At 43.8% G+C, this 72,089-nt stretch overlaps 1 long non-coding RNA gene across 1 annotated transcript; it reads left to right on the plus strand.

Moving 5' to 3' along the window:
- Positions 1–15,093: 15,093 nt before the first annotated feature.
- Positions 15,094–18,188, plus strand: LOC132475104 (uncharacterized). The gene is made up of 2 exons (XR_009529814.1): positions 15,094–15,349; positions 16,671–18,188. It is a non-coding gene; the product is annotated as an uncharacterized LOC132475104 (long non-coding RNA).
- The last annotated feature ends 53,901 nt before the right edge of the window (positions 18,189–72,089 follow it).

The raw sequence follows: 72,089 nt of genomic DNA on the forward strand, positions 1-72,089 counted from the left end.
AAGTATTGAGTAGGTAGTAATTAGTAAGTCATTTCGAACAGACCCTGTGAGAGAGTTTGACTGAAACGGAAGTGAGCTTGATTCCTCAGTTCCTGATTGGCCGAAAGAAGAGGCGGTATCTTCTGGAGCTGAAACTACTGCCCTGTCATTTCACTCTGGAATTTCCAGCGATTTTGTTATGCTGCGTTCGCACCAAAAAATTATTTGGTCGCTTGTTCGCATGGTCTCCTGAGTTTGACAGAGGCTTCTTCTTGTGACTGCCAATTCATTCTAAACCCTAGCCAGTCTCTACGTGTTGTGGAAGTACCAGAGACGTCAGAAAAACGGACACAGTCGATTCATGAGTGCAGTGTATGTCTGCGTTCACGCGTGCTGTGTGTGAGCTGCATTCTGCTTGGCACATGCACACTGACCAACTTCAGTAATTTGTCCGACAGGCCTGCTATTATATACTAGTAAGACGTGAGATATTCCTCATGAAAGGATGTTGCTGGTTACAGTGGAATAAAGGTAGAGACGAGCATTTCCACATGTCCCCCATGGGACAGTTAATTCAGCATCATTATGTTCAGGCAGATAAGTTTCATATTTTATCATGATCACAGAAAACCACACAGTTCTGCTTTTAGTCCTGCTGCTTTCATTCGATTGAATGCGGCTCTTTCGATAGTTTACCGTGGCCTATTGGAAAACAAAAATGTATTACAGTCTGAATAAAATGTGAAAGCTGACTCTTTGTTGCCTAATACTCGAGATAGCCTAATTGTGAGGGTGAATTGAGTGTTTTGTGTGTGTGTGTGTGTGTGTGTGCGTGTGCATGTGTGCGTCTACATTTGCGAATTAGTGTGCATGTGTCATATCTGTGGAGAACATACGATGGACGTCAGGGCCACTGATTCGGATCTAGTAATTTCACACTCAAATGGACACTCAATATGCTATAACAGACTGAGGTCTCGTCCCATTGTGGCTAACCTCCCGACCCAAAGACCAACGGCAGACCCCCCAGCCACACTCAGAAGGACTATTATTATCCCTAGAATCTCAAACTCTAATTAGTTATGAAAGAAGATAACTATGGTCATAAAGAATGGGAATATGCTACCCTATAAACATAAACTACGCATCAATCTGGACGGGTGCTACCGAAAAAATTGGTTGCGGAGGGGAGCGTTTTTGCAATTTAAATCACTGAAGTCTTGTTACAAATAAACAACACATTTAATTATGTTGAGCGCTATAAAATAAGCAGTTTACTTTCCCGTTTTGCAACAGAGGTTTTCAGAGCTCGGGGAGAAGGAGCCTTCAAACCCTGCCTCTCCTTTCTGCAGGCCTCCAGTATATCTATCATGTTCCTCTGTCCCTCGGTTGTTGTCTGCCTGCCTTGCCCTTTCTTTCCCTCTTTCTGTCTCTCCCTCTTTCTGTCTCTCTCTCCCTCCCTCCCACCCACCCTCCCCCCTCCCTCCGTCTCCTCTGTTCATTTCAAGGTGGCATTGCCCCTCCCTCCCCCACCCCAACGCCCCCCCCCCCCCCCCCTCCCCCTTCACATGCACACACACGCACACACACTTTCCCCCATTTCCTCGAACACACATTCCCCCCCCCCCGACCCCCCCCCCCCCCCACACACACACACACACTGCACTCCAGCTGCCCTTGAGGCTGTATGATCTCATCTGGGGAGACACAGTCAGCCGCCTGTAAAGGGTGGAAGAAAGGCAAGCGCTGAGGACGAAGAGCAAGAAAGGCAGAGGAGGCGGAGTAGTGTGTGGGTTTGTGTGTGTTGGGGGGGGGGGGGGGGGGGGGGGTTACAGGAAACCAAATCCCATTGCAGTGTGAAATAATGGAGTACTCCCTCACCACTACCACCACCACCTCCATTTATTGCCTCTGCATGGCGTCTGATCTGAGATCTGCGCTGCGGGGATGTCACATGCTGGGGCTGAAGGGCTGGGGACGGGGGGCTGCTGAGATTTACAATCGGGGGGCGGGGGGGGGGGGGGGGGGGGGGGTGATGAAGGAGGGTACGTTTGATCCACTTCTATTAGAAATCCAGTGTGGATACACCACCTAGCAAGACTGTCCATGGTGTGTGTGTTTGAGTGCATGCATGTGTTAGCGTGCATTTGTGTGCACGCTTTGTGTGTGTGCACCTTTCTATGCACACATATGCGTGTGTGCGTGTAAGAGTGTGTGTTTGGGACTGCCTGCATGTGTGTACATGTGTGTGTGTTTCTGGGCCTGACTGCATTTGTGTGTGTGTGTGTGTGTGTGTGTGTGTGTGCGTGTGTGTGTGTCTGTGTGTCTGTGTGTGTGTGTGTGTGTGTTGGGGAATCAGGCTGACAGCTACCTTTTGGCCTGGTTTGTTTATTTATTTTTACGAACTACAACAAGGCTTATTTCATGTGTTTTATAGGCTCTCGTATTTCGACTTCTTTGTATTACTAACATGTGTTTCACAGAAATGTCTCTGATCCGCCCCAGAACCATTGACGAACTCAGTGGATGTGTATCCATTGATTGATTAATTATGGCCCAATTCATCTTTGGACTTGTACTTACTTGCTGATGTACAGAACATGAGCTTTAATGCAAGATCATTTTAGTGACAAATTATTAATAAAATATACAAAAAGAATGTTATACATGTAGAATATATTATTTTCCATTCGGGACCAAGTTTGAGGCAGGCTGAATTGTGATATTTTTTTAAAGATGTCTGAGCAGAGCTGGATGACGAGCTGTGATGAAATTATCTGAGACAGAGATTCCCTGTAGAAAACAGATAATGAGGAGAGAGCTTTTTACTTATGCACAGGGCTTCGAGTGTGAAAGAACGCAGGGCAGTGAGAGGCACCTTTAATCATTCAACGCCTTCTGGAGTCACAAAAAGCCTGTGTGTGTGTTTGTGTGTCTGGGTGCGTGTTTATGCGAATGTGTGTGTGTGTGTACGCACTTGCGTGCGTGTATGTGTGTGTGTGTGTGTGTGTGTGTGTGTGTGTGTGTGTGTGTGTGTGTGTGTGTGTGTGTGTGTGTGTGTGTGTGTGTGTGTGTGTGTGTGTGTGTGTGCAAGTGCATGTGTTTATGAGCGCATGCATGCATTCATGTTAATGTGCATGCACAGCTAATGCCTAACCTGCTGCTATTGCTCATACAGATTTGTTTTAGCGCAGCAGCTAAACCGGGTTATGAATCATGGATCTCTCTAGAGCAGTCTCTAGACCGAGGCAATGGGGTCCCACTTATAAACGCTAGAAGCTCGGATGTTTCTGAGGATGATCTCTGCCCCACTCCGCCATTCACATGAGATAGAGCCACCTACCCTCCCCTCTCCTGAAGCTAGGTTTTGTAATTTGGGGTCCAGAACCCCTTAAGGCTAACCAATCTGACTGAACTAATGAGCTCAACCCAGTGGTTCAGAGTCTCCATGGACAGTGAGCCCCTATGTGCATAGATAAAGTAGCCAGCTGCTGGAGGGATAGGCAGTCAGCAGAACAAGCTTGAAGTCATTTGGAGTCATGGGATGCAAATTGTCATGACTGGCCTTGTTGATGGACCGTTTCATTCGACTATCGGTGAAGGAGGGTATAGGTTGGAGCCACAGTGCCCATCAGGAAGCTAATTTAATGCTTAACCAAGTTTGTTTATCCGTCCGAAATGAAGATAGATGTGGGTGAAGATGAAGGTGCACTGCTTCCCAGCTTCCAAATCATGCACAGGGCATGCTATCTGCCATACGAAAAACAAAATGTGCATTTCAATCCATGGCCAAGCTTATTACGGTTATGAAATCCGATCATGTATAGAGCCAATGACATTAAGGGCTGGTCTCGGAGGCCAAGTGCTGTCAAAGTCAAGACTTTCATCTCCAGTCAGAGTGAGAGATGGAGGTATGTGGGGAGGCTTAGGGATGAAAATAGGAGGCTCTGAGTCATACTGAGAAAGCTCATTCATTTGAAGTTTTCGATGTATACCATCACTTTCACCCTGTGCCTCATTGTTTTCACCCTTTCTCCTTCTTCAGTCTACTTTTTCTGCTCTTCTCTTCTGGCTCCGGGGATACTCTTTGATGTCTTTCGAAATCGATCAGAGCATTTCAGAGTCTGAGCCATTGATAATGGCATGAATCAATATCACACCTCATCAATAAATGCTGGGTATTTAGGAGAGGGGGGGGGGGGGGGGGGTATGGCTTCTTCTGTTAAGGCTTCTTCTTGGGGATGATTCTCAGAGTGCTCCACAACAATGTGGATAGATAAGAAGCCGTGTTTCGCAGCAGCGTAATCACTGGGAGGCGTCTCTGTGTTTCGGTCTGATAGTGGGTTGTTAAAACGCCATCTCTAAAGGCATTCTGGATCCAGATGCATTGTGAATGTTTGATAGGGAATATTTTTTATGAAAAAGGAAGGCAGGGGGGAAGGGAGATGGGAGTTACAGAGATAGGGAGGAACACCAAGAGGTTGGGTGAGAACATAGCTTTTCACCGATGTCGCACACGAATATTCACTTACATTTGGAGCATTTCCTACGCCCACATTTGGGCTGTGAAGGTAAGCTACTTAAAAATCAGACTTGCATTGAGCCCAAGATGTCCTAAATTCATAACCCCTCTATAAGAGCAAGAATGAGCCAGTAGTTGAAATTACATTTCATATTTTATTATGCTCTTGATATCTCGATTTTTAAAAAAAAAATAAGTTATTTTACATTTCTTGGGTTGCATATCACCTTTCGGTCATTACCTTTATAACAAGACAAGTTTGTCATGGACCCCTGAACTCTCCCGTTTGAAGGTAATCCATTAGTAACCAAATATGTCTTATCTATTGTTTATCCAACTCATGCTAGGTATATTTTTAAGTTGGAAGGAATGCTGAAAAAACATACAATTGCCAATGTCTGTTGGGCACGATACGGTCAAAATAGAATAATAACATAAAAGAACAGTTATCCATTTAAATTATTCATATTTGCTCCACATAAATTGTACCCCGAAATACATTTTTTTGTTTATTGAAGGCCAAAAAAGCTATTTGCATTTGTGAAAGTCTTGACCGTCTTTATCGGCAGAACATTAATAGATCTGGACAGAAACAAAGCAGTAATAAACCTAGGCATAAGTATAACAAGCAGTATGTCTGACACCTTTCCAGCAGACGATTGTCGTTGCATAACTAAATATTATTTATATGCTGACTAAAGTGGATAAATGGTTTGATGTAAATTGGATGAGATGCTAGATTTGATTATCTTGAGCAAGCCTGCCATCTTTGAGGTCTTTACCTCATATATTTATTTCATCAAGACAAGTCATGTGTATTTATATAGGCTGTGATCACAGTTACCCTCCCATGTGCTGCACGGGCACACGTTCCCCTGCGGAGCTATACAGCCCCAGGCAATCACACGATTGGGAGGTAAGGCCAAAAGCCCTGACAGAACAGGAAGAAACCTTAGGCGCCAAGTAAGTCTGGATTGTTATGGTATAGGATATTCAATGTTAGGCAGGTTATTATTGCAGTATTGTAGCCATGTTATGACATCAACGCCAACATCTTTCACAAAGATAAATAGGATAAATAATTGTTCCAAATGGCAGGGGTAACATTCAGGTGTAAGGTTAAAAATGGTTGAAGATTACAAAGTTCAATCTAAGTGGTTCAAGTTAGTTGTAAGAATTAAGAGCAGTAGTTGGTGGTCCATTTGTTGTGAAGGCCAAAGCCTTCCTCCAGCCAGTGAGTGAAATGCTCTGTGCGAATATCTGTTCAGGTTGTCTGGGAATTCCTAACTTACTGATTTGATTTGAGAACCTTAGCTAATATCTGACCAATCAGGGCATCTCTACCCTGATTGGTTTAGATAATTATTCTTGCCTGTCAATCATATGTGTGCACTGCGTTATCATAGCCCCATCACAGCGGCGTCAACACTTCACGATGGCGGAGAAACGAAGGAAGGTCAGTACCAGAACAGTTGTTATTTTATTTGTAATAAACTGGATATCTCCGTTGTGGCTATAAGACATTTTATCAAATAAGAGGTTCATCAGTATACAATAACAGGTCGTTATGATAGGTACTAATGTAGTGGATAACACCCTTAAAATAATGAGTTCAGATCGTGACAAAAGTGCGCTGCCTGCTTAATGCAAGTTATGATGTATATGTGTTTTTATCCATAACCTCTTAACAAAATACTTATACGACACACAGCACAACCACCTGCAGCTCAACATCAGTTAGACCAAGGGGATGGTTGGGGACCTGAGTAGATATGGGTCTCCTGCTGCACCCCTCTCCAGCCGGGGTCCGGATGTAGACATTGTTCAGGTCAGAAGTACCTGGGAGTACGGCTCAACAACAGGCATGACAGGACAGTCGAGCTCCTATCCTTCAGCGTCTGCTGCACCATGCTGCTGATGCTCTGTGAGCCTGTGATGGCCAGCGGCCTCTTCCACGCTGGGGTGTGATTGGGCAGCAGCAAGAGGGCGGTGGACTCCAACAGACTCACTGATCAGAAGCCTCTGTTCTGGGGGTGGACCTGGACCTGCGGGCACCCGTGACAAAGAAGAGGTTGCTGTGCAAACGTCCTCTCTATCCGTGACAATGACTCCCTCCCGCTCCACGGACCGCTGCCCGAACAGAGGAGTACGTTCAGCAACAGACTCTGGGCAGTGAGCAGTTCCAAGGAGCACCACAGGAAGTCCTTCATTTCTGTGGCCACTGAACTCTTTAACTCCGCTCAATAGCAGACATGAGGGAGTCCCTCTGATATCTGTAGTCCGTTGAACCCAGCCATTTGACTTATTTATCATCTCCAGATGACCTGATCAATATGGCTGCAGTATTCTTCAGGCACTTTACTTTCTTTATGATCACTTACTTTACTTAGCTACAGTTGTATATATTTTCATTTTTTGCTAAAGCATATTTTATTACATTATATTGTTGTTTGGATGCATATTTGATCAATAATCAATATTTCAATTGATGCTGTTTTTGTTTTTAGATTGATAGTTCTGTTTATACATTCACTTCACCTCATTGGACACCAGATGTTTAGATGTCAATCCATCTAAAGATGAAAGTGTTCATCTTTAGTGATGAGTATTTGACACATCACGGATAGGTCAGAGGTATTGCAGGAGAAGAGAAACAGAAATAGTGTAACCTTGGAACAATTACAGCTTTTGGACGCATTTCATGGCATCCTATTTAACCCACAGTAATACTGAGCTATACATTGTATGAAAGCTTTGAGGATGTATTTCGACAGTAAGTTTGACGAATGCAGTCATTGTTAGTCCATCTGGATGAAAGCCTCTATTAAGTGCCATAATGTGATGTTGTGTAATGTAATGTGATGTTTTGCATTTGTGTGTGTGCACGTGTGTGCATGTGTAATGCATGTGTGTGCGCTCCCTAGGGGTTTGTACATCTCCTGTTGCTATCTGTGTCCCCTCCCAGTGAAAAGTTCACAAAAAACCTGCTGTGTTTGTTGGCCCTCTCAATAAATTATATGCACACACATACACACAAACACATGCACACTGATAAACGAGTGCCGCCACACACAGACGCACGCACGCACACACACACACACACACACACACACACACACACACACACACACACACACACACACACACACACACACACACACACACACACACACACACACACACACACACACACACACACACGCACGCAAGTCCCACCCAACCCCCCAGCAGCTCAGAGCACTTGCTGGTTGGTAGTTGGCCATCTGTGTGACCGATTATAAATGACTGATTATGGGTCCCTCCGTCACACCCGCATTCAACCTGGGTTCTTGCCAAGGTATGTCTGTGGGTGTGCGTGCGTTTTGGAAGGCTGGAGTGCTGGCAGAAAAAGAGTTTGCATGTAACTGCATTGTTTGTGCTCATGCACATGCAGGTGTGTGTGTGTGTGTGTGTGTGTGTGTGTGTGTGTGTGTGTGTGTGTGTGTGTGTGTGTGTGTGTGTGTGTGTGTGTGTGTGTGTGTGTGTGTGTGTGTGTGTGTGACGTCCCCCGCTAGGGGAAGGGGTGGCAACATAAAACCAGGTGTAGTTGGTTTAACTGAAAGCGTTTATTTAGCCCGGAGACAGTGATAATCAACTTAACAACGTAGGAGGCAAATTATAGCTGCAAGTCAGTGTACGATAACCCCTAAACAAAACTCTGGCCCAGTCCCCGTGTAGTAAACTAGAACCTCAATCAACTAGAGCCTCAATCAAACAACGCTCGTTCCAAGACCCAACGTGGCAAACTGCATCTCCGAGGCCAGCCGCCTTGAATGTTGAGCTCGGCTGTTCTTTATCCTCCCGGATCCTCGGCCCTCCGGTGCGGCAGCCAATCACGTCCGGGGAAAGGCACATTCAAATTAACATAATTCACAGCCAATCACACGCGGGGCAAACACATCATCATTAGCAACTGAGGATTGCAACCATGAGGGCGGGGCGTCAATCTGCAGCCGTAACAGTGTGTGTGTGTGTGTGTGTGTGTGTGTGTGTGTGTGTGTGTGTGTGTGTGTGTGTGTGTGTGTGTGTGTGTGTGTGTGTGTGTGTGCGTGTGTGCGTGCGTGCGTGCGTGCGTGCGTGCGTGCGTGCGTGCGTGCGTGCGTGCGTGCGTGCGTGCGTGCGTGCGTGCGTGCGTGTGTCTATGTGTGTGTTTGCACGTCTCTCACTCCATCTGTTTGCAGAGATCTTTACAGTATTTAAGAAATGAAAGGAGAAGGGTGGGGTTCGGGGCGTGTATTCCCGTTCTCTAGCTCTGAGCATGAGGGGGATGGAGGGATGGGGGGGAGAAAGAGAATGAACAGCACATATCTGCAGGTATTGATTTACATTCTGCTGGGGGCCCAACAGGAAATGGATCTGGTCGTCTCTGCTGCATACCAATGCTGTGGGCTACATGAATGCACACACGTACGCCGTACGCTTGCACGCACGCATACACGTACACACACACAAGTATACCCACACACACACACACACACAGGTTTGTTAGATTCCAAAATACAGTGGAAATTTTCCTCAACATGCTCATTAATTTAGAGGCCAATACAGTCAGTGTATTCTGACAGGGTACTCGCCTCCCTTGCCAAAAAATTTAGATAAGAGGTTTATTATGGCTTATTGATATTTATATTTATCCGCAGACGGGATCCTTTTACCCTGTTGTTGTTATGGCTTTATGCAGTCTACATTACTAACATTTTCACACGGCGTGGAATCATGAAATCACTTGGCCCCCCCAGATGTTGAAGTTGCGAATCAAATGCATGGTTACAAATATGAACATAAAATGTTGCGAAATTTGTGTATATTATAAATTGGTGCAATCCCTACCCAGACATAATTTTCCTGTGCATAACATGTAGAGGAAAATAACACCCCCCTTCCCTCCCCCCCCGCTACACACACACACACCTGTATGCCATTCATTCTACACAACTGAAAAATACAAAGTGATTCTGGATGCTGTCGATAGAAGTGCAATAATCTTTCACCTTCTGCATTGATTCTTTTCCTCGGTTTACAAGGATCAACCAAGGTTAAAAAAAACTGACTTGTGTGTTTTTTTTGTAAGAATTGGATTCTCAAACACATTGAAGGGATTGCAAAGGCAAAAATGTTTTTGCGAACATACTGGACACCGTATGTTATTTAAACTAAATGCTTGAAATATGCACACAAACATGGAGGATTAATTGCATTTCTGTGGCAGGTGTCCAGTTTCTCTAAAGCTCTAAAACAGGCAATAATGAATTGACAGTTTAATAATTATTTCTGAGCAGCTGAGCTGCACTACATACAGATGTTTTTGTCGTATTGCTTTTTATTACTTTTTATTACTACAATTGACAAGAACCATATGCATAGCCATTTGTGTGTACGGCTATAGATTTAATTTTAAACTGCATTCAAATCTGTGATAAAATAAGAATCTAAATCCAGTTTGTTAAACCCTGTTTCATCATCTCCTGACACCAGGTGCAGGAGCTCCGAGAACATTAGGAACCACAAACCAAGCTACTCAATAAGCTAAACTAACTAGCTGGTTTCTTAGGATGTTTTCAGAAGTATTGGTAATAGTGCATGCATTCATTTTAGTTTTTAATTTGAACTTTGGTGAATGCTTAATATATGTGAACATGTTTCATGTGCACTATTCTTTTACCATCACCTGTGTGTTCATTTTCCTTCAGCTCGTCAACTTTTTCCATATGTGGGGCAAATGAAAATTCAGCGCCACCTCATAAAAACACAAATCCTTGGCATCCATGTTAAACACACCCTTCCATTTCCGTTGCCGTTCCAAAAACACCAATCAGGCCTTAAAACGAAACCTCCTACCGCTGGGCATTGAACTATTTCACTGACTGCCAACAAATGTTAAGAGCGGCTGAAAAAAGCGAGTACTACTTTGAAAAGAGAATAGAAAGAAATGAAAGATGTAACATATATAATATAGTAGGAGCCCTTTTTTGGGCCTATTTCATAACTTATATATCAGACGGCCAAATATGCATGCATGCGTGTTGATATAAATTGGAAATCAAGAGAGGCATCACAACCTTTGGACAGATCCTAGAAATCGCATCTATCTTACATTGAACCATGAAGTGAAACATTTCATTAAGCTGATCCGGTAGGCTATGATTAGGCTTCATGTCTCCCAGCCTCAGAATCACATACTCTAGATGATCGTTGCAAACTGAGGGGTTGTAGTATCTTTGTAATGAAAACATTTTCACATAAAGAGACGGTTGGAGAGACGGCTAGCCATATGGAGAGATACATGCGTCCCCGCAATGCAACAGAACCAAAAGGAGCCCTCACACCCCCTCATCTCCATATCTCAGGAGATATGGAGATATCGCTCCCTTACATTCAAATAAGGATATTGAATTCCTTTGCCCCCTGGGTGATGAACAGTATGGTTCTCTATAAGCTATTCTGACTCTGTGTCTCAATCATGCGTCTCTTCCCATAAATAAGAGCTATCCCCATAGAAGCTACAGATAAACACTCCTTGCAGGACTTACCGTTCCGGAGTGTTAAGAGGCAGTGAAAAGCTTATTTCCAACCGGAACTCCATCCTATTGTGTTATCTGTTTGTTAGTGCATCTCACCTCTCACCCTTCCTGAGGAAGCTGGACTTGAAACTAAATAAAAATAAAAAGGTTGTCATTGTATTACTTTTCATTTTACTGTCCTTGCGCAAGGGCCTTGTCAGGCTACAGGGCCCACCATGCTGAAATAATGAGGTTTCCTATTCTCAATAGTCTATTCTCAATATTTTAGATGAAAAACCAACCTTACACCAACATGTGTGTGTGTGTGTGTGCGTGCGTGCGTGCGTGCGTGCGTGCGTGCGTGCGTGCGTGCGTGCGTGCGTGCGTGCGTGCGTGCGTGCGTGCGTGCGTGCGTGCGTGTGTGCGTGCGTGCGTGCGTGTGAGAGAGAGAGAGAGAGAGAGAGAGAGAGAGAGAGAGAGAGAGAGAGAGAGAGAGAGAAAAGGAATGTGTGTGCCTGTCTTTCTGTCTGTCTATGTGTGTTTTTCTGTATGTGTGCATTGTGTATTTACTTTGTTATTTATTCACTACAAACCTCTTGCATAAGTACTTAATACTGCAGCTACATATTCAATACACAAACATGACTCGACTTCAAGTGCGCCAATTACAGAAGAGAAACAGCATATGGCTGTTTGGTTTAGTCCAAGCACACCCTGACACCAACAATGGAGTCTTTGGTGTGGAAAACCTTGAGCCATCCCATTGGTGTGGTGGCCTCAAACAGACACCAAGACACACAATGAAGCGTGTTGTCCTGCACCATAGAGCAGCCAGCCACATGTTGAGCGCGGTACAGAAAGCTATCGCCCTTTTACAAGAGGCGATCGACTTTATGGCAATAAAATTAACTAGCAAGGAAACAGAACCATCATCGTGGTTCTTGTCCACAACAGAAAAAAAGCATTCCTACTTTGTGTGCACGTGCATGCGTGTGTGCGCGCTTGTGTGAGTGTGTGTTGCAATTATGAGAACATAAGAGGCAATTTAAAGAGAAGTCAGATGATACATCATTCATTAGACAGTATCTATGACGCCAGCGTGGTTCAGAAGGCTGAACGTGGGACGTGTTATTAACAAAGCTCATCGGCATGGTTTCCATTTAAAGCATAAGACAAGTAAAAAACATTGCTGGAATATTCCTGGTAAGCAAGGTCTCTTATGCTTTTTTGACCTCACAGTGCTCACATCTTAGCAAATTGACCTAAATTCAATATGCACATCAACCTTTTGCTGGCTACGTCGATATAGATATTCTTGGTAGTTTCCATATCTATGTATGTCTGTTTATGTCTATTTGTGTGTAGATTGGGGTCCTCACCAGGCACAGCATGTGATCACGAATCACTAATGCTGATTTACAGTTCAAACTCATAGGCCTTCCTTCATGGACAATCACCGAAGACCTGAGGAACAATTTTCAATCAATCTCTCTGTCTACATCTTCCATCTTCTAGTGCATGTAAAAACTTTGATCAACTTTGCAAATAGATGAACATTTGCAAACCATGAGCATCAATTGCACCCGTAGCAAATTGAATACATCTCATTGGAAACACATTCGCAGACACTCCATTACAGTGTTATGCAGTAGATACTCTCTCCCGCGGCCTTCCCTGTGCGCTGACGTCTACGACTCGAGGGGACAAACTGCATCAACCCCCCACCATCCATCTCAGTTTATTTTGGGTGCGGTGCTCGGTGTCCACAAATCAATAGCAATATGAGGTCCAGTATCTGGCCTTTGACAGCTGGAGCACAAGGGCTCAGCGAGAAGAGGAACAAAACCCAGGGAGATAAGAAAGATGGAGGATGAACAGAGAAAGGGATACGTAAAGGTTAAGACGGCTGTAGCGGGGGCCGAAAAGGTAACAAGGAAGACGTGCTGATGATCAGAAGTTGAGGAAGATGGAATCAATTTCGTACACAATCAATCCATCAATCAATCAATCAATAGATTTAGAAACACATACAAACCTTTAACCATATTAAAATCCGACCTTTGTACCAGACCATGAATTATGGAGAGCTTTATTTAGTTTGGAGAGTTTTAGAAATAAAAGTTTTACTCGTGCAACATATTTTGCAGACTAATATATCAACTGAAACCCTGTATGAGACAGAGCTTAATGTCTCAGTGTCTACATCTGAACCCATTGCCATTCCAACACCGTGATGAAACTGAATGAAGTCAGTTTGTAGCTAAGAGAAAGAGAAGGTTTCGGGACAAAGAAGAAGAACACAGAGTAAGAGAAGGGACAGCGGGGATGATAGACTCACAATAACGGGATGTCATGGCGAGAGTGAGTGAAGTGGAAGAGAAAGAGAGAGAGAGGTGCAGGAACGAGACGTCTCGGTTCAAACGAAAGAGGGCTATGCATGCCAGCTGTGGAGGGATGGAGCACTGATAAAAGATGGAAGGAAAAGACATTAAAAAGAAAAGAGACAGATTTCACTATGGCTGGGGGGGCTGGGGGGCAGGCACTGTCACGGCTTTGAGTGCAGGGGTCATAAGAGAGAAAATGTAACTTTCTCATGGCCATCACTCTCGACCCTTACTGACAACCTCAAACTTTGTGGTAATATGAGCAGCACCGTGGCAGCACCGCAGCTGGGAGGATGGCTGGTGTCGCCTTACCTGCTGCGGTTTGGAGGCATTTTAAGAGAAAGCAAAGACAGAGGCAGGCACCGTGACGCGTGGCATGACATTGCCCTTTGGAGCATCAAGGTTGAATACACACACATCTTCCCCATAAAAACTTCTATCCATTCTGAAACATGAGAAAACAATGAGCTTTATACAAACAAACTGACAAATAAAATAAAAACAAGCCAATAAGTAATCCTTGAGTAGCCTGCATAGAATGCGCTTTGAACAAAACACTTTAAATACAGCATGGCATGGCATGATATGAACTGTCACTCAGACTACAATTACCCTGCGGGACGTGTTTGTGTGATGTGGTGGTCCGTGTTTAGATTGCTCCTGTAGCGTGCATGCACAAGCAGCACACTGTGCATGTACATTACAGCAAATAAAGGCCCCGGGGCTAGCCTTTTTAGCCGCTGAGGAAGCATCACACTTTGTAAAAGCAGTGCGAGCGTTGCCTTCAAATGTTCTTGCTTTGAAGGGAAGACCTTGTGCAAATGCTGAGACAAGCGTGGACACGCTGTGCATTATTCATCTCCACTGTGATGGTCCACCCGGGCCCCGTCGTGACGGGACGAGGACTTTGGTTTCCCAAACTTAGCTGCCAGCAGTCAGTGGGGCTGGCAGGCCTACTTAAAAACTGAGAACAATGACTGTTATACATCCACTGCATGTCCTTATGTTTCCCGCACTGCTTCCCACTCAAGTCCTATTCCAGGGTTATAAGTTGGCAGGGATGTATCTCGTGGCCCCTCACTGTTTATGCAGTTCCCAGATATATGGATGGGGTGATATCGTAAGTCGGCCCGAGCATAACAACACACAAGTCTGCTTCTATTGCGAACCGATATGCATGAGAATGCTGCACAAAAGAGGACTTGCATTGGTTCTCACTGTGTAAATTATGTTTACTGTGTGCCTTTTTTTCAGTTTTCATTCTGAAAGATGAATTTGACTCAAGCAGGAGTGTAATGTATTGGAGTATAGAGCTAAACCGTTTATATAGTAAACTTGTACATAGGGTGTACATTATATGGTATACGATATCCACAGCACACCAGCAACTCTGACTGTAGGGTAAATACTGTCCTAAGATATGCAAAACAACAAACACATGACACAGTTTCCATCCGAGTCAATGTATTTCTAAATATCCTTCTGACTATCATGCACTCTTGAACAGCTCTGGGCACCTGTCAACACTGACAGCCGTAGCATTTAAAAAGACTGATGTTTTCCCTTTCCCAGACACGATATTTGGACCAAAACAAAATCTGTGAGTGGCAAAAAATAAGTCGCAGCAAAGCAGCTTAATATAGCTGTGTTTGAAACCGAACACCTTGGGTTGGGTTGTTGTGTGTTGACAACGAGGGAAGGACAACACTGAGGACTGTTATGATGACCAACAAAACAACCCGCAATAACTCGCTCCCAGCAAGACAAACGAGATGGAGCAGCCAAGTTGAAACCATTAACCTGTTGAAACAGGACAGCGATAGAAAGATACTGAATGTTCAGCAGAAAGAGGGTCAAATCAGACTAGTTACTGGACACATCTGGACGAACAGAGGCTTGGGTTCAGGAAGAAACGTGATCGCACAGTAGGTTTCCATTTAATTTGTGTCTGCTGCACTTTTCTGAATACATACTTTATATTACAATATTATTTTCTTGCATTTATTTTGTCTGTCTTTAAGTCTTGTTAATTTGTCGGGATTATGTAATTGAAGAATGTCAATGTGTTTGTCCTGGTGAATTGGGCAGAAGTACTGGTTCCTCTCATTCCTCATAGAGGCTGGGTCCAGAGAGTGAGAGAGTGAGAGAGTGAGAGAGAGAGAGAGAGAGAGAGAGAGAGAGAGAGAGAGAGAGAGAGAGAGAGAGAGAGAGAGAGAGAGAGAGAGAGAGAGAGAGAGAGAGAGAATTCTTTAGAGACACACAGTACACGTATATAGGTCAGCAATCAGCAGTATGTGTTTAAAAAGCAGCAGACTACTTTTTTTCTTGCTAGAAAATCTCTTATCCGGCTAGTTTTGAAGGATGAAAAATAAGAAAGAAAATGTGGTTATCCCAGCACTTCTAACATGGGTAGTTGGTAGTGGATGGTATTGGCAAAGAAAACACCCCAATTGATACATTATTTGTTCTGGCAGACATATATCGATTGAGGCTTTGTTAAGTCAGGTTGTTGTTGTTGCCAGCTGCCTCTTACTCAGTGAGACACTTATGCCAACGCAAACAACTCTTTCTCTTCCGCGGCCTCATCCGTTACAAATCAGTCAGACAGCTCAGGAAGTCTCAATCACCACACTTTGAACCCTGATGTGCTTCACACCTTTATTAAAGATAATCTTGGGTGTCCCATCTGGGATTAATAAAGCAAATCTTTGTATTTTTCAGTTTTTCCAATAAATAGTTTTCCACGAAAAAACAACAAAGATGCACATTTTACTGCAAAAGAAAATGCCATTTGGTAAAAAGGGAAATGTATAGACTATTAAATGGTATTCACTGGGATAAGCCTAGGGTTATGTTTATGTATAATATTATTGTACGTGACCAAAACCGTCACTTCACTAACTTAAATCCTAATATTTAGTGTAACTCTTCTTACCAAGAGTTACATGAAATATGTCTTTTGGATTTTTCCACGACCAGTAGACACTAGGGATCTGTGTAAATATTTTTAGTTTGGGCTTGATCAATGAGTCATTAAAAGCACAAGCAGCATTTTGATGAGGAGCCATGTGGAACCGGGGCAGCTGAGATGCTTCAGCATCACTAAGATCTGACCAATCAGAACCTTCAAACTTCATAACCAATCATATTTGTTATTTGCAGCCGTTAAATTGGTGTCCAACAATGAAGCCTAAGCATCGCTAAAACCCTTTATTTTAGGATACACTTCCTGTTTCGGTCTCCTAGGTGATTTTGGCGGCCAATTGAGTACCTGTTCAAGCATCCGACGATGGGATCTGTGGCTACAATGGGGATCTAGGAAAACATCTGGAAATTAGGCAAGAGGCGCAAGGCGAAGTACGAGAGACGGACAATGGGAACGCAGCTTATATCTCCGAGCCCTGCCAATCCCATGAGAGAGCAATCCCATGTTATCATCCTGTGATTCAACTTGTTATTACCCATCATGCTGTTGCTTGAGATGTGCTTTTTTCCTTGTCACTCAGGCGCACCTGCCAACAGTTTGGGCTTTGAGTGACATCCTTAAGCTAACCTTGTTTGTTACTCACGCTTGGCTGCTCCATGGCATGCTAAATTATAGGCCTGTAGCAAAATAGACATTTAGTTTCACTGCCGTCTGCTCCATACTCGTACTCCATAGAAATACATAATGATACAAGAAATGAAAAAGACTTGCCAAACTGTGTCCTAAATATAATCTAGTGTCTCATGTTATCTATCCATCCATCCATCTATGTAAAGAGGTCTTGATGACTACCAAATAAAAGCATTAATCACCTTTGGATAAATTAGATATTGACCTACAAAAAATATTTGATGTGATTTACAAGGTACAAAAATGTCATCATCAAACACTTTCCTATCGGGCATACAAATATCCTCACGCTCTGGATTTAGAATTACAACTATACCACTGCTATTGATGAGCGACCTACAGTGAGTTCAGACCCGGTTGGTAGCGGGAGGTGGTTGGTGGTCATGCTGCAGCGCGCCCACAGGGATACTGCAGGCCGGGCGCTGAGCAGCCCAGCCCCCCTTAACACCGGCCCCGCTCTGCACTATGTCAAACACAGAGTTAATCACGTCAAGCTGCTGCCCCCGCTTTACCACAGTTAATGATATATGGGAATAAAACACACTCTCTGCACGTACATGTTTGGATTAAACAGGCATGAGTGGTGGTCTCAGGGCAATTCTTTTGGAATACATTAATATGGATATTGCGAAATGCACATTCTGGATATTGATTCCATTAGTAGTGTAATTTTTATTTTATGAGGACTTGGTTGGTGGGAATCAATGCTAGGGTGAGATCAAGTGGTGTATTACAAATTAATTCACAAAGAATATGGTTTAATGCAAACAAAAGCTGGATTAGTTTGCATAGAGCAGTAGACATATTTCAAATACTGTCAATGTAGTTGCTTTGATCCAATTCCTCCGTGTGTGTGTGTGTGCCAATGAGAATATTATCCAAACACAAACTTCCACAGTCAGATGCTTGGATATGTATAATCTCTCCGTAAATAATGCTGCTAGACCCTTTTTATTTACCCTTTTTAAAAGCATTCAAACTATTATCGATAAATGTCAACCCATTTGCTCCCGCTACCATTCATAGTTGTTTGCAGAGACTGCGTTGGCAAAACCAGAACATTTACGGCTGGCTGTATTAAATGTTTGATCCTGCTTGCGTTGGAATTGATCTGTAAAAGCATCCAATTTAAAAAAATATCCTTTGACTATCAGTTGTTATGCATAAATATTCAGAATGCCAAAAATAAGAGGTCTCAATTGCTGCTTACAATGTGTTTTATGCCTATGACACACTTTAAATACTCAGTGTTTGTTTCCAACACTTTTCTGTGAAGAGAAGAGATAAAACCAATGCACAAATATTTCTCCAGCTGGTGAAGCTTGGCGTCACTGCAAGGCAGCAGGCAGACACACAGTCCTAAAAATAGGAACGCCTCAAAATCAATCCTCAGCCCGGGACCTGGGAGTCAATATGAGCATGAATATGCAGGAAGGGACTGTGCAACCTAATCCCGCAAACCGATAAAGGAGCTGGACCCATTACCGCTTCACGCCATACTCCCAGAGCTCCACATGGCTGTGGAGGCCCTGACCTCTGAGACACACCTCTACAACTCCATGAGATTAAATAAGAAGCGCTCTGCGGCCCTGATCAGTTTCTCAACATGGAGAGCCGCGTGGAAACCCATCAACAAAGGGTGCTACACAATGGATTATTGTTTTTGCATCTGTTTTACTCACAGCCTTCTGAAGGTTGTAAGTCAAAAGGCAGCACATTGAATTCATTACCACTGAGTCAACAGCTTCAAGCAGCAGACACGACTATGCATCCAGGTACAGGGATATGTTCATTATAATATGATGCAAATGTAATGAAAATAATATTGATGTATATTTTGTAGCTGTGTATACATAATATATTGTGTGTGTACACACACACACACAAACACACACACACACACACACACACACACACACACACACACACACACACACACACACACACATACACATACACACACATACACAATATATATATCCTAATATTAACACACCAACAAAATTGTATGTATTCAATAAATACATGCCTGAGAAATGCCTACATGATTGAACATGGCGAAAATATCAAAGCACTAAATTGGCGCCCATTGTGGAAGGCCACTATATAAATATGTATTTGTTAACACATTGGGGGCAATGTGTTAACAAATACATATTTATATAGAAGAATATCCATTAAGGAGTATTATGTTTACAACCTATATTTTAGACCCTATTGTGGTGGTTCAAATGTGATTCATATTTATAGTGTGAAATTATTAATAATCAGGGGGAAAAAAAGTAAGTAAGCGTGACAGATCATTTTTATGTGCTGTATGTGAATGTGTATTCACTTGAATATAAAGGATCAATTAGCAAAGGCTAATTGATCCTTCAAAGTGCCTTCTACAACCACATTTCAACTTCCATTGGTGGAGGGACTGCGGTGGGACCAGACCTGGACAATCTGGCGGTTTGGCAGAGAGGAGAGTGAGTTCCAGACTGGTGAGGCCATCCTGATCTCTCAAGTTCATGTTCGGTTTTTCTTTGTGGACTGGTCTGGCCTTGCTCCCATTGAAAGCTTTTTCCAAAGAAAAATGCTAGGAACAAGCCTTGCTCGGGAAAAAAGTTTGCGCATAAGTATTAGGCCCGCCCACATAGGCAAGGTAAGGCAAGGCAACTTTATTTATAGAGCACTTTTCATCCACGAAGCGGACTGAAATTACATAGTATATACTTTATCCAAAATTACAATACAAATGTTTTCAGGAATATTACAGTATATATTTAAGCATCTTGAGCTCATCACCATGACTTCATATGTTGGGGTTAAAATGTATATCAAATCACAGGCCGGATCTAAGACTCACAAATCAAACTCTAGATTAACATCTAAAGTCTGACGGCATACAAGCTCAGACCTGAAGGATTGGAAGGGGATCACTTTCCTTTGCTTCAGATTTGTTTCCACCTATCATGTACCTGGGGGCTGATCTGTAGGCTCTTGTTTCACGGAATGGTCTCGACTGCTGTCAACAACCTGACCTGGTTGACAGCGGGGTCGATCGGAAGGACTACGAAAACTCTGTCTAAAAGGTTACATGTCCGTGGATTATGATGTAACGGGTTTGATCTTTCAAAAGAGAAAAGAAACAAATGATTCTTCAAAAAAGAAACAAACGATAATTTGACGTAAAATGAAAAAAATGTCATAACAAGTCGCAATAAATACGAAGCGCACACAAAAAGAAAGATCACAATGCATGCATCTTGCCCCTGGTTTCAGGGGAATGAGTAATGCAGTGAAGTAAAACATTGAATGTTTGCTATACAAATCATACAGTATACAGTCCCCAATAGCATTACTCAAGTAAAGTGTCAGAAAATTGAAAGTGATCCAGTCCTTCTCCAGTCCGGCCCCTGAGCGCAACAGCAACACCACAGAGAGGATGAGTCCTCTCCTACTCTCCACTGTGAGCCCAGCCAGCTGTCCCTCCAGGTGTAGGACAGAGTGCTGCAGGCAGTCCCTCTGTGCCTGAAGCCATCAGGCTGCTGCACAACAACCCCAGCAACTTCAGCCCGAGACCTCTGCACGTCACAACCCATATGGGAACCTTTGGATGATATCTCATTCCAAACGAGGTTGTTGACATTGCCTGTGACTACTTCTGCTTTAGCTTTGCTTGCCGTTGTGTCTATGAGATCAAAATGGTTTCAGGCATGGGGATGTTTTTTTTTTAAAATGCAGCATCTGTTAGATGATAGCTCACATAATGGTGTCTGTTGTTGTAGCAGTATGGCTATAATGTGAGTTGTTTGCTCATTGTGACTCTCATTGTCTGGCCTGAAGTGCTGCCCTTTGAGTGGCATTGAACACCATGGAAAGAAAATAAAACAAAAGGGAATTTGTGGTTCTGTTGTGTTTTTACTTTTACTTTGCTATACTTTTTTGCTAACTGACTTAAGAATTTGTTCATTCAAGGTGCTTCCGTCAAAAAGGGCCTTAAAACATGTAAGCTAGGGTAAGGGGTTGACTTTAACATCAAAAAAGCTATCTTTTGAATTCTAATTGAATATGATTATAGAGTCAACTTACTTTGCTATTTTATTTTGTAAAATGCTTTCGAAAGGTCTCAAATACGGACATGTTTTGAACGAGGCCTCCCTAGCCACTGTAAGCCTGATGTAACAGTGATGAAAGGCAGGGCATTGCCAGAATGTCAGGGGCTTCTCTGGGGCTGTGGCTGGGTAATTCTGTGTCTGGCCCAATGCCTGTTCTATTCTAGTGCATATTACTTTAGGGGAATATGTTCTGCATCGGTGGAGACCTTACAAGAGGGTTTAACTTTGAAATAGAGAGCGGAAGAGGAAAAACGGGAGCCAAGATAGGGCAATCTGCACTGCTCGCATTGGCTTTCCTTCAGAGATTAACCATGCAGGTCAGGTGCTGTTAGAGGCTGGGGAAGAGGGGTATCAGGGCCCATTTCCATGGGGATAGGGCAGGGCCAGAGGTGCTTCAGGTGCTGTAACAAATGGGCAGGGTGTAGCCAGACAGAGCTAATGGTGGTTGTCATCACTGCAGTGGGTGGTGTGTGGGAGTTCTCTGACAAGGATCTGGTGAATTTGAGGATGAAACTAGAGAGACCGGTAGCAGGAATGGTCAAATAAATCCATGCATCGATCCTGCTGTTTGTTCTCTCACATAAAGGAGCTGCAAGAGATGGCTCCTAACTTGGGGCCTCGTGGCCAATCGATGGCCACTGTTCCTATTCTTCTTCTCCTCCTGACTACTGGGTGTTTTGTTGTTGTTGTTGTTTGGCTGGAGGACCAGGGGTGTCTCTTGGCAATGTATTGCTCATCGCCTGCCAATGTATCTCAGTTGTATTTCTTTATTGTTGTTGGAAGCAGCTGTGTGGTGAGGCAGTGGGTGGGCGGGCTGAGGGGATCAATACGGTTTAATTACAATGCAGCCACAGCTGCCTCTCACCTGTCTGTAAGGCCGACCCTTCAACGGACGCACGAGAGGGACATCCAGTGCAGATCAGACTCATTAGGTGGAAGAGAGAGAGAGAGGAGTTTTCTTTGTACTTGAACATTCATCAACATCATTCACCGATACAGCAATTACATACATGACTGTAAGTACATCTTGTGTGCATCAAGTGAGCCAGACATTTACACAGAAAGCAGTGGCTTATTATAGCAGGACTGGAAGGAAATAACGTCCGTTGTTGATTTATTCATAAAGCCATATATTTGTTGTTATGAAAGTGTTGGCATTATTCTGAACGTTTTAATTGAAAAAAATACTGCGTTCAGTACATTTATCTAATCACAACTGCCTCTTGGTTTGTGAACAACTACTTATTTAAAGAAATGTCAAAATTAAGAGAATCCACCCAGCACAAGCCCAGCAGCCCAGAGCATTTCACTCATTAATAGCTGATGAATGGCTCTGGCATTTCAAACTCATTATAAACGTGGCACTGCCCATTAAGCCAGGTAATCACACAACTAACATCTGGTTGTACAGTCTTGTTACATTCAACATAATACCAATCAATCACAGTGACAATGTTGATCAGAATTGTATTCTTAAATTGTGGAGTTATTATGTTTGATATCCCAAAACAGTTTGATATCCACAAAAACAATGGCTGCTGAATGAGAGCGATTTGTGCCTGGCCTTGTTTCCTAATGTACACTGTGGCACACACTTGATGACCGTTCATTGGCCAGGAGTCCTTGTCGTTCAGAGCTCAACACTTTGACTAGGCTGTTCATCCTAAAACCTTCATGAGTTTGTGTCAGGGAACAGAGAGATACATACACCACCACCACACACACACACACACACACACACACACACACACACACACACACACACACACACACACACACACACACACACACACACACACACACACACCACCCACACACACACACACACACACACACAGGTCTGCGGCAGCTGACACATGTCACGTGACATGTGGGGGCTTCCATGAAAATAAATGTTTGCCCTGGTAGTGATGCTCTCCAGCCCCAGAGCCTGGGAGGCGGCTTATGATTGGATTTCAGCTGTTGATTGATTGATGTGACGATGCTCATCCATCTCTTGTACCCCTTCACTTCACTATCTCTCTGCACTTTACCTTTCCCTTTCTGATTCGCTTAGCCCGCTCTCTCACCCCTGAGCTAGGTTGTGCTTCCTAAAAAGCATGTGTGTGTGTGTGTGGGTGCATGGAATAAAACGCACACACATATCTAGCAATAAATCCCATATAAATAATAGTAATTTTTATGTTGTGATGTGGGCCTCTGCAAATTTCGGCTGAGCCTTGTTATCCGTCAGGTCCCCAATTAGTACCCGGATAGTGTCATAGGACGCGTAATGTGGCAGTTTGTATTGTCTTACTTCTGAGATGTTAATGTCGGTGACAGTAGACAGTAGCATTGGAGTGTGTCTGTGTGTGTGTGTGTGTTTGTGTGTCTGTGTGTGTGTGTGTGTGTGTGTGTGTGTGTGTGTGTGTGTGTGTGTGTGTGTCGGTGTACACATGTGCGTGTTTGACTGACTGACGGAGCTCTTGAATGTTTCCGCATGGCAAAAGGCCATTATGTCCATTGTACAAAAATTGTAATTTGCAAGTCCACTTATAAATGGCACCATAAGCACAATTTAAAAAACAGAAACTAATAACATTGTGTCCAGAGCTAGTGATAAGTCAAGCAATCTATTTTCTATGAATAAAAACCAGGACAAGAATTTTAAGTGGTTCTTTTCCGAACCTATTAAAGTCTACGGTTCACCAATTGATTGTTCATTCTGTACACTTGAAAAAATTGTGTTCCATTCTTTGCAGGTATTATATTTTGAGTTTCCGCATAATGTTGAATGTATTCTAATGATTGAATCATGCATACACATTTGTGTGATTATGTGCATGCATATAGTAACACACAGAATGAACAATCAATTACATATGTATACAAATTTTGGTAAGGTCCCTCCAAAAAGATTGGTTGATTTGTTTCTGCGTACATTGAGGCTTGCCTAGTCCACTGTAGCCGGAAGAGGACCCTAACCATGTGGCATTAATTAGTGTCCGATAGCTCATTCAGTAGCATGATACCATCTGTCCGATTGCTCAGTAAGTAGGTACGGGACTCCCATTTCATGCTGCTGGCCATGGTGGGCAAGCGTCAATTAATTCCCAAATAATGGCTTTTAAGTCTCAAATCTCCTTCCTGACACTTGTGAAGCAGTTGCCCTGAAGGCATTGGGTTGGTGTGTTCTTCCAAACTGTGAGTGCCTGGCTCCTAGTTCAGTGCAGAGCGGGACTGGAGATGATTGATGCAGGGCTGCCGGTGTGGGCCTAGGGTGTGACCGGTGACTAGAGGGCAAAAGACACAATGGCAGAGGTCCTAATTGACCCTCTTTTCTTGTGACTGTTCTCTCCCTTTTGGTTTGATCAATGGTTTGAAACCATGGCAAAGTCACAGAGCATGTTCAAACTGCATTGGCCGGTATATCAATGCAGATGAAAGGGGCCATAGATGTGTCCTGAATCCTGATGAATGAGTGGTGGAGGTCCCCTTGACCACTCATGACATGGTGGTGTCTACCCAAGTTAGAATAAAGGTATGAGTTATTCACTGCATTTCATTTTTAAACTGCTGCAGAAATAGCTCTTTATTTCCCAGACTTTCCCCCCCTCTATCATTTGCAGACCATACTCAAAATGGATTCCTGATTTCCTCATGCAGCAAATACATTTGATGTCTTGGTCTCTTACTTTTTTCTGTATCTAACTGTTATGACGTTTGCCTTTGTTAGGCTCTTTGCAGCCAGGTACTACGCAGCTACTTTTGTGTCATTCTAACCTTCTTTTTCATGAACCGAGGAAGACCTTTCAGCGTCTACAGTCAGATGAATGTGTTTTTATTTTGTGACAATGCCAAAGGTGAAAATACATTACAATGCTAATAGGCATAATAGGCTGGGAGTTCCTGTGTGGCAGCCGCATCGCCTGCAGGGTCTTATCAGCACACTGCAGGAGTGATGCAGATATTAGCTTGGCAGTTCAAAGCTACAAGGGAGCGCGTGGGGGGCTACCATGGGGACCAAACCACCTGGCGGAGCAGAGCGTGTACCGCACATCTATTCAGACACGCTAGCATCATCATTAACACATGAAAAACTGGGCAAGTCTTCCTCCAGTAATGGTTCATGCACGTGCCCACACTCACGTGTGTGTGTGTGTCTGTGTCTGTGTGTGTGTAAGTGTGTGTGTGTGTGTGCGCGTGTGTGTTTCCTTTCATATTGGACAGATAGATCATATCCATCTATCAAGAGATCAAATCTTCTGTTTCTCATGCTAAATTCTGTTATTAACGTTTGGCTTACCATTTTGAGCTCCTGGTGAAATGTTCCATGGCCCTTCGTCACGTCTGGCCCTCTCCATTATTCATAAGAGGACAGGTGGCAACACCTTTCTACCCATGCTTGACATGGCCCTGCATTACAATTTTAGGACTCCATTTTGTCTTGGCCCAATGACAGACTGCCGGCTGCAGGCAAATCCGACACACGCGTTACACAGGTTGTCCCAATCCCACAGTGGGCCAGGCTCTGTTAAACACAGAGCCATCTTTTTGCTATGTTGGACACAGTAGGCCATGCTGTTCCGATCTTCAGTGAGAGCCCAGGTGGGCAAAGGACACAACTGCCACGTAATGACGTGGCAGAAGATGTCTCTTGTCAAAAGCTACACAGCTACAAGTGATGGATACCCGTGCCAATGTCTGGAGTTAGAGTGCTTGAGTAAGAAGAGTGAATACTTTGGGAAATATGTTTATATTCAACACATTATACAGCATAATTTAGTGCAATTTTGGAACCAAAGATTCTCACAGGGTTTTCTGATTCTCTGAATCAAGGATGGCCTGTTTCAGAGATTCTTTGGATTGGATTCTTTGGAACCATAATAATAACTGGGAGTGGGTCCTTGAGAACATTTTTGGACCTGAGGTACAATTTAGAGTGAAGCATAATTAAATTCGATTTCCTTAGATTTTATTTGATATACAAAGAACGAAATAGATGTGGCTATAACAGTATTTTAGAAAAATAACTGTCCCCTTTCACACGCTCAGCTGCAGAAACACTGATGTTGTGTTTTAATACCCCTTTATCACAATGGCAGTCTATTATGGCTTCACATCCCCACTCTTCAAATCTTTGATGACGCCTATAGGGCAAACACAAAAAATGTCTAGAAAGAGCTCTACAAGCAATTAGGAAAATAATGGAAACTTGAGAAGAGATCCATACAACTGATAATACCAATCAGGACGGTTTCTGTGGATGTGTGACCAATCAATATATATAAATCAAGAAAGCACAGGCCTATAATGAAAGTGAAGATTGTAAACTTAAATTTAAAAAAAAGATTAAAAACAAGGCTCAAAATCCACAGTGAAAGGCAACCAAAGTCACATGTCACACAGATCACACACATTAGATAAGTGCCATGAATGCTCGGTGCCGGTCCAACCTGCCGACCCAGCTCTTGTCTTCTGTCGTGCTTGCGCAGAACACTTCAGATGCTAGTCCCTATGTGTTTCCCATTAGCTAGCTTTTTTAAGCCAGCGCTCATTAGCATGGCTCTCATACTGCTGACTGTTTGATTTTATTCTGCATGACCTGCTCCAGTCCATCCACATTATAGTCCCACCAGCCTATACGCAGCCTTGACCAAGGGAAAGCAGAAAGAGTAGAGGACAAGAGCAGAAACAAGAAAGTGCTGACGTAACAGCTGCAGAACAGATGTGTGGAAGAACAGTGTCTGAGTTCAGTAGCACGGCAGCAGCAGCAGATGCACACTGAGAAGCAACCCAGGGAGGATCGTTACCCCTGACGGACTGGACCGAGTTTGGGGGGCATGGAAAACATTGCGCTTGTCACCACGCATTGCCGATAAGGGGGATTCACAGGAGAGAGGGCTGCAATTAGCCACAGTGATGACAAGAAAAAGGGCAAAGCTGTACGCGCCTCACAGACGGCTTCTTTGATAACCTCGCTGTCATGCAAACCGCTGTCACCGAAGCGCAGAATCAGTGGCCGACGGTTGGAACTTCACAGTCAGCGGGAAAAAGTCAGCCACGGGTGCTGTGAACCAGCTTTTTCTTCTCAACCACATTCTGTTTGATTTTAATGACAAGTTGCAGCGAAATATATCAACTTTTATTTTCATCTGAAAACTGAAACACCCTCTCTTGTCAAGGAATGGACAAACAGAGTAGAATCAACCTAAATGAGTTGCAAGCCTATACCCCAAGGTACCACGGTTTCTGTTCACGCAACAGAACGCTATCAGTGAAATGCAGATGTAGGTATAGCCTCTTGACCTCAGGGCTCGGCAAAAAATGCTGCGTCGCAGTTAGCACTTATGCAACGCTCCACAGGGAGGGTCACAAACTGTTTCATCGTAGTTCAAAAACAATCAAGTTGCAAAGGTTGAAGTCATCATTTTTTAGTGAAAGCGGTGAGTTGACTCTAGTGATTGACATTGAAAATTGTAATTTTTTTTACTTTGGACCAAGCCATCAGACCCACTGCGTACAGTGAGCACATACCATTGGTTATTACGACAGCGTTTTTCAGCCAAATTAAAAAGTTTGATGGAGTGCTCATTAGTTGCAGTGCTCAATGTCTCTGGTGGTGCTGAGGTGTAACAAGGCCATCTACAATTATCGAATGTGAGTGACATGACTAACAACAGCAACTTGGTCTGACTCAACACTTTTTTTGCTGAATAGAAGCATGTTCCAGGGGCATAGCAAAGCAACCGTTTTAGTATTTGGAGGCATTATCACAAAAATAACTAAACCTCTTAGAACTTAACTGTATTTGCAATGTACTACAATGCACCATGCTAGCTTCAAAAGAGGATGGAATTGGTTTGTAAAAATTGCAACAAAGAAAACAATGAGTTAAGTCATTCTATTTTTTTTTATTCTATTTTTAAGCCAGCTATAATCTTTTAAGTACCAAAAAAGTAAACATGTCCCTAGAATCCCTCAGCTCATTTATTTAAATAAATATTTTTGTTTGATAATTGTGTACATGCTAGACAATTGGTCCAAAAGATCACACCCTGAGAAGGCCTTCCAAAATAATTTGAAATAACCATGTTTGTGCGACGGGGGAAGGCAATCATTTTTGAGAAATACAACGCCCAACTAATCAGACAAAAGGGAAGAAAATATGGTCTCAGATCCTAACTCATCAAGTGCCATGGATGAAGCTTCTAGGCAATTATTTCAAATTTGGAAAAAAAAAAGTATTAAATTGAGGGTAAGGTCCAAAAGTTAACACAATGGAGTAATCAACTACTAAGAGAAAATGATTTCAAAGGTCCTTCCTCTTTCCCGTTACACAATACAATTATCTACAGCTGCTTGGAATTACTCCCGTAAGGGGAGTTATATTAGACATGAATGAAAACAAGACAATACACCAGACCAAATTCAGGGCTTGATGTCACACCTGGATTGATTTTGGGTGATTTATTTTTGTTAATATGCCATTTGGTGGCAAATTGTAAATTAAATACCTTCACACACAAATCATAACATATCGATATTGCATGCATTAGCACAGTCTTGTGGAATACTTTCTTCTGATATGTAAATAATGTTCCAAGGCCGTGCAATCTTTTTTGACAATGGGACACATCTGCCTTTTAACAGTTTTAAATCAGTGCACCAACATGAAACACAACGGTCAATGAAAACTATCAACCAAATGTTACCTTGACAACGCATGAAAAATCTGGTCGAAGCAACACAGACAAATATTTAATATCAACTGATTAAGACAATAAAACACCAATAGCATTATAGCTCAAAGTGACTAATGGTAGACCACTGCTGTCCCGTTATTTGAAAATATTGTACTTGGTGGTAAGAAACCTCTGCTTCTCCCCAGCCGTATCACCAACCCCTTCTTATATTATTTTCCAGTAATGGAACTCCGTGTTGTGGTTTGATCCTTACTTAATTGTGTCATGTTCTTCCGATTTTTTTCCTTTGTGTTAACAGGGTTAAGCCGACCCTATTGCACATCAATATGACTGCCATTCCTTACATGGAGCGATCCATAGTGAGAGGGAACAATAATGAACACAATAAAATCTGGCAACACAGAACCGCACCTGTGGTGTCACAGGTGTTATAGATCAAGCAATCAGCCATTAAAGGTCAAACGCACCATCAGCTGATGTCTTACGCTGTTTACCATTTGGAGTAAGCCAAAATAATGGCATTCTGGGGAAAATCCAACAAGCTTAGAGGGACACCACTTCTTGGGAAGGCGTGACATGAGGGAAATGGAGGTGGTACTGTAATTGCCGGTTTCACTCGAGTGATTATGTGATTTGAGACAGGGGCTTATCTTGAAGGCAATAAATGGTGATGTGTATCAGGAGTCTGACCGCGCACAGTGTGTCGCTCAGGCGAAAAGCATATTTTTAGACGACAAATGACACAGCCGGCTGTGTTGATAAAGAACTGCAAGGAAGCGTTCATGGGATCATTTCTGTTTATGCTGGCATTGTTGTAAAGATGGCTTGTTTAGCCTTTCAGTTTGAGCATCCCTTATCTTGTTTGTGATCGTGAATCCGGCACTCCAAGAGAAATAGATCCACTGCGTAGCACTGTACAGGAAATGGAGTCTGGCAGCACTGAGCATTTGCGGTGTCAATGCAGACATGAGACGCAAGAAAGATTCAGTCACACATCTATCTCTCTCTCTCTCTCTCTCTCTCTCTCTCTCTCTCTCTCTCTCTCTCTCTCTCTCTCTCTCTCTCTCTCTCTCTCTCTCTCTCTCTCTCTCTCTCAGCACCAAGCACTACAGTTGGGACATTTGAATATGTGTGAGGACAGTGTATCTATGGTGGTGATGTGGTTCTGTCACCAGTGTTTCAGCAGTGTCCTAAAGCGCCACAGTGCTTTCAAAAACAGTACACGAAAAATAATGCGCATCTAAATTTGGCCAGAATTTTATATTAACAGATTGTAATAAAAATAAGATCTAATGACCACATGTAACTCTTCCACAGTGTCCATCTGAACTGGTCATTCAAACCTCTGCCATCACCGCTACAATTGGTGGTTGCTATGACAATGGGAAGGAAATGGTTGTAGTAATAATGTCTCCCTCAACATTTAGGATTAACCTGGCAACCCTGCTATACATCCTGAGCTGCAGGCAACATAGAAAGTCGAACAGCGGCAGATATCAGATTATTAAGCAGCGTTCTCTTAATAATATAATGTTGGGGAGAGTTAGGTGTGAAATTGCTTGAAGAAGCAAATTACATGGCTTAGGAAAACTTCAAAATGAAACAATTGATCAATGGCATGAAACAATATTCTTTGAATCCACTAGTTATTTTCTACGCACCGATACAGGTCTGCTATGGTGACAATGTACGGTTGTTCCACTTCAACCACATGTATCGACAGCGAACTCTGGGTGATGGTGAAGCAGACAGACTGAGACACCTGGGCTATTTTGCACTGCTGGAACCTTTGATAGCTGCCTTGTGCAGCCGTAGCCAATTTGTCTACAACGTGGAAATGCAAAATTTAATGCTGTCAGCAGGATGCATTATGTTGAATTTAAACGAGTTTCACGATACATAATGACATAAAGGATTTTTTAAAAATAATCAAAATCATATTTGCAAAGATATCTAATTAGATTTCCTTTGTTTCCGAAGCCCATATTGATTGTGATGAGTGATTTCCAAATTGTTGGACTCCTGCAACGATGTCAACAATACAGAATAATTTCCAATTGCCAAAGCCCTGCCAACAGCCTCTCAGCACAACTTCTCTCATCAGACGCCTCAATGTTAACACAGGATTGAGGAGAGGGGCTATGCCACCACTCCTGGTGAACGCCCCTGGCCACCAGGGCTGCAGGCTCTGTCCGGCTGCATGAGCGTGAGAGGGATTTCAATGAATGCAGGGTAGTGCCTTCCCCCACCTTGGCCTTTCTGCTGTGTAGATGTTACATAAATGGCGGCACAAGCATAAAGGGCATTGTTATGGAGCCAGCTTTGTGATGGAAAGGGATGGAAAATAGGTTAAAGTCCACAGAAGCAAATAGTGGGGACATTTGCTCTGCCTCATCCTTTATTTTCAATTGGGAGGGTATATTATGAATGTTCAAAATATGTTTTCCATTAAGTAAAAAAAGGACCAAATAACATTGGCAAACATTGAATTAAAATAGCACATATTTTTTTTCATTATTGCTTATTCGGTGGGGGAAATTAATATCAGATTCATTTTTTACATTTGTTCGTGATATTTCTGTGGGGGCCCTGACTGACAGCTGCACTGAGATGTGTCTATGTGATAGCCCACGGCTACACAGTGTTCAATGCACTGACAACGGAGTGGTTACGTTCCCTGAACCAAGTGCTGATTCCCCTAATGACTAGAACTTGAATTAGAAAGTATTGCAATTCTGATGATACGTCACACTTTGTCCTCCTGAGAGACATATAGCTAGTGCATACCTGCACTGTGTCACTTTTCTACTGCAGCCGTTTATCCCATTAAAAGATAGATGAACTATAAAGTTAGGGTTAGGGTTAGCATTGCTAAAATTGCAGAAATGTAAAAGGTAATATGTATTGCCCTGCACTGCTGGTGTGTGTGTGTGTGTGTGTGTGTGTGTGTGTGTGTGTGTGTGTGTGTGTGTGTGTGTGTGTGTGTGTGTGTGTGTGTGTGTGTGTGTGTGTGTGTGTGTGTGTGTGTGTGTGTGTGTGTCTTTAAGAGAATAGCGAACCAGTGTGTTATTAAAAGTAGCCCAATAGAGCGGGAAAAACAGCCCAATCTGGCAACACTGCCTGAATTGTCCTCCAAAGTAGTCAAATCGAGCGGGAAAATCGCCCAAGCTGGCAAAACTGCTGAACGTCCTCACGCTCCAGCGTCTAGTGGTGGATTTAATGATTCGTTTCCGTGACCCAGTTCGCGTGATTCAGTTCGCCAAGAGGAGTCGTTCGCGAGTCATTCGTTCGTCCGTTCGTTCAGTCGAGTTTCCGGTAACACTAACTCCACTGAGTCTGACCGACTGAACCGTGCAATGGGGTCCATTCCATGACGCGATTTACCGCTACCGGAAACCAGGCTGAACGAACAAACGATTTGCGAACGACTCCTCCTAGTTCAGTCGAGTTTCCGGTGAATCGATTCACCGGAAACTCGGTGGAGGAGTCGTTCGCAAATCAGCCTAGTTTCCGGTAACGGTGAATCGCATCATGGAATGCACGCCATTGCACAGTTCTCGGCTGAGTCAGTCAGACTCAGTGCTACCAGAAACTCGACTGAACTGGGAGGAGTCGTTCGCAAATCGTTTGTTCGTTCATCCTGGCTTCCGGTAGAGGTAAATCGCATCATGGAATGCACGCCATTGCACGGTTCTCAGCTGAGTCAGTCAGACTCAGTGGAGTCAGTGCTACCGGAAACTCGTTTGTTCGTTCAGTCGAGTTTCCGGTCAATCGAATGGTGAACGAGACGAACGAACGAACGAGAGAAACAAACCGATTCGGTTTGTTCGTCCTAAAGACTCGTTCATTCGAACCGGTTCGTGAACGAACGAGCCAACACTACCAGCGTCAACGTAAATCAATGAGACCAGCTGAAAACGAAGCCGGTATGAAACTAATACTGTTATTCAGAATAAAGTTTAAATGATATCGAAAACCCGTTTGGATATTATTGAAGATACAAGTGTGTAGATTTGTTTAATGGTTCGAACGATGGCAAATGGTTGAAATTTGACCGAGTTACGATTTCTTAGGTAATTTAAGTGTCAGAATGGGCAGACGGCTTCAATGGGACCAACAGTAGAATATGACGGTTTGAAACTAAAACTGTGATTCTGAAGAAAGTTTAAATGATATCGAAATTCCATTTCGAGATTATTGAAGATAATGTGTCGATTTGTTAAATGGTTTGAACGAAGATAAACGGTTGAAAATTGATTTAGTTACGTCTTAAACAGTTGAGCGCTGCATGCAGCACTCACCTTTGTTATCCTACTAATCACTATCTCTATTAAGTTTTTTGGTTTTTAAATAATCTGCGCAGCCGTGCAGACAATGAGACCAGACATGTTTCATACCCAATTTATGCGTTCTCGATCAGGATGCTAACCCCTACCTGCCCTCCTCTCTTCCTCCCAAATGACTGGTTGTTCTAGTGGTGCAGGCTTACAATACACCGATTTGAAGGCCGTTAACAGCAGGTACATGGCTGAGCCACTCCAGCTTCCCAAGAGGCTTTTTCTGCCAATCAGCCATCAGAGTAGGCTTTCATAATGCTGTGAAAATCGTGAAAATGCTGGAAAGCCATCACTTTACCGGGGACATCACTTTTGTTCAAATTACATTTTCTCCCCTCTTTGCGCAAGGGCTAAATTGTTTTTGAGGGAGAAGGAAATGTGGGGTTGTTTGAGTTGTGGGTTGAGTTTCTTCTTCTTTTTACACTCATTTTATTTCATATTTCACATTTGAGCAAACTAAGTGATGGATGCATTGGAAATTGTAAGTGTTGCATGTTTAAATGAATACTGACTATAGGATATCAGGCATCTAATTAGTGTATCTTGGACATAGACTTGGTGGCATGAGGTAGATCGGCCCGGTCACAGTGTTCGATTTCCCGTTTTGATAGATGGGCCTGAAATTGACCTGGAAAAGGGAAGTGGTGCAAAAGCTTTGGCTTTGGAAATGGCTTGTCCCCTAGGGGACGCGCTATGGGCCTGAAGTGTTCATGATGTATAATTAGGGCTCCAATATCATTACTGTGGCACCAACTTGTGCCACTCCATCTTCTTGACGCAGTCTCACAGAGGTATTGCAGAGGTTGTCGTCACTACACAGGGGTTTGCATCATTGGTATATATAAATATTCCTCCTACACCACTTCATGTTTTGGCCGGCGAAGCCTAACAACACTGCACATAAATCACTAGGTTCTCACAAGGTAATGTTGCCAAATTTGCCGGTGGAGATTAAGGTTATGGGTTTAGGGGACACAGTGTGCTCTACCTAGGGAGCTACAGATATCAGGGTAAAACTAAAGGACATTATGGCGTGTTATACCACCTGGCTCTCACCATGTTCAGCAAAAATGCTTCAGGAGAGAATGGAGCCCTTCAAGATGCCCTTCAGTAGTAAAGTTGTTTGTTTTACCCTTGGCCTGCTAGTCCATACTGGATTGTTTACTGATGATGGTGCTGCTTTTTAGTCCTTCACATTCACACTGGGTTTCAATTGGAGGAAGTGATTTGTGTTCACAAGATTTATACAGTGAATAATTGCCTATGCAACCGTTTATTGATCCAGTTTCACTTGTCAGTGGATCTGTCCATGGTGCTGAAAGAATACTCAAAGTCACACTGTGTAAGATTGAGCCCGTCCAAATTATTAGACTGGAGATATTCAGAATAAAATAACTCAATCACAGTCTTCAGTCCTATCCAACTGGCTCTGCAACTGTGTGACACAGATTAGCATAGCTCGGCTGGATTGGTGGCATGAGTAGGAAGGGTTTTGGGATTGTCGATGATTCCTGTAAACAAAGAGCGAGGTAGGGCAGCATTTATTTTCCATTTCCCTTGCCATTTTAAGCTACAAGCTAGTTGAAGCATAACAGATTGGGACTTTAACATTTAATAAAGTATAGAGATAAGAGGAACAATTAGTTTGTGTTTTGAGCTGTTCATATCTAGATGCATTTCTTTTAATCAATATACTATGTTTGTGTTTCTGCCCATTTAAAAAGGTAAAAATACCTTTTTAATAAATTAATGCTAGCTGGTATATGCTGAAAGACTAACATAGCTAGCACACATTATAGCCCTCCAAGAAAAACACCTGCCGCTATACCTCATAGAAATAGTCAACCTTTAAAGCAATGGCTGAGATCCTCTAATGAGGCTGCTGTGTGTGTGTGTGTGTGTGTGTGTGTGTGTGTGTGTGTGTGTGTGTGTGTGTGTGTGTGTGTGTGTGTGTGTGTGTGTGTGTGTGTGTGTGTGTGTGTGTGTGTGTGTGTGTGAGTGAGAGAGAGAGAGAGAAACCCCCGTCTCCAGAAGGGTTGCACTAAGATATGCACTGTGTTGCCTTATTGAACTGAAGTACTGGGGGGGCACCACCAGTGTCTCCCTCATCCTCAATCAATAAGTCATGCAGCGACACAAGAACTCATGCTTGCACACTGACTCTCACACACACACACACACACACACACACACACACACACACACACACACACACACACACACACACACACACACACACACACACACACACACACACACACACACACGTGCCTCCCTGTCCTCTACCTCCACAAAATGAATAATGATTGCTTACTTTTAGTACTGTTACTGATGTTGAAGAAACACTTATTTCTGCATTTACAAAACCTGCTTCTTTCCAATCCAATATATAGACGACACAAGTCTCTTACAGCCCATAAACAATGTCACGAGACACTCTGAAAGCGTACTTTTATGAAATGTTTTCACACATTGAGCTTGGACAATCTCCCGGACAGCTTGGACAAAGCTCACTGAAAAATGCTGAAGTTTCACCAAATACTGTATCCCGCTAGCAATGCTTATCGGCTCGTCCTTGAAGGCCTTAACAGATGCAGACTCCAGGGTCGATGAGTCCTGGCCTCACTAAGTTCACTGTTTAAGGAAACATTTGATGTAAACCGGTATGACCCTTGAAAGGGCTTTTCATGACAGAGTGTGAGCCACATTCAGATGATAAAAATGGGGAAATGCCATCTTGCTCTCTCTCTTCCTCTTCCTCTCTCTCTCTCCCTTTCCCTTTTTTCCTTTGCCTTTATTCCTTACCCGTTTCGTTTTTTTTCTCACTTTGACACATCTCGGGGGCCATTATGTTCTTATATGGTCGGCGAACATTTTAAGGGTCTTTGAAAGTACGATTAAAGAAATGCTGTGACATTTCTGCGACTAGTTCTGTGAGTATGAAGTCTTGCTCAATCTCTGCTTCCGTCTAGAGAGGGTTGGAAACTTCCACATAGATCAACAGTACTGTTGAGCACTCTTAAGACAAGCAATGAAATGAATTGAATGTGAATGCATTTGAGTTCTCTGAAAAGATTGTCAGGTTGATATGCAGTAGATGTCTCATATTTTACCATCAAAGCCATTAGCTGAAAATAAGCCTTGTGATAAACAAATTGTTGTTCCCAATGTTGATTGGAAGATTCACTATCACACGGTTAAGGCAAACTAATATCGGGAGCACTAAAATCCTCCGTCATCCAATCTTTAATTACACAAAACCAAAAATCCTCTTCATCATCGCATCCGATTAGGTGCAATCATGCAAATCCCCTCACCACATAATCACACTATATCACAATTCAGAGCAAGAAAACAGACAATAGCAAGCGTAGAAATTGGAGTTGGACGCACTTTACTCTTCTCCTTTTCTCTGCGGGCGTCTCCCTTGGCGTGGCACTTGCCACTCCCATTGAATTATTCACATTGAGTAGAGCAGAGTTAACAGAGGAGGTCGGGAGGAACAGACATTGACACCAGACGGTGCGGGTGAGTGTGGGCTGGCAGAGCTAAGCTCAGTCTGGGTGGCCACAGTGGAGCTACAGACAATTATGCTGTCAATTATGTAAGGCTGAATATATGTTCATCCCTGCAATCACGGGCTTTATTCACAACGACGATGTCAAAATCCTTTTGGTTTTGTTGGTGTGTCTCAATAGATGTCACATACAATAATCATAACACTGAAATATGGAATGCGCTGAATGTAAATGTTAATACTAAGTGTAGATATTTGTCTTCACTGTATGTCTTGTAGGATTCTCTCAGAGGAATTGATAGAATAATGGCTACAAGAGTACCGAAGAGGACACAAACATAACAACAAGGAGGAGCATGTTTTTGGTGCGTGTGTGTTTGTATTTCTCTCCCTGTGTGTTTGCTCTATCATGTGTGTGTTCAATGTATGCTGATTCGGATGGATAAGAAGGATCTTCCTGGCTGAAGGTCACGGTGGAGCCACGATCCATGCCGGCAGAGGTCTTCATATCTGCGCTGCTGAGAATGCACAATGTTTTGCCAACTCGGACAAAGATTCCCTGAGGGCAGCAGTTTACTGCCATGGTCATGCAGTGGTATTCTCTGCAAGCGTGTGGGGGTGTCCATCCATGTGGTGTGTGTTTGTGTGTGAGTTTTTTTATCTGTGCGTGTGTGTGTATTCGTGCTTGTGGGTCAGTGTTTGAGTGTGCGTTCGTGTATGTATTTGCATGTTTGTGTGTCTTTGTGTGTGTTTGTGCATGCACATGCATGCTTGCATGTGTGTGTCTGTGTACGTGTTTGTGTGTTAGTTCATACTTTCGTGTTGTGTGTATGTGTGTATCTGTGTGCGTGTGTGTACGTGCTTGCATGTGTGTTTGTGTGTATGTTTTTGTGTGCTGGTGCATGCTTTTGTGTGTATGAATGTTATTTATGTGTGTGTGTGTGTGTGTGAGTACATATGAGCTTGTGTGTGTGAGTGCACATTGAATGTCTACTTGTGGTGCTTGCATGTGTGTGGGTATTTGTATTCATGACTGTGTTGCCTCTCTCTGCTACATGCTTGTCTGTGCAGTTGGATGGTTTACGTACTTGCCTCACTGGTTTGTGCGCGCGCGCGCGCGTGTGTGTGTTTTTGCGTACATTTGCGTGATGTTGTGTGTGAGCCTCATAACGCAATTCATCCCACACCAACGCCACGAGAGCGGTTGCCACCCTCCCACACACACCCAACAGACTGCTGCTCTGCACACACCTCCCGTTCCACAGGCTGTGTAATCCCACCTGTTCTTCATTTCCACCCCGCGCCCACGCACACGATCGCCATTCACATTGTCTTGTAGACGGCCAGTAAAGTGCTCGTCTCGCGTATGTCGATTTTTTTTGTTGTTCTCTTCCACCCACATCTATTCACACAATGTTCGATTTGGAAGAGGTCAAACCCCATGACTCCTCGGTTGTTTTTGATCCATCCTTTCCCACTTTAGATTGATTGCATCGCTCACTTTTGAAAATAGGAAACTTCTTTCACAGGAAAGGGTAAAATGGTATATTCATAGTTGTAAACGGCAATGCATGTAGGAATTCAATCATGAATGATGAGACAAAAGTCAAACCACTAGACTTATGGGCTTCATCTAGATTAGATTTCTTTATTGTCCTTGTTCAACAGAGTTAATCAAAGAAATTAAGTTTAGAGCATCACCACTGGCATAGTATATAAATATATTAATAAATAAATAACAATAATAACATGAATGAGAATGCAGCAAGTCCAGGCTATTGGTCAGTCTGCTGGACCTGGGGGCGGATGGAACGGTATCTCCGCCCAGAGGGCAGTCGCTGGAAGAGATGGTGCGCTGGGTGGACCTGGTCCTTTAGGATGTTGTTCACCCGGCGTAGGCAGCGGGAGGTGAAGACTGTGGAGATCTCTGGGAGGCTCTTCCCAATGATCCTCCCCGCAGCCTTGACCACTCTGTGGAGGGCCTCCTTTTCGGCCCTGGTGCAGCTGGAGAACCACACCAGTAGTCCGTAGGTGAGTACGCTCTCTACTGCGCAGTGATAGAAGTTGACCATCAGTCCCTGTGGAAGTTTTGCCCTTTTTAGTTTCCGAAGGTAGAAGAGGCTTTGTTTTGCCCTACCCACGGCAGAGGTGATGTTGGTCCTCCAGGACAGATCGTCGGCCACAGTCACGACCAGAAACTTGAAGTTGGACACCCTCTCTACCTCCTCCCCTCCGATTAGGAGTGGAGAGTGGCCGAGGTGTCTGGCCCTGTGGAAATCGATGATCACTTCCTTGGTCTTGGTGGTGTTGAGAACCAGGTTGTGATCACCGCACCACTCTACCATCTGTGGTCATTGTCAAAAGCAAACCTCTGCTGTTCCATACAAATATTTGATGATCTTACATGAGGATGCCTGTTAACCTTGCTGGATATCCCGTAACGAGGGAGTGGGGAGCCCTTGAACTGAAGCCTCCACAGCCTTCATATCGTGCCAAAAGCATTTCCACACCTTCTTTATGTCTGGCATGAAATGGCCCAGGTAAGTCTAAAATAGTTTTTACACAGAAACCAATTTGAAAAAAAGTATTATCTTCTTATATTGCAAAACAGTGCCAAAAACAGACCATAAGCAAGAAGGTGTTTGATGCATTTAAAGAACACACATAAATAGACTCCAAGACACAGTGACTGTATCTATAAGAATATATATTTCTACACAAATTCATACACATAGGCCCGCTGTCCAGTGAGAAGAGATTACTTTGCGCTGTGTGAGTTTACTTTAGGGCGACATGTGTGCTGCATGAAACACGCACCACTTATGTTTAGACGTGCGGATTCAGCATGCTAATGTATGGGTAAGAGAACAAATGTCAAAATGAAGACAGGGCTATCAGTAACTCAAACTAAATAACAAAGGAGAGCTCAAACCAACACGACAACAGCATCAGAGTCAGACGCTGCATCAGATCCTCTGTGAACTCCTTACAGTGTGAGCTGTATTTTGGTCTGACATTAGTAAGAGTTATCTACCTGCAAGCCAAATGTATGCATGTTTTTGGAAATACTACGCTGTTATAGTAATTCACCTGATTGCCGTAATTAATGACGACATGGTACAAACCCACAAAGACAGTCTTAGGGCCCTATCTTGCATCCGCCGCAATTTACTTTCTACACTGACGCATGTGTCGTTGCATAATATTGCTTGTTTGCAACTGGCGCAGAGCATTCTTTTCCCTCCTCCACCACGCGTCGGTAAATTAGGGAATGTTCTTGCGCCCCAAGGGGCAGTTCGGCAAAAGGAGGAGGCGTGTTCTGGCGCAAACGTTCCCTGGTGCTATTTTGCAGTTTCAGAAAACAATTATGCCACAAACCAGGAAATACCTGGTTTAAAGTCAGATGCTATTTTAAGGGCGCATGCATAATATTGCTTGTGCACCTCGCGCACACACTTTGCTCCTCTGATCTATCTAGCCACACATTCTTGGTAAATTTGGGAAAGAACAGCTGATACAGAACTATTTTAGAAGCGCTTGCCATGTAGGTACGGCCTGAAATGCCGCACGGCCAGGACCACAGCCAACAGCTCCCGTCGGGTCATGCAGTAATTGCGCTCCGCCCGACTGAGAGTGCGGCTGAAGTAGGCGACGGGACGTTCCCCCTCCCCCACCCCCTGGGAGAGGACCGCACCGACCCCCACGTTACTGGCATCGGTGTCGAGGACGAAAGGGCGACCAGCGTCGGGGTACGCCAGGACCGGGGCCTCGGTGAGCACCGCTTGGAGTCGGCGAAGGCCGTGGCGCAGGCGTTGTCCCAGACGTACGGCCGGCCCGTCTCGGTTAAGCGGTGGAGGGGGCTGGCGACCGTAGCAAAGTCCTGGACGAACCGGCGGTAGTACCCCGCATGGCCCAGAAAACTTTGCAGTTCACCGGCGTTGGTTGGGGTCGGCCAGTCCCGGACTGCAGCTGCCTTGGCCGGGTTAGTGGCTACGCCATGCTCGTTCACCACGTGCCCCAAGAACAGCGTTTCCCTGGCCAGCAGGGAACACTTGGCAGGGTTCAGCCGCAACCCGGCCCGGCGGATGGCCACAAGAACCTCCCGCAGGCTCGCCAGCGCCCCCCCGAAATCGCGGGCGTGCACCAACAAATCGTCCAGGTACACGACACAACGACTCCGGGGGATGCTCGCCAGCACCCTCTCCATCATCCGCTCGAACGTCGCCGGCGTGTTGCATAGTCCGAACGGCATGACACGGAACTGCCACAGCCCCTATCCAATGGTGAACGCAGTCTTAGGTCTGGCCTCGGGCGCCAACTCCACCTGCCAGTAGCCACTACGCAGGTCCAGGGAGCTACTACCGGGCAGGTAGTCCGCGGGAGATATGAGCACGCATCGAGCGCACCCCGCGCAATCACGGAGATGCGGAGCACCCGGCGGAAGGAGACGGCGGAGCGTTCTTAAGGACCGAGCGCGCACCAGTCAAGGGAGTGCGACCGAGTTGGAGAGACGCGGTAGGGGGAGACTTAGGCCCACACTACTGACATTTCGCCTCTCCCCAGGACTAAGCAGCAGGAGACCCAAGGGAGCAAGACGCCGACCCCGCAGGAGGACCAGACCCGGGGCGGTTCCCTTTTTTCCCCAGACCAGGGAGAACCTCATTTAACTTTTTCGTTACCCTTTTTTTGCACGTGTGGTAAAACGTAATAAAAAACCCGTTGACCCACACCCTGTTTGGTGCATCTCCTTCCTGAATCTCAGCCGCCGACGGTCGGGGTTGCCACACCACATAGAATAGAAGATACTGCAGTCAAACGTTTGACTGGGGTTGCGTTATGCATCGACTAGATGGAGCTGTGCTAAAGGGAATGTCAACCAAACAGTCAGATAAAGTCAAACTTTATTAAGCGTTCTGACAACTCCGTTCACTCCCATGGTAACGATGTTCAAACGTTAATGTGCATATTAACAATATCTCCCAGCCTTGTTCAGTTGTAAACACGTAAAAGAAACACAGTCTGATACCGCTAATTCAAACGTTAGTGCATAACTCAACATTGTTCAGTTACGTATAAGTAAAGCTCACTTTTTCAGTTCATTTTACCGTCCACGAATCCCTCGAATTCTTCTTCTTCAGTGTCCGAATTGAACAGTTTAGCGAGTACGGCATCCAACATGCCCGGCTCCCTCTCGTCGGTGTCAGTGTCGCTGCTGTTGCCTGGCAGTTCAGTGATTATTCCTGCCTTCGTAAAAGCTTGGACCACAGTTGAGACTGTTATATCAGCCCAGTCATCCACGATCCATTGGCAGATAGTGGCGTAAGTCGCCCGGCGCTGTCTCCCCGTCTTGGTGAACGTGTGTTCGCCTTCTAAAGGTCCGTCCGCACGAAGCCGATTTTTTGGTGAAACCGCATAAGTCTTGTCCGTTCGGCCGACCGTCCAGACGGAGCCGGCGAATCCGGTGCCCGAAACCGCACATTTCTGAAACCACCCACGGAGGTGGTTTCAAATCTATTCGGACCTATGCGGTTTCGTGTTAGGATTCGTGTGGACGTCTGAAACTCTTGATGGCAGTGGCTCCCCACCAGCTGGGGGTAGTCCGAGTTGCGTTGAATTTTTTATTTATTATTTTATTTGTATTCTTTTTGTAGCTTTAAATAAAGCCCCTTGATAAATGTAATTACTAACTGTACATTAAAAAGTATTTCTGCTCAATTTAAAAGGTTGAATCTCCTCGTGACTGAATGTTTGTATACAGCGCGCAGGCTTGATGCGCTCCACTTTTTTCTGTGGAGAACCAGCGCCTTGAATATTTACTACAGTGTTTCTACAGCTCGATGCAGTTTCGAAATGACTCTGTCTTTACGGAGTGCGCCTTATAGTCTTTACGAAGTGCGCCTTGTAGTGCGGAAAATACGGTAATTCACTGAGTTCACCAACTAATACCCCTCACTAGAAATGTTGTGTGAAATGATTTTCAAGCAGTCTTGCGGTATCAGCTTGGTAGATGGAACAGCGAGGTGTCCGATAGGCGGAGATCTAGATCAGCGGGAGTGGCCAGCAAAGCTGTGCATCGTGGTGCATCGTGGGAGTTGTTGTCTTCAATCCACAAGCGCCAAAAAGTCACGGACACATCTTGGGGCTCAGGGGTGCACAGGTAGCCAATGCATGCGCAGCTCGCCTCTCTGGCGACGCGGATTATGGTCGGACCCTGTCCGCACCGTTTGTCCGGACGCATCTCGGGGCTCAGGGATGCATGGGTGGCTGGCGCGTTCGTGGACTCTTGAAGTGTCAGGAACAGGTTCTTCAATGGCAGGGTTAACTTCAGTGACGGGCTAATCCGGCTGATAGGCTACATGCAACTTTAGCTTTGGGTAGCTTAGCATTTGGCGTCGAGTGAACTTGTTGATTCACTTTGGTATGTTGCCTGGGCTTAGCGCCAACTCTCTGCCAGTGAGACGCAGCTGGAACTGTCTCTCTCTTGTCCAGCTTCGGGAAGGATACAGTGTAGCTTTGATCATCTTGTTGTGTATTTGTCTGAGTTAGCTCAGCAAACTCACCCATCGGCACTGTAACCTCCAGGAGTCCTTTGCATTTTTCTAATGCTGCAAGCCTCATTTCAAATAAAGCCACTGTCTGTCGCAGTTTGGTGCAGTCTGTGCGTTTCCCAGTCTCCGTGCCTGAGATATCAGAGTACAGAGGCATGTTGGCGATTGAAAAGTCCAAGGCTTTTGGTGTGGGGTCTGATCCGAGAGTCATAAAAAGTGCCAAAATGTATTGTTGAATCGTGTTTAGAGTGGATGTATCGCAATGGCGAGGCCCACACAGCTTTTGGCCGTGTTCTGTAAATATTCTAGCATACTCCGGGTGCTCTGGTGGTAGTCCTGGAGCACTATATCTAAATAATATCATATTATACATCAGGGTTGGATTTAGTGATTCGTTTCCGTGATTCAGTTTGCGTCATTCAGTTCGCCAAGAGGAGTCGTTCGCGAATCGTTCGTTCGTTTGTTCAGTCGAGTTACCGGTAAAGGTGCATCGAATCATGTACGGTTCTCTGAGTCAGTCAGACTCAGCCCCTCCCTCGTTTGTCGTTCGTTTGTTCAGTCGAGTTTCCGGTAGCGGTGAATCGAATCATGGAATGTACGGTTCTCAGACCCTCGTTCTCATTCTCAAACGTCAACATTACAACTTTAACCAAACGCAGCGGGATGGGGGTGCAGTTGATTATTGGATGTTTAATGTATCAGCAATAATATACTTGATTTAGCAATGATGGTGGGGGTCCCGGGTGTTTTAGGCTCTCATAAACAGAACCCTGTGCAGCCCAAGACTAAATCGAGCTGCCAAAATTAGCACTGCCTTCCAAACGAGAGCTGGTTAATTGTGAAAAATGCATTAAACTGTAATCAGAAAACGCGGTTATATGCTATAGACCCTATAGTATCTGTGGTATAAAGGCTGGGACGAATTTCAAATTATAAATATGCACACTTTATGTTGAAAGTATACCGTAAAGACGTCTCTCAGTGGGCCCCTCCTCACTATTGTTGACTCGTTCGTTCGCGAACTGGTTCGAATGAACGAGTCTTTAGGACGAACGAACCGAACCGGTTCGTTTCTCTCGTTCGTCTCATTCACCATTCGATTCACCGGAAACTCGACTGAACGAACGAACGAGTTTCCGGTAGCACTGACTCCACTGAGTCTGACTGACTCAGCTGAGAACCGTGCAATGGCGTGCATTCCATGATGCGATTCACCGCTACCGGAATCTAGGCTGATTCGCGAACAACTCCTCCCTCGTTCAGCCTTGTTTCCGGTAGCGGTAAATCGCATCATGGAATGCATGCCATAGCACGGTTCTCAGCTGAGTCAGTCAGACTCAGTGCTACCGGAAACTCGACTGAACGAACGAACAAACTAACGATTCGCGAAAGACTCCTCTTGGCGAACTGACTCACGCGAAATGGGTCACGGAAACAAATCATTTAATCCACCACTACTCCTCACCACTGAACAACAGTGAACGAACTGTAAGCGAGTCAGCGACTAGTGGGTCTGGGAGGAGTCGAGTCTGAGAAAGAACGAGACGAACGAGGCGAACGAGATGAACGACACGAACGAGACAAACGATTCGAACGAGACAAACGAGAGAGAGGAACCAGTTCGGTTCGTTCTTCTTAAGGATTCGTTCATTCGAACTGATTCGTTCGCGACCAAGCCTACTCTATTATACATAGTTATCTATCTATATAACGGATGAAAGCTGTATGCTGTATGCCAAGACGATATTATGAATCTCAAACGACTGCGTCGGGTTTTCCGATGTCTCTGAATACGCCATAACATGCCATAATAAGCGTCATAACACCAACAGCAGAACAGTTATCCAAATAACAAAGAAGTGAACAACATATGCGTTACAGTGTGTGTATTCACACACACACACACATTTGGCGCTCGCACGGTCTTGGCTCATTGGGCAAAGCAGAGCAAGGGGAGGTAACATGTCCCATATGACAACATACGGGGAAAAAATCCAAATTGGTGCGTCTGAGCTTTTTTTTTCAAAGGCAGAGCAGGATAGCTAGTGCTCGTTTTACACCTAACGCCATTTCTTTCTACCTGGGGACCATAGGCAGGCTAAGGGAACTCATTAATGTTAGAAAACCTCATTGAAAGTTTTCGAAGTTGATAACTGGCTACCGTAAATAATATAATAGAGACGCAAACAAATTTAAAACAGCCAACAGGGGAGATTCTTAAGTTAAATTTGTTGGCGCCTCTATTATATTATTTACGGACTTCCTAGAAACATGGCACAGACTTGGAGAACAGTATTGTTTAATAAACTCCCGCTACACTAACTAAGATGTTGATCATGTTTTGTGTGTAGGGACCCTAATCATGCTACTGCAGCGGTTTGGTGCTATTTTTAGCTACATTAGTGGTTAAAAAATGCTGATTTTGAAGCGTTCGCAGTGCTCCTAGCCAATGAAAAACCATCTGGAGGGCTTATTTGATGGGTTTACATGCCAAAGCAAAGACCCTGGGTTCAATTTCTGCCGGAATTACACTTTAACAGTCCTGTCAAAATGCATTATGGGTTATTCAAGCGACTGTCGTGTCTATAGATTGCAGACAGTTTCTATAGTCTGCCTTCCGGGGTACTTAGGTAGTATATATTTTTTTCTCATACTCCCATCCCACATTATGCTAGTGTGGAGATCCGGACGGGGTCAGAGACTCAAAGAGAGACTGACAAAAATGTTAAATACCCCTGTGCACCTAACAAACCCGCCCCTTTAAGCCCATTGGCCAAACAATTTACCACAGGTAGTCCACAGGCAGGAAGGCTGAGATTGTGTGGCATTAGATGAACATATATAGGAACGTGCTTGACAGACTATTAGGAAAAAAACAATATACTAATCACTTTAATTTCTCAACGTGATTGGCATGGAAATCCGATTTTGGGCAGAGCAATTCCGAGCACCAGTGAGTAAGTGAAAGAGTCTGCTAGCATACATGTCAGAAGCTACATAGGGCCCCTGCTGTATGAGGAGAAGCAGAGGAGAAACAGATATATCAGGCATCGGCAGTGGATTGATATTTTCTCTGTTGTTTGCTGCTGTCCCGGTGGTTTGGTTTTCATACGCTTGAGAAAATGCAAACAATCCTCTTTTAATTTTACACAACATTGCACGTGCTTTTTCTTCATCATCATCGTCATGTTATTTATGGCACGATATGTTTAGGAATAGGCCGGTATTGTAAGCTACCCCATGTGTTTGAAATATATATATATATAGTCAGCCTTTTAATTACATTCTTCCGGATTGAAAAAAGGGGCTTAAACACATTTAAGAGTCGCACACTCCATCAGATGTGTAAGCCAAGGTGGGCTTATTACGGAGGGAGACAAACATCTTTAATAGGGCTGTTGGAATGGTTTCTGGACCGCTCTCTAAGTATAAGCCTTGGAAAATCCTACTCAAGGGGAACCTGATTTACAATTATTATGAGCTGAGTTCTACCAAACATTTCCATGTTTAAAGTTATGCCCAGCTACTATTAGGGGTGGGAAAAATAATCGATTCTTCGATGCATCGCGATTCTCGCTAGAACGATTCTGTCTCGATGCAGATAAATTAATAATCGGAATAACAACATTTTTTAACGTTTTTTTTTTCGTTTTTTTTTGCCTGCTGCAACATTCTGTTCACCAGAGAGGGATGCTATTCGTAATTTTAATTTTGAATTTATCTTCAGTGTGTATTGGCCAATCTGATTTGTCTTGACACGATTGCGATTCAGCCGACGCATATGCGCGCAAACTCACAGCCAGACACAATAACTCCTTCTAATTCAAGAGCAGCTTTTCCTTTGATGACATAGAAAAAGAAAGATTAGAAAGAAAACAAAACTGAAACCTATTTTTTGCATGCTTCCATATTGTGTTATAATGCAAGCTGCATTGATTATTGAATTGTTCATAGAGAGTCATATTTGTGAAAAAAGCTTTCTCTCTTATGAAATATTAGATAAGTTCATCAAACTGTTGATGTCTTTAATGATCATCACAAAAGTAGGAAGTGATTAGCAAACTCTGAGTAGCAAACCCAGATGTATATATAAATATTTTTGAAAATCACGCATGGAAATGTACATAAAAAAAAATGTTGCATCGAGATGCTTCAATAATCGCTTCAGAATCTAATCGTTGACCTCATAATCGTAATTGAATCGTGAGGTGCCAAGAGATTCCCACCGCTAGCTACTATGGCTATATATTGTTTTACGCTGATGCCATCAGATTTAAGTAAACAAACTGATGCCAGATCAAACTCTGGCAAGAATCAAGAAACAAAGTTGGCTGGTTGTTGAACGATACAACAATTATGTTTTTCTGCATTACAGCAAAATGACTTCCAAGAACAATTTACCTTTGATTTACCAAAATATGTATTTCATAATGATAAAAAAGAACCTGTACAACACCTGTGAGAGGGGCATAAATACGTTTTTTTTAGTGTTCAAAGCATTGTTTGTTATATTTATCATTTTGTCTTGCCATATTGGTAACGTTCATCCCTTCATGGCACGGAGATGACCCAAGCTCGCCTTCTTCTACCGACGGCAAATCCATTCCAACAACCTTAGTGAGTTGTCCCCATGGACGGCAGATAGACTCATTTGGCTGTGCTGACTCTCGTCTGTCTTTGAATATGCAGTGATTGGCAGCCTGCTAGGAGCTGCCAACAAGAGATGGCAACCTTCCATTGGTAGCTTGCTAGGTATTTGTCCCCTGAGCTCGTACACAGCCATCTGCCACCATACAGATGGGTAGCACAGTGGCATAACACCACGCAAACCGTTTAGCTAGGCAATCACTTATTGTTGACACTTGAATTTATGCAGTAAGAAGTTGTATTAATCAAATACCAAAGACATTACACTATATGATCCACACATACAAAGACAATGGAAAAATAATAATGGAGGATGTCGTAGGATACCGTAGTCAGGCAGCCAATCAAGTTTGAGCAGGTGTTAAAGTTGCATTCTACGTTGTTTATTTGAAATGCTTTAGCGGATCTAACATATATTGTACATGAAGCAGAAGAATAACATAATAGTTATCAAACATGAAGGTGTTACAAGCCTGTAACCCTGGGCATAGCTACCAACAAGACTATCCTCTAGTCTTCACCTCTCTTCCTTTCAACAGTGATATAAACCAGGCTTAATATGCTATCCATTGCCACGCCCCACCCATTAGCTAAAACACAACCAAACAGAAATCAACTAATTACAATTACAGTCAAAACTCAACTGTAATAAATAATGTATGACTGACAAATTATATAAACACATAACCTTTCTATCAAAGCAATGACCTACATATCACACCCATAATTCCAAGAAGAGGAAATACCCCTCTCCCTCTGATGTGATGGCCCAACCCGGCATTGTGTTGAGTATAAATGACTGAGTTGTGACATTACTGATTACTGCTAGTGGTTGGATATGAATAATAAAAAGATTTGCCACCATCATTGACGCAAATAGTCACCGTTTTCCTAATTGAACTGTGTGTTGTGCGTCTACAAATAAACAGCGAGTTGAACAATTATTGCAGTGAATGAGATTTAGAACGTGCTTGGTGACCGGGGAAAAAGTAAATAGGGAACACAGAATACCACTTCATAAACAACATGCAAATCTGTCTTTGCAATGTTTAAAATAGTCTATCGGCTTTCATGCAATCGTGCGGTCAGCATGCCTATGCGTCACATTACCCTCCCCCCCCCCCCCCCCCCCATCTCAGAAACTTCAAGTGATTGAAGTTCGACATGAAAGCTATATGACTGCAGAGCAAAATAGCACCTGGTAATACAGTGGTTTGTGCCCTTCAGTTTGTGAAGCCATTGCAAGGGCTGATGATCAGTCACTACCGTGAATCTCCTGCCCACCATGTAGTTGTGTAAAGAGTCTACTGCCCACTTCAGGACATGGCACTCGTTTGTTGCCAAAGTCACTTGTGCAACCATTCTGGCCGGTTTAAGAAAAAACACCTGTTTTTGCAATCTCAAAGCCTTTTTTCTAATCTGAATTTGAAGACAAATGAAAAACGCTTGTATTTGTAGCGCCGGCCTTTATTTTAGAAGCATTTATTTGTTAATATTCTATTCCCGACAGCAATAATTTTTTTAAATGCTCTGAATTTTTTTTTATAAAATACGGTGTCAGTGGAGGCGGATGTAAAAAAAAAAAAAAGCGAATGAAAGGATTGGACCGCCTGCATTCTACCGTGCACTCTGCCTGTGCTCTCATTGAGAATGCTGGAGACAAGACCTATCGCTGAAGCTAGAAAGCCAGTCACATGCTCTGAGGGACTGGAATTGGACAGAGGCCTGTAACGAGGCGTGGGATTTTCTTAGTATGATACTTTTAAATCTAGCTTACTCTGGCTGGTTTCTCCAAATTGCCTGCCCTAGCTTTAAACAAGGCCAGTGAAAAGACAATATTTCTATCATCAGATCATTATTTTTGCTTTCATATGAGATGCATTGTTTTTCTTATCTACAAATACCAGGCTTTTTTCTTTCTACAAACAAAGCTGTTTATGACCGTTCCCCGTTGTAAATCGGAGAAGGCTTTATTAGAGAGGAACGAGATCAGCAGGATCTTAATTGTGCAACCACTGTTTTAATCTGAGGCTTTTCCAATTACTCAGCGCTGCACAGATCTCCACCATCGCAGACCCAAGAGCCCCTTATCTTACACTTATTATCATCTTAGATTTTGATGAAAATGATTCCCCTGCCAAGTTGTTTTCTCTCTGTTTCAGTACTACACGCATCCATTTCAGTAGTTTCCTCTCCAGGCAGGGTTAGTAACCACCCCTGGAGGTTCCAGTCGCTGCAGTGTGCATCTACTGAATGTGCAATGGTTTTGTTTTCAGTAACAGAGCCAGGCAGTCCTAAACAAAGTGGAGCCAAAAGCCTTTTGGCCTGTTGTTATGCCTTATGCATAAACAACACTTGAGGAAGAACTCATTCTTTAATCAGTTACAAAGGGAAATATATTGGTGGAGTGGAACGTTTTCACAGCCACAAGTCAAATGTTAAACCATAACAACCTTGGACTTGTTTAATCTGAGCATCATATGAGTGCAGGTGCCAGATGTTGCTCCCATCAGCCTCTGTCTGAAGAAAGAGAATGTACGTTATATAAAAAAAAAATTGTTCACTAGAGTGCCCGAGTTGTCTTTTCTGCAACACCAAGACCTTTACAAAAGCCTCCCCATGACAAACTGGACCCTTTTGAACCAAAGATAACAAGTGGGAGACGACTCTTGCTCTTTGCCTTAAAACTCCTGGCCTCTTTGCATTACCTATTGAACCTACAAGGGCAGAGTGATAAGTGCTTTGAATAGACTTGGCTGATTGCTCTTTAATTGGTTTGTCATTTTACCTCACACTAAAGGTCACCCACGTCATCAGGGAAATGTGATGATGTTTAACGACGGTTGAAGGTGAAGAAAGGGGAAAATATGCAGGTGCATTCCTTTAATGGGGCTTACACTGTGCCTTCCCTGTTGCGCTGGCTAGTGTATAGGAAGATAGGTAGTTATAGGAACAGCAACAAAGCACATTAAATCATCGCAGACAAAAGGTCAGACCACACACTGGCACGTCCACTGACAAGGGCCTGGCCGGTAGGCCTGGTCACAACTTAGAGCTGCTCCCCTCCCCTTCTTCTCTCTTCAGAGAGAGTTAAGAGAGCTAACCATTAACTTGGATGTGCTAAGTCTTGACATTTTTTGATTGGATATCCAGTTTGCTTTGGGCTGCCAGACATAATTGTCGAAGCTGTTGTTGGTAACATTTGAGAGGTACTTAAAGAGAGAGCTGAAAGAGCAAAGGAGAACAAGATATTTTTAAATAAACCCTCCTCCTCCTCATCCTCATCGTCATCCGCTTATCCGGGGTCGGGTTGCGGGGGGAGCAGCTCAAGCAGGGGGCCCCAGACTTCCCTTTCCCGGGCCACATTGACCAGCTCTGACGGGGGGATCCCGAGGCGTTCCCAGGCCAGTGTTGAGATATAATCTCTCCACCTAGTCCTGGGTCTTCCCCGAGGTCTCCTCCCCACTGGACGTGCCTGAAACACCTCCCAAGGAAGGCGCCCAGTGGGCATCCTTACCAGATGCCCGAACCACCTCAGCTGACTCCTTTCTAAGTAAAGGAATAAACTACCTCAGAAATTGTCCCCTCCCTCTCTGATCACTCTCTCATTCAAATACGGTGAATTTGATTGACAGGCAAGATGGATTCCCTGAACCAATAAGGGATGGCTATTGCATTATTAACAAACTAAGCAAATGATAGCTTTTGAATCATACTTACCGCTCCTAAGATACATGAGTCTAGTTTAGTGCTGTCAAGCGATTAAAATATTTAATCGCGATTAATCGCATCAATGTCATAGTTAACTCGCAACATACCATGGCATATGCCATGGTATGTCAGTGCGCGCGGTGGCACATGCCACAGGCCAATAAACGATCTCGGCGTCTCTCAACTCTCGTGCAGGCTCAAACAGAGTGACACACAAACACACACACACTTTTAAAGGGGACATATCATACCACCAGGTGCGAGTGTGATTAGCCATTACATGCCGTGTTCAAAATGTGCAGCATTGTGACATCACAGGTGGGAGTGTCCACCTAGATGTGTGACGGATAGATGAGCAACGTTTGCTACAGTCCACTGGGTAGGCTGGTAGACTGATCTATCCAGCACACATCTAGGTGGACACGTCCACCTGTGTTGTCACAATGCTGCACATTTTCAAACATGCCTGCAATGGCTAATCACACTCACACCTGGTGGTATGATAGTTCCCCTTTAAGGAGTTTTTCACCCGCTCCGTGTCCTTGCTTGGCCCAACAAGTTTGTGCAGCGTGCCTGTTGTTTTGTTTCCGGTGTAGCTATATCCGGTATGGTGTTGTAGTTTTTCTAACGTTACTAGTTGTTGCTAGACAGCAGGTGAAAAAACGACAATGTTTGCCAAACCAAAAGAGCGTTAATCGTGCGATATTTTTTTTTAAACTGACAGCACTAAGTCTAGTTCCTATTCCTCACCCCCAAATCAAGTTCAAAAGAAGGTGTTCTGGGTTTCAAAGCGTTAATGGAATGCTAACTTGAGAAAGTCGGTCATCCAAGGAAGCTTTTGAAGTACGTTTCTCTCAAGGACCTTTTCCCCAGAATCAAACCAGGGTCAGAGATGTATTTTTTATTGAAGTCACACCAGGTCTTGAATGTTACATGCCGCAGCCCTGTATTGCCTGTTGAACTAAGTTATATTATCTCTTACTAAGCAGTATGTGTGCAGCATGCCCAAATGCAATGTTTGTGTGCAGCATGTAGGTGTGTGTTTTTGTGTCTGCATGTGTGTGTACACACACACACACACACACACACACACACACACACACACACACACACACACACACACACACACACACACACACACACACACACACACACACACACACACACACGCATATTTACTACAGGTAAGCACCTTAAAACAATGCTTTGTTTGCGTACGCAATTATTTGAAATGCCATTATGGAGCATGAACATTGAGGTTTACTTTAAACGGGGCAGTAAATTGTAGGACTAAAATTCCTGTAATGGGAAGGAAGGGACCCAGCTATGTATAACATGGGCCAGGTTATCCAGTTTCAATGGCCCCGTGGGGGGGCTGGATATTCACTAAGAAAAATTTTGTAGGGTCCTCAAACGAGATGTAGAATATATGTACGATACGTTTGTCTTTTTCTGCGTCTGAAAATTGTATATACCATGTGTATTTAACCCCATGGTGGATTGTACCATTTTTATTATACAACGACATTTGACGACATGAAAATGTCGAAGTTTAAAGAGTTCCAAAATTATAAATGTTCTGGGAGGAAGTGTAATGTATTAATGTAGCGTTAAAAAACAATTGACTTGTCATTCTCTACTGGAATAGGTTAGACTTACCTGAAAGGTAACCTCAATGCAAAAAATGATTAAATTATTTGTATTCTTTAGTAAGGGGATGAACCTATGTGAAGACTCCTCCATGCACCCATGGAAGTGCCTTGCCTTTTGCTCTTTGTTAAAGCCAACATCGAGGTAGGGAGCGCGATGTTGCAATACTTGTTACGACGATGACAGATACTTGCTGGCAAAAGAAAATACTTATTTTTGGTATGGTGTGAACGTTGAATAGTTGAATAATGGATTTTAGATGGGACATAAAAATCTTCTGCAATTGGGTGATGTTGTTTTTCGAAACATAGCACTCCGACTTCAAGACTTTTGGGCAGTGTTGGAACTCCTAAATATTTATTGGTGAGGATTAACTAGACGAAGTCGGTCAGCATGCCAAATGTGAGCAGCATTGGGAGCCCCTTCATGGAAACACAATGCTTTTGGTTTATTTATTATGCTCCAATTCCTGTTAGCTTGCCTGGAAACGGTTAGGGGTTCCCCCTAGACACAAGAACTTGTTTAAGGAAAACCTTGTCATGCAATGACCTCATTGTTGCGTTAGAACACCAACAAAATGCTACTGCCGACATCTTCGGGGGTACATGACAGCTACCTCAATGATATCCGTGATATAAGTGCAATCATTGCCAGACCTTTGTGGTATCATACTAAATTAATAAACTATGTCTGCATTTGGTCTAAATTGTTCTGTAACTCTACTGTTATAACTTGTACGGGATAACATTCATGTCTTTGTGTGTGTGTGTGTGTGTGTGTGTGTGTGTGTGTGTGTGTGTGTGTGTGTGTGTTAGTGTTTAAGTGTGTGCGTGCGTGTGTTTGTACGAATGCGTGTACAAACTTTGATTAGAAAGATAGAGAGACTTGCTTTGTTTGTGGGACAGGGTTCACCGTTCATCCGCCTCAGGGCGCTGAACCGTCGACAGAGTGTGTTTCTAATTGTAAAAAATAGCCCGGACACCAGCACTATAATAAAAGGTAATTGGTTGGGGAGGGGTTGGTTGCAGCGGCGGCGTGCGGCCGATGGGTGGGCAGAGTTAGACGAGCACGCAGGCCGACTCTTGTAATTGCTTAATGCGCGGCTACGAGAATAATGAGACTTTTCCGACGTGAACCACCTTCAGCGTGGCGCACGGTAACGGTGAGGGTGGCGGGGATGGTCTGAATCACGATGAACGGATAACGCCATTAGGGTCGTTAGAAGAATGTGCTTCCAGGTCGGAGCGCTGGCGGAGGAGGTGGGGTACAGAGGGGAGGTGCAGGCAGCAGCAGTGCACCATTAGGGGCAGCAGGAGGAACGTGTCCAGAGGTACCAATGGGCCTTATAGATCGGAGGCGAACGATTGCTATGTCTGAAAACCTGTTGCGTCGCCTTTCAGTGTAACAGTGGTGTTGGTGGGGGTGGGGGTGGCGGTGGCGGTGGCAGTGGCGGTGGTAGTAGCGGTGGTAGTAGCGGTGGTAGTAGCGGTGGTAGTAGCGGTGGTAGTAGCGGTGGTAGTAGCGGTGGTAGTAGCGGTGGTAGTAGCGGTGGTAGTGGCGGTGGTAGTGGCGGTGGTAGTAGCGGTGGTAGTGGCGGTGGTAGTAGCGGTGGTAGTAGCGGTGGTAGTAGCGGTGGTAGTAGCGGTGGTAGTAGCGGTGGTAGTAGCGGTGGTAGTAGCGGTGGTAGTGGCGGTGGTAGTGGCGGTGGTAGTGGCGGTGGTAGTGGCGGTGGTAGTAGCGGTGGTAGTAGCGGTGGTAGTAGCGGTGGTAGTGGCGGTGGTAGTAGCGGTGGTAGTAGCGGTGGTGCCGGGGAGAGAGGGATGCATTGCTGTCGCAAACCAGGTGTGCTAGGGGTGCAGAGGAGCGAACACGTATCGATACAAACCATTACGCAAACTCTTTTTTTCCCAGATATAAGGGCATAGAATGGCGTGTGGCTGCACCCTGAGGAGCCAGGTCTGTCAAACATGTGGAGCTCTGGTTGGTAGATGGAGAATAACGAGCGGTATAGTGCCCCATAGGTGGGTCCCACATATTGCTAGGTAGCATAGACTGCTATGGAAATGATGTGTTAAACATCACGTTGTTTTTCTTCAGAACATTTGTAAAATAACGTATATGATGTCAAACAGTCAAATGTGTGTGAAAGATGCCAACATTTGTATCTATAAAGTTATTGCACACAGTATATTTATTTTGATATGTTCTCCATGTTTTGATAATAATTTGCATTTGGGACATTTCTTCAGGAAAGGAAGGGTGAAACAGTCACTAATGCAAAATGAATTGAATCGTAATGATTGAATCATTATGAATTTAATCGATGTGAGGACCAATGACAAGAAGAATGACAAAAGCCTGCAGCTAACATTAATGATGGCTTGCTGCCCTGCAGTCAAACATACGCGTCCCGTGTGTAATGCATGTCACCATTGGTGAAATGAAGTGAACCCAAACGGCTAACTACAGGAGGAGAACGTAGCTAGTCTAGGGCCATGGGACCAGAGCATTGCCATGGTTACGGTGAACTATTCTGTACTCATTTGGAGAGGTGGGACTTGGCGTTGGATGAAGAAAATTAAATTAGCTCACTTGTCCGTCTCTATGAATCCACACTGTGCAACCAGAACTCATCCTCACATAAACCTGATATATTTCTGTATTCAACCTGGCTTCTGCAGAGTAACGACGAGTGTTTCCATCCCCAGGAAGAATTATTTTGCTTCTTAAAGGAGCATTACACCGGTGGAGGCATGAATATGTATTGAAATTGGGTCCTATATGTAGTCGAATAATAAAATAAAATTCTAATTTGGCGCTGTCTTGACCGAGAAAAGGCAGAAAGTGACTTTTTGGCGCTTGTGGATTGAAGACAACAACTCCCACCTTGCACCACGATGCACAGCTTCGCTGGCCACTCCTGCTGATCTAGATCTCCGCCTATCGGACACCTCGCTGTTCCATCTACCAAGCTGATACCGCAAGACATCTTGAAAATCATTTCACACAACATTTCTAGTGAAGAGTATTAGTTGGTGAACTCAGTGAATTAGTCCTCGTTTGTATTTCTTTCGAAATGGTGAACTTTTGCATGGTGCCATCTTCTAGGTCAGATCCAGTACCTTCCGCCATTGTACTTCAGTTTTATTAACAGCCTCTGTTAGCTTAGCTTCAGACGCTGTGGATGTTAGTTTCTGCTGGTGAAGTCCCACCCACTGGCACTGCTCTAATGCCGCTTTTCCACTGCATGGTACCAGCTCGACACGACTCGACACGACTCGACTCAGCTCGCATTTTTTGCGTTTCCACCGCGGTACCATGGTATCTGGTACCTGAAGTGGCTGCTTTTTCTAGTACCTACTCGCTCTAGGTTCCAAGCGAGCTGAGCCGATGCTAAAAGGTGACGTCGGCAGACGGCCGGCGACTGATTGGCCAGAGAGTGTGACGAAGTCACGAGAGCGACATGGCAACCATGCTGGTAACATCCATAGCAGCGCCGCAGCCAACATGTTCCACTTCTCCAACTTCTTCAACATGCCAGCTAATAATAGTAATGCGATCGATGTCCTCCATTGTTGTTATGTGGGTTCTGTCCATGTGTGGGTTGCGTATGTGTTGTTTGCGTCGCGTACACAAATACGTCACGGCCCTTTCGCGCAGCCGACCCCGCCCACGTCCAGGAGGTACTATTTGCGGTGGAAAAGCACCCGTGCTGCTACCGTGTCGAGTCGTGTCGTGTCGAGTCGTGTCGAGTCGAGCTACATGTGCGGTGGAAAAGCGGCATAATAGGTCTGTAGCGTCAGTGGGTCCCACCCCCTATAGAGGGGTGGGACTAGTGCTTGTAGTCTTACGAGAATCCTCCCCTCTTGCACTTCCTATTTACTTCTACGCAAAAATCGTCATATTGCGTCATCTTAAACTGGAAGTGTTGGAGATTGATACTGAACCCTCCAGTCTCTCCAGAAAATAAGGGAATGATGCACGACCATCCAAAAATATGAGTGGGTTTCTAACAATACAAAGCTTAATGGAAATGGGTGAAGTTTCCCTTTAAAAACACACAATGGATCCTATTTGCATCCGGCGCAATTGACTTAATCACTGGCGCATGTGTCGTTGCTAGTTTGCAACTGGCACAGAGCGTTCTTTTCCCTCCTGCGCCACCCGTCGGTAAAGTAGGGAATGATCTTACGCCCCAAGGGGCGGCTAGGCGAAAGGAGGGGGCGTGTTCTGGCGCAAACGTTCCCTGGTGCTATTTTGACGTTTCAGAAACCACTTGCGCCACAAACCAGGAAATACCTGGTTTAAAGTCAGTGCCGCATTGTTCAGATGCTATTTTAAGGGCGCATGTATAATGTTGCTTGTGCACCTCGCGCATACACTTTGCTTCTCTCATCTACCTAGCCACACTTTCTTGGTAAATTATTTGAGAAAGCACAGCTGATACAGCGGTAATAAGTTGTGCTTTTAAATCAATGCATCTGCAAAGACTGTACAGCAAAGACATATTTTCTTGACACAGACATCGTGTACATGCCCATAACTTTTAGGATTGATGAGTATTTGATCGTGAGAAACATGCGGGCCCGCGTGTGTGCGTCCATCTGTTTAAACGCATGCAAACTAAGCACGTAACTCATAATACAGTCCATGGCAATGTATATTAACGTGAGGACACATGCATATTAGGAACACAAGTCGATAACGATAATGCATACAATACTGATAAGAAACAATGTTTATAATGTATTGCATATATCATTAAATAGAACCACAGTTACCGCATATCATATGTTATATCATATATGTTTTCTTTGCCGAAATTTATTTGAGGACTCAGTATTTCTAAAGTTGTGGAAGAAAACCTTATTCCATGTGTGAATTAGGGCATATTATTTGGCCATAAACTGAGCCATATGCAGCTTAAAATGCATGTGCATCTGTCTTATCGGAGAATGCAGACGCGCTGTCAAAATATTAACTTGTCAGATTGAAATGCGCTCATGGCTATTAAAGGGGATGGGAGCTGGCACTCTCATTGGTTTGTTGCATGTTACGCCCAACCCACACCTACGGGTAATTAGGGTACTTCAGGCCGACCCTTTTTAGATATGCGCCGGGCGCAAGAGTCATTTTTCGCCCCGTTAAACTAGCGACATCGCCGTAGAACCGCCCACAAAGCTATTTGCGCTTGGCGCTTCGCACTTGCGTTTCAGACTGTTAAAATAGGGCCCAATGAGTGGAATACAATGCACTCAGTGAGTGTGTAGGTGTGCTTAGCGGGTGGGGCTGCAGAGAAGGCTGCATGGCTAGTCAACCAGTTAGCGGATCTCATGCAGAAGAATGCTTTAGGCACAAGAACATTACCCCCAAAATGTATTGACACAGACAAAATCACAGACCTTCACGCATGCACGCTGGCAAAAATCCACAGACTCACACACACACTTTTAAAGTAGAAAACACGCCAGAAGTAACATTAAATTGCATCTCTTACATAACCTCATCTTACACTGCACTCTCCCCAAAACCACATTTTCAATCCACCACTTCTTCATTGGGTGAAATCCAACCTTTAAAACAACCTTTAGAGTGAACCTTTGTGGGAAACCTTTGGGTGCTGGTTGGCTGCGGGCCAATGAATCCTTATAGCGCTTATTTGCGGATCTAATTAAATGGCATTAGCAGAGGACCTTTTGCACAGGATGTGCAGTCTCCTGTACCGCAGGCTTGGCTTGCAGACCCTTTGGATCTGAGTCGGATCTGAGTCAGCTTGGCACTCTCATCCAATTGTTGAGTGGACAAATTATAATTATAAGAGTGGCTGGGCAATATTGACCAAAAGATATTGATCAAAAATAATTTCGTACTGCATTATATAAATCGAAGTTGATGATCTTTTTGTTTTTCAAATACTTTCTGTTCTTCCCAAACACTTTCCGCTCAGCTATGCGCCAGAGAGCTCACGTTATGCATTGTACATATTTATAATTTGAAATTCGTCCCAGCCTTTTTTCCACAGATACTCTAGGGTCTATACCATATAACCGCGTTTTCTGATTACAGTTTAATGCATTTTTCACAATTTACCAACTCTCGTTTTGAAGGCTGAACAGACAATTTGACTGGAACTACTTAGCAGGTGTCCGTATATCAGGGGTTAATGCACACCCTGCAGCCAATCAAAATCGAGATTTCCCCAGACCATGGCATAAAATAATATAAACAATTTCAGTGGAGATACCAGATCTCAAATATCGAACAGCTCTCACAGGAAGGTGATAGGGTATGTACATGTTTGTGCATGGCTGTAGGTCTCAATGTTGTCGCGTTCTTGTTGAAAGTAGTTCGAAACGGGTCGCTTTTAACTCACTTTATTTGTTAAAGTATTTCGGTATGGTAACTATGAAGCAAAAGGGAGGGAATTGTATCTAACATGCTTAGAGTGAAATACAGAGAGGTACTTCGAGCCCCGGGGCTTAGGCCCGAGGCTCTCTGCGCACGCACGCCTATGATTCTCTGGCCTCCTCTGGCTCCGGGCGCTGCGAATGAAGCAAATAGGCGTGGCCTATGTGACGTCTTAGCTGCGGCTACCGCGTCTGTCTTAAAGATGCTGCCTTCTGTGGCTGGGGTAGGTATTACAGCTTGTATGTTTGATCCTGCTCCCTTGTGGCTGTGTGGGGGTAATGTAGCTTGTGTGTTCGATCCTGCTTCCTAGCGGCTATGTGGGGGCAGCTTATGTGCTAAAAATACGCAACAATGTACACACTGATACACTATGGTATCTTATATCTAGGGCCATGCATACCACCAGACTATAAGCGCTTTTCTTCTTGGATGCTCAGCAAATTCTCTTTATTTTTATTTTTTCTACAACTCAGCCTTAAGTTGCATTTTAAGTTGCAATGCACAACACACGCGCGCGCACACACACACACACACACACACACACACACACACACACACACACACACACACACACACACACACACAAACTGTAAGATAAAGGTCATACTCACCTTAATTCATTGTTTATTTAATTTGAATTACCTCTTAATACCTTGCATTATCTCCATCCATCACTGAAAATGTTGGTCTGTCTGTTATGGCGACACATTAGTGCCATAATTCACTAATGTGATAAAATATGCATTCGGGCGTATTATATTATTCCACGTGCGTAGCTATTAACTGCGAGCGCGCAAATGATCTCTGCGCGCGCAAAACAGCCTCTCGCGCGCGCAAATTACCTCAGCGAGCGCAAAACAGCCTCTCGCGCGTAACAGCCTCTCGCGAAAGATGTTTTTACGCTCGCTCGAATTTAATTTTGGCACTATGGGGGAGGGAACCAAGGCAGGGCGGGCTTTCCTATGATTGGCCGTTTCTGAAGCGCGATATTTGATTGACAGCCCTCCTCAGTAAATGGCTGAAACGATAGTTACGTATTGTAACTAGATTCTATGAGTATAGGCGCAGCCTTTTAAGGCTATTGCTATTGGGTTATCCCTAGGCGTGAGCCGTAGCACTGAAAGATTTGTAATCCCCGACCACCAACAGCGTGGGCCTCAATCACGTCCGCGTGCGGCGTGCCTCAACGACGTCCGCATTTCGCAGATATAGTCGGGCGCCGGCGGACGTTCTGCTCCCAATAAACAGCTTTTCTTCAGCTATTTAAAGGACAATGAGACCGACACTTAAAAGGCTGCGCCTATACTCAAAGAATCTGGAGTTACAATACGTAACTATCGTTTCAGCCATTTACTGAACAATTCAGAATTGAATGAGAGGAGGGCTGAGGAGGGCTGTCAATCAAATATCGCGCTTCAGAAACGGCCAATCATAGGAAAGCCCGCCCTGCCTTGGTTCCCTCCCCCATAGTGCCAAAATGTAATTCGAGCGAGCGTAAAAACATCTTTCGCGAGAGGCTGTTACGCGCAAGAGGCTGTTTTGCGCGCGCTGAGGTAATTTGCGCGCGCGAGAGGCTGTTTTGCACGCGCGAGAGGCTGTTTTGCGCGCGCAGAGGTAATTTGCGCTCGCGCAGAGATCATTTGCGCGCTCGCAGTTAATATCTACGCATGTGGAATAATATAATACGCCCGAATGCATCTTTTATCACAATAGTGAATTATGGCACTAATGTGTCCCCATAGTCTGTCTGTCTCTGTCTATCCGTCCGTCCGTCCGTCTATCTGTACATCCATTCATCCATCTTTGCCAGCAGATAGTGACAGATTGCGGCCGTTGTGGGTGTTGGATTGACTCGGCTGCCAGATCGACTCAGGGTCCTAGATGCGCAATAATGACGCACTTCCTGTAAACGCTTTTTTAAATGCGCGTGCGCGTTTCATTAATTCCCATGTTATTCCCAAGTATTAACGATCTCCTTTTGTTTTCTAATCTATGAATAATAATCTAATGTACAAATTATTATTGCATATACTTGGGTTATATATAAAAGAAGAATCGGTTAACTCCATTCACTGAACGGGGGGATCCACTTTATTGCCAGCGCTCCCAACACAGAGTCAAAACAGCGACCCACACGCAGACACTTCCGTTCTCCTCCTTCAGAATAAGAGTCCCTAACAGGAACTGGGTTACATATGCATTCATCAGTGCTTTTAGACGTGTTTCCAATGGCTTTGTTTGTGCGAAAGAACGGGCTGCGTTCAATGAAATCAAAACCAAAATGGATTGAGCCTTCTTTTTATGTCCATGATGGAGCCCCGTTTATAAACAACCCTTCCGGGTTTTGTCCGTTGGCTTGTGTCGATACGTCAAGTGTCGATACGTCATCTGTAAACGCAGGACCCCGAGTCGATCTGGCAGCCGAGTCAATCCGGTACCCACACCGTCTTGCAACATTTAATTAGGTGAGTGCTGTGAGGCAGCGCTGAACTTGTATTCTTCCTAAGGTTAATTGTGACAAAATAGAAAAAAAATTATAAGAGGCTTAATTATTATTCTATCATTATTATTCTCTACTAATTGCGGGACCTAACATCCTCCACAATGTTTCACCTAGAGACTCAGGGGTTGCAGAGTTTCCCGCTTACAAACATGGTTGGCTGTGTGCGCAGTGAAGGGCAATTAACAGTTTTGATGCAATGAAAGTCACATGAGGGACTACAGCAGTGTGATCAATGTGCAAACACCATTGTACTGCAGTTTTTCAGATTAGCTTGATGATGTAGTGATTCATTGCTATTAAAAGATGTGTGCTTGTCTTTTTTTGCATGTTATTTAATATAGCTAATGTGTGTTTGTAGTGTCATTCTAATATCACTGACTCAAAGACTATAATTTGACTGCATGAATAAAATATATACGTTTAATTCTCACTAATGGGGATATTATAGCCTGCACATATCTGATAGGAAAGCCTGGTGTATCAATAAAATGATCTACATGCATAGAAATCATGATAGTAAAACTCAAATCCACCCCTTTAAAGACTAATCTGTCTTAGATCCATACCTTTATCGTTTTTATCAAAGGGGATAAACCCCATGGTATGTAAAAAATATCTATCCCTGGCTTTTAGGATTAACGCAGTTAAGGGTCCAACAACACTTGCCATCTTGTTGTTTCTCTATCTGTTGTCTATGCTTAATGCCTCCTGCCGTGACATCGGCCAGAAACCTGACTATAGGAGGACGGCAAATTTTCTGACCTGGTTTACCTTTAAACTTTGTTCAAACATTTAACAAATCATCACACTTTGATCTTTAGATTTATCCAAAGATATATTTATACTCTGGATCTAACAGTTTGTCAGTTGGTCTACATTTAGGGCATTTAGCAGACGCTTTTATCCAAAGCACCTTACAATAAGTACATTTGTCAGGAGAAAGAGAAAAAACAATATATCGCTGTTGGTACGGTAAAGAGGTGCATATAAACTTGGTTTGGGCCAAGCACTTACAATTGCTAGGTTAACCCATTCCCCTTATACAAGAAAGATAGCAAGGATAAGACACTATACAATGCTAAGTACTATTTCTAAGTATCAAGACATCCAACATACAATGAGTGCATACATTAAGTGCAAGGATGTACAACATTCAATCAGTGTGGTGAGGGGTGTTTTTACCCCTTTTTAACGCTAACCCTATGAGAAGGGGTGGTGAGGGTAAGTAAGGAGGCTTTGCAGAGTCCAGGCAAACTCGGAACAAGTGAGTCAAAGTAAGTACTTTGCAGAAGCTCTGCGGCCCTCACATCGTCAGGGAGCTCGCTCCACCTTTGCGGTGCCAAAACAGATAAGAGTTGTGACCTTGTTGTTGGACTTATCGATTGCGGTACCAGGCGTCCAGCTGAGGTAGTTGAGCAGAGCGGTCGAGCTGGGGTGTGATTGGGGATGGAGATACCTCAATGGTCTGTTTGACATCATTGAGCCCTTAAGAGCAACATAACCCCGTTATAGCCCAAGTTGGCTACAACAAAAAGCTGAACATTTCAATATGTCACCTAGAAACACAATGTGAAAATCCTAAATCGATTGGAAATATACTTGTTGAGCATCGAGCGTTTGAGTGGGGGGACCCCATTTTATATTACAATGGGTCCCCATGGCCACTACGGTGACTCATGTTTGACATCCACGCATTCGTCTACCCCTACTGAGCCTGACCGGGTCCAACTTGTAGAAGTTCGACTTATCGTTTTGGAGAATGAGTCTTTAATAGTCGTTAAAATATGTAAAAAAAGTATGGCTATTTGTATTGATATTTTTGTTTGCTGTTTTTCCTGCCCACAATTGCACTTTGGGCTGAACCTCTCCCTGTCTCTCTCTCTAATCCTGTCCGGGGCTGCTGCGCCGCTTTGTTGCGACTCCTCTCGGATAGTTTTATCAATAAGCAGGATTACTTTTATCACTCTCTTTAACACACACATACACACACAGCTCCACTGTCTCTGTAGTCTCTTTAAATGGAACCCTGTTTATCTCATTGCTTGGTTTTTTACTATGGCTGGATTTCTTCTCTGACACGGCTGGTGGTCATGAGAGAGAGAGAGAGAGAGAGAGAGAGAGAGAGAGAGAGAGAGAGAGAGAGAGAGAGAGAGAGAGAGAGAGAGAGAGAGAGAGAGAGAGAGAGAGAGAGAGAGAGAGAGAGAGAGAGAGAGAGAGAGAGAGAGAGAGAGAGAGAGAGAGAGAGAGAGAGAGACAGACAGATGGATGAGGAAGCCAGGTGTCTCCAGAACTCTACACACATATCCAATGAATCCAAAATTCAACATGTGTGTATGTGTTTGTATGTACATGGATGTATGAATATGTGTGGAGCTGTGTGCTTGTTTTTTTTGTAGAGGGGGGGGGGGGGGGGGGGGGTCAAACACTCGTTTCTGCATGTGGGCATGTGCAGTTGTGTAACCATTAGCACATCTGTGCATGCAAGAGAGCGATAAAAGGAGTGGGGGTTGAGATGGAGTGTGAAAGCCATCCATTTAAAACCCCTGGTCTATGGCTGCAGCCTTGGGGCTGCAAAACAAGTCCCAGTGGAGAGCACCCATGACCGTTCCAGCTGGAGGGTCCTCCTAGCAAGCCATGGTCAGTGACACTCGGGGGGGGGGGGGGCATTTCCCTTCACTATAGCTGGCTAGTGGCTGGATATTGGTAGCTAGTGGCTGGCTAGTGACTGGCTAGTGGTTGTCTAGTGGCTGGCCAGTGAAAGCTCAGTGACTGGCTAGTGGTTGTCTAGTGGCTGGCCAGTGACAGCTCAGTGACTGGCTAGTGGCTGGCCAGTGACAGCTCAGTGACTGGCTAGTGGTTGTCTAGTGGCTGGCCAGTGACAGCTTAGTGACTGGCTAGTGGTTGTCTAGTGGCTGGCTAATGGCTGGCTAGTGGCTGACTAGTGATTGGCTAGTGGCTGGCTAGTGGTTGGCTAGTGGCTGGCCAGTGACAGGCCAGTGATTTGGTAGTGATTGTCTAGTGGCTAGCTACTGGCCTGCATTCCTCAAGAGCCTATGCATCCCCTCTGCAAACGAAGAAATGGAAGTGGCCTGTGGAGGTTCATTCCGAGAGAGGGAGGGAGCAGAGAGAGAAAGAGAGAGAGACACCCTGCATAAGGCAGACTATGAGTCAAGAGGTAAAGGGATTGCATGCTTTGCTTTTAGCTTGCCAGACTTTCATCCCAGCCCTGCTCATATGGAATGAGGACTGATCCATGTGAGAAAGCTGCGTTTCTATGGAACTTTGAAAGGTATCCTATTCAGGCAGAGGAAATATAATACAGCAGTAATATATATATATATATATATATATATTAAGCATTACTATGCATATAGGGAATAATTGATTGATTCGGATTTGATTTATATCGAAACTGTATCTCTGTATCTCAAAACCTTACAGTATGCATAGTATGCATGGGATATTTAACATGTTTCTTAGAAAGTAAATATTCTAATAACAGCTGTTCTCAATCCCCTTAATTACTGCAGCATTGCAGGCACCATTAACACTTCACACTGTTACATTCAGGAAAAATTTTCCCTTCCGCCTCTTCACACATTTTCATAGCAATGCCGGAATATGGGCCAAGGGACAGTCCACCCGAGGGCGGAAATGCAACACTAAGAGGAGGGCCCTTATTTCAGAACCTGTCCCGTTTACAGAAATTCCCAGGCAAAATAAGCTGTATTGATATTGTAATCGGATAACCCAAAAGCATTGGCACATTTAGATCAGATTCCTCTCAGCGGAGTCTTGAGATTGGTTCGGATTCGCTCACTCTACTCCTATGAAGGCCAGCTGCCATAAACTCAAGGAGTGAGAGGAGCTAGCTTATTTCGAAACCTATCCAGAAAAGATGAGCTTCTTTGCTAACATTCCAAACTGTATTGGTGTTTACTATTTGATCACCTGAAAAAACATTGGCGCGTTAAGATAAAAGGTCACCGATTTAATTTAGATCCTCAGTGGAGTATTTTGATTGGTTCGCTCACACTACGTGAAGCTGTGCTACGTCAGACGACGTTATCCTTTACCTACCTCGATGTGGCTGCTTCTATGGAAGGCCTTTAGGGAAAATAACTTCTCAGAAGTGTTGCGTTAACACGACACGTCATTATTGACGGGTAATGCAACAATAATTTACACGCTAACAAGTCAGGTCTAATTTTGGCGTGTTAAACACGCAAATGATCTGTCAAAGCCAATGGGTTGTTCCATTCTTGTATTTGTAGGGGTGTTAGAAACATCACAGAATGAAGCTAGCGATCTTTCTTTCCATGCCCAAGCAACTTCTCCGTCTCCCGCTGAAAGTTTAAATTGGCTTGCCCTAAACCACAACACTGGTTTACGCTTGATACACATCATTTTCTTTACAGTATACCTAGGTGCTTGAAATGAGTGCGTAACACGTGAGTAGAAGCCGACATCAGTAGTGAATAATGCTTTGCTTTAGTTGCTATAGCTTCACATTTTAAGAAATAGTTCCACACAGAAACTCCTTCTCTTTTGGCACCAAGAAGATTTTTTTCAAAGAAAGCAAGTCAAACTATTTCAATTCACAATTGATTAATGTTCTTTCCTTTCTTCCTTTATAAACCGTGAGTTCAACTTTTAAAATACCAAAATGTTATTTGTTAAATGGTTATTCAGTGAAAGGTTCTTTGTCAGCTCTGCCCAGCTCACTTAAAATGTAGGCTATATTGATCCATCTTCATCTTCCACATTTAAGTGAAAGAAAGGCAAACAAAAACTAAGCTTAAAAAAATCATTTTATAACTTCAAACCTTACGTTCTTGAAGCAAAACCCATGCGGTTGAACAATGCTCTGTCTCCCTATGCTGGTGTGAGGGCGTTATGTCTCACTGAGTGTGCGTCTTGCCTGTGTGAGCTCACATCTGTGTGCAATAAGGCTCTTCCAGGCGCCAGCACAGTAGATGTTTTGGCAACTGTGGAAAACTTAATTGTTTGCAGACTTTTGCTGTGTGAGCATTGCGATTGTTGGGCAGGTCTAGTGATGAGTGCTAATGTTTAATGGAGGGCTGCTGCTCTTTCTCCACCTCTCTCTCTCTCTAAGCCTCTACCTCTACCTATTCTCTATCATTCCTCTCTATCTCCTACCTGTGTGTGTGTGTGTGTGTGTGTGTGTGTGTGTGTGTGTGTGTGTGTGTGTGTGTGTGTGTGTGTGTGTGTGTGTGTGTGTGTGTGTGTGTGTGTGTGTGTGTGTGTGTGTGTGTGTGTGTGTGTGTGTGTGTGTTGGGGTGGAGGGATGCATGTTTGTCCGTAAACACAAAGCAGCAACTGTAAATCGCTTCTGATAAACATGTGTCAGAAGGTTTAGGGCATGAACAAATCAACATGTGCAATTTGCTATGATTTTATGTCTTTGTGTGTGTTTCTGTGTGTTTGTGAGTGTGGGAATGTTTTTATGTACGTATGTGCATGCTCTCTTGGCAGTATTTTGTTTTCACTCAATCTCTTCATGTGCGTCAAGTATTCCATAATGTGATAAACACCATGTCTTGAAGCTGATGCATTATCCTGAGTGCTTTTGTGTTCCTTGCCAGTCCTAAACATACAGGAACCGTTGTTTCATTTCATTTACCTGCTATTATTTAACCAAGGGTGTTTTGTAAGCCGTGTGCCCACACCCACACACTTACTTGAGTCTACATATCTCCCCCAAGCCTGGGACCTATTAAATGGTGGGAATAGAATAAATACATGAAGCAATCCACCCCCCAATACACCTAGGTTTTCATAACTTGCTGTGTTAATACGGAAAAATAGATTGTTTCCAGGTTGTGCCGGAGGGTAATTGAATGAAGCAGTGATTAATTGGCAGGGCATGTTGGAACAGCACCTGAATGAGGCCGTTAGCAGCCCCTTTGCTTGAATGGTACGGACCTGTTGGGATTAGAGTTACTTAGCACTAGTTCTTTCTGTTTGGCTTATTGTCATTTACACGTCGGTTAAAGAGATACGATGTGTCTGTGTGAGTTTGCATACTAGCCGCCTCTCTAGTTCAAGGAATTGAACAGAAGCAAACAAGTAGTGAAGAGAGACATAGTGGAGCTTTAGATGTGAACGCCATCTCGTCCGCCACATTGCAGGTCTTTTTGTTTTGAACTGTTGCATCTTTTTTTTCTTGTTAATTTGTCAGTGTTGCATGAATTCATTCAGCGAACTACGTGTTCTCTGGATCAAGGCAAGGCTTTCAATGAATCTTGATATATTTCTTGAGATCACTAAAGACACTTTTGCATTCAAGAGGCTTCCCTTTACATGTAGAGTGGTCATTGTCAGCATCTTATTTGATTACTTTAAAAAACATCTTATTTAAACACAATTTAGCGCTTCGTTTTGTACCAGAAATATAAATTGTAGATGTCTCAGAATGACATCAAACTGTGGTGACCCACACGATAGGACATTCACCTAGGGACTGTACCTTTAGGGTTTTGGGATAACAGTTCTGGTTTATGACAGTTCCGGTTTACGGCAGTTACGTTTTGAACTCATGCTGGAGTAACACTTTAATTGAAGTGGAGAGTAAAGCCGACTCGACCCATCTCCGTCTCTTGTCTCGTCATTTACCGCACTCCACAAAACTATAATAAACATGATAGGAGAAATAAGAGGTAGCAAGACATGAGTTGTCACTGCAGCTATTATAATTTCATTAAACTGTGTTAAATGCTGAGCTTTTCCAAGTCTGAATCAAAACCTTCTAAAAGCTACCTGCCATGCAGGCAGTCTCTGATTCTCTGCTCAAAAAGATTTGCAACCAATAGGCCTCTATTTCACAGACGGGTACACTAATTTAACTCACAATGCCAACCGAGCTGCACCTTACCCACTAGTCACATTTGATCCCAATCCCATTTAAGGTGACAAAGATAACTGTTCCGTGGTAATGTATTATAACATAACTCTTACAGGAACATGAAAAAAAGAGCAGTGTGTGGGGAAAAAAAAGAAAGGAAGAAGATTTTTTTTCTTCCGGTTTAAACAAGCAGAGAAACGGTTCAGACTGGGGGCAGAAGGCAGTGTGAGTAAACTCTATTCATCACTGACTCCTTCAAATCGATGCTCAGGCAGTGTGTGCGCACACACATTTACAAACGTGTGTTTGTGTATGTTGTGTTGTGTTGTGCGTGCACTTACAAGACAGAAGCGGAGAGTGATTACATGTAGTGATTCCCAGCAATGGCAGTGTCCGCGGCCCTGCGTCTGACGCCGCCCACACAGCATCGGCGAGTAAATCACAACAAACAGGGGGGACATGGGCTGACCTGCCTGTCATGAATAGAAATCCATGGCGTGATTGAGACGAATTCGATAATGACCTGGATACCCCGGGAATAATAACTCAAATCAAACCTCTACAGCTGCACCGTTATTACTATAGTTACAGACAGCAGCGCGTCAGTATTCAAGTGTGACTACCCCCCCCCCCCAGAAACGGTGGTTAAGACTGAAACGATGGGCTACAATTTGCTAGACTTATGTGATTCTAGTTGACTGACTGTTGTTTAATGAACAACCACAATAGTATTGTAATGTGGTGATTTTTGGAGACGAAATCTTCCATTTGTTTAGTTACTACTTGTTGGTATTATTATCATAAGGCGTCATACCAGCCCTAACGTCTATCAACCAAAGTGATGATGACTCTGAAGACATGTTATGCTGGTTGAGGTTGCGACTTTGGATGAGGCCAAATGTAGAATCCTCTAGAAGAGTAGTGGATTAGGGCATTAGAAGCCATGGCTGTGCCAACTGCAAATGCTCACTGCAGGGACCGATTCGTTGCTTTTAGTGTGTGCGTGTGTGTGACGTGTGCCTGTGTTTTTGTGTGAGTGAAATTGTGTGGGTGGGTGTTTTTGTGTGTGTGGGTGTTTTTTTGTGGGTGAATTTTTGGGTGTGTCGGGGTGTTTTTGTGTTTGTGTTTTTCTTTGTGTGGGTGAACTTGAAGGTACCTGTGTGTGTAATCCTCCCTTGAAACACAGCAATTTCTGTGATATGGCCACGGATTTTGCTACAATGCAAGTTAGTGACATATTCCGTAGCACACACACAGATCCCCGTTTCAACGACCGAGTCAACCTGGTCTCACAGGGATCCGTGTTATGACTATATCTATAGATGAAATTCATATTGACGGTATGGCACTATCTCCCTATTCTCGCCCATGCACCCATCTTGAATTTTCGCTGCTTCGAGGAGGTCTGGTAGTCTCCGTATATATTAAATAAATATATATGTATATAAATAGGAATGTATATACATGCATACATATTTATATTTATTTATTCATTCATTTATTATATACAGAGACCAACAGACCTCCTCAAAGCAAGAAAGTGGTCTATTAAATTCAAGATGGGTGGGCTAGAATAGTGCCATACCATCAATAGCTAGAATAGTGCCATACCATCAATATGAATTTCATTTGTAGAATTTTCGAAAGGATGATCAATGGTCAGATACAGATCTCGTTTTAACAATAATTATATTGATGTAACGAGAAAGGATGTAATGTTATCGCCAAGAAAATAAAGGCTACATGGTTATAATAATTTGAATATACTGAACTCATAAAGCGTATAACAGACAACGAGACAGAGATCTAGTTGTGGGCCAGCAGAAGCTGCATTTTAACCGAATTCGGCCTATAACCTTATACATAATAGTCTAACTCTATATACATGTCAAATGTATGATATGCTGTAGGCCTACGTATAGGCACATTTTTTATATTATAAATATTTTACTTTTTTTACGGTTATTCCTGAACCACATTCCCCGTAGAAAAAGTATACGTGTTAGTTGGTGTTACAACCCTCTTGATTGGACTGGTGGAAGTGGAGTGTCAATGGTCAGATACAGATCTTGCTACAGGTTCTACTTACAATATTATAACTAAATAATTCTGTATTTATTTATCTATGGTATAATATATACATTTTAATATTGAATTAATTCAATATTAAACCAATGCATTTCAATCTGGAGTTATTTTCTTCAGAAGGGGGGACGGGCTGCGCAGGATTCATCAAATCAACAATCCCATGGTGGCTGCCATCGACCGCCCCCTTCCACACACTTCTTTACGACCTAGGGCCATTATTTCATTTTTCTGTAACATCCACGCATATATCCTGCATTTAATACATCTTCATGTTATATGCACAATATTCCGAACAAACCCCCGAACATATTGATTCTAGATTCCTGTGATAACACTTCTGAGGGGCTTTGTCCAAAAAACAGTCAATTTTCTGGCGTAGTGGTCCGTCAGGGGAGCGAACCTCGGTCCGGTCCATGATCCTATACTGAAGCCACACGTTCTTCTATAAGACAGTCTCCACTTCCCTTTTTATACCCCTCACCTGCGTTTGATTGCCTTCCTCCATCGCAGGTGTTTCCCCTTTGCGTTGAGTGGGGCCGCGCCAATGCGGTCCCTGGCGCCCTCCGGGGGAAAAGGGTGGTAGACCGCCTGTATCACCTGCCCCCTGGGCTTCCAGGGCCGCTGTGTCGGGGCCGGGTTGCCACAATATATATATATACCTATTTATATATATTTACTTATTTATTATATACGGAGACCACCAGACCTCCTCGAAGCACCAAAATAAATATGTAGGCGCTGTGTGCAGCGCTGCGCAGCGCTGTGAAACATAAATACAGTCACCAAGACGAGCTGTTTTCCTCAAATCAATTCTGTGAGTGACAACAGCCCCACCCGCGGTGGAACAGATAATTACAGTGAATCAGACTTTCCTTTTGCTTCACCACAATAGATATCTTTTCCCATTGACTTCAATGTCAATTCAGCGAAACACCAGAGGGCTTGTGGTTTTTTCCGTTTCAATTTATCCTTATGGCAGATAAGTCC

This window comes from Gadus macrocephalus, chromosome 16 (genome assembly GCF_031168955.1).
Source record: "Gadus macrocephalus chromosome 16, ASM3116895v1".
Classification (NCBI taxonomy): domain Eukaryota; kingdom Metazoa; phylum Chordata; class Actinopteri; order Gadiformes; family Gadidae; genus Gadus; species Gadus macrocephalus.